At 44.2% G+C, this 60,000-nt stretch overlaps 2 protein-coding genes and 1 long non-coding RNA gene across 3 annotated transcripts in view; 1 reads left to right on the top strand and 2 right to left on the bottom strand.

The window, feature by feature from the left end:
* Nucleotides 1–2,401, bottom strand: part of LOC125294801 — a 2,814-nt gene extending 413 nt beyond the window's left edge. Inside the window, exons 1-3 of the mRNA XM_048243850.1 lie at nt 2,352–2,401; nt 1,974–2,141; nt 1–989 (exon numbers count right to left, since the gene is read on the bottom strand). The exon at nt 1–989 is cut by the window's left edge and continues 413 nt beyond it. Of these exons, the coding sequence (XP_048099807.1) occupies nt 1–982 (982 nt within the window). The 5' untranslated portion in view covers nt 983–989; nt 1,974–2,141; nt 2,352–2,401. The remainder of the gene's footprint in view (nt 990–1,973; nt 2,142–2,351) is intronic.
* A 20,028-nt stretch (nt 2,402–22,429) lies between these two features.
* mtnr1aa (melatonin receptor 1A a) lies at nt 22,430–56,932 on the top strand. The gene is made up of 2 exons (XM_048263684.1): nt 22,430–22,800; nt 55,036–56,932. The coding sequence occupies exons 1-2, from the start codon at nt 22,617–22,619 to the stop codon at nt 55,902–55,904; spliced, it is 1,053 nt and encodes a 350-aa protein (XP_048119641.1). The 5' UTR covers nt 22,430–22,616; the 3' UTR covers nt 55,905–56,932.
* On the bottom strand, nt 33,731–37,243 carry LOC125307635. The gene is made up of 3 exons (XR_007195749.1): nt 37,209–37,243; nt 36,449–36,661; nt 33,731–34,933 (listed from the first exon to the last, which is right to left on the bottom strand). It is a non-coding gene; the product is annotated as an uncharacterized LOC125307635 (long non-coding RNA).
* Nucleotides 56,933–60,000: the final 3,068 nt, after the last annotated feature.

Consider the following 60,000-nt stretch of genomic DNA (forward strand, 5'->3'; position numbering starts at 1 on the left):
GGATCTGGAGGCCGGAGTCGAGGGCCACCGCGGTCTCCAGAGCGCCCGACGCCTGACCGTCGATCCTCTTTTCCACCAATGGGCCGCCGCGGTCACTGCTCTGGAACAGTGCCACCGTGGTGTGTGATTTCAAGATGCTGCTGGGTAGTCCGTGCCAGCTGATTACGGCGTGGCCTTCATGGCTGGTCCTGATGGCCAGCTCTAGCTTACTGGTGTCGCACAAGGATTTCCTGCCCTCAGCTGGCACCAGCGGGCAGGACCACGTTTGCGCTGTGATATTGTATCGGCCCTCGAGGTCATATCCTGATAACGCCAGGAACAAGGGGAGACCCGGCTGACCAAACATGCTCTCAGCAAGAGTCAGACCGAAGCCGAGGTGAGGGAAGATCTCCTTCAAGAACTTGTTCTGGCAGTCCAGTGGGTTGGTCAGAGTTGTGATCTGACGAAGGACCTGGGCACCCACTTTGTACGTGGCAGTGATATTGCCATTGGTCACATTTGGAGGGTTGTATTTCGATGCCTCGGAGATATACACCTGGTCTACCCTGACTGGTGTGTACCACTTATCTATCACAATGATGAGCCTGTCTACAGTTTGTCCCTCGTGGTTTTTGAAATTGTAAAAGTCTTGGGTGATGTAAAAAGGCAAGTAGTTGACAAAACCATCTTCCAAGTCATCGACTGAGTAGTAAGCACTTTGTCCCGTTGGAATGATGTATGGAAGGTAACCTGGGTTTTCTATAAGTTGAAATGGGTAGTCAGTGACCAGATCATAACTTCCTTTCTTGAAGCGAATGATGCCAATTTGGTCGATATCTATGAGGGAGGTGAACCAGTAAAGGAGCAGGAGGCCATGTTGGGGGAAGGATTTTCCAAAGTCATCTTCTTTCAGCTCATTTATGGAGTTGATGGTCTGAATCTCAAGGGTGAAAACCAACGGTAGAAAGAGCATGAGATGGGAAACTGATTGCTTCCAATCCATGGAGATCCTTAAAAGAAATAAATGAAATGGTAAATGAATGGTAACACTTACGTCCTCTAATTTATGAGTAATTATTGATTTTGTTCATTTTTGTGACTATGCTAGGCACAAACTATCATAGATTATGGCTATGTGTACATAGAAATGTTTTACAAGTGGATTGTTGCATTATTTATTAGTAATGCCAAAGTAAAAAAAAGTAATAGTTGTAACAAAGACATAAGCTAGCACTGAGTGACTGTCAAGCAGGGTTGTGCAACATTCGAATTGCAATTCTGCTTCCTGTTTGCTATACCTCAATTGAAATGCAAGTGAAATTCATGAATTTAATTGGAATTTAAGAGCCATTTTCAATTCAATTCTGGAATTTTGCACAACCCTGCTGTCAAGAGTCACTTGGTGAATTACTTTGGATGCTAATTTTCTATCTCTTAATGTTTGTATTTTTGTGATTTCATTCTAAGTGAATACTTGTAGCTAAATACATTTAACTGAATACTATGATACCATGAGTAAGTTAAGTTTATTGCAAGGAATGCATCTCAAAACAATTCTTAAATGTTAAGAATAAATGATCAGACAAACTGTACTTCAATACTATGGCAGCTACCAACAAGATTGTCACTCCTACAGTATATCTTTACCAGCCTCTGACATGTAATGACCAAGGCCATATTGTTCACTGTTAGACACCAAAACCATGCAATGGCTTTTAGTCATGATTTCAGCCTTGAATTCTCTTAAGATTTACAGATCAATTAATGCACTTAACAATTCCACCTGCACCATCCCAATGGCTAAACTTATAATATGACAACTGGCAAGTTTCGCTTAGTCACGTCTTTTAGATTGGTAAAAACTGAAATCTGGAAAAGGTCAAATCCAAGATTTTGAAAACACATATATTTTTAAAGAATTTATCGCTCTGCATTGGTCAAACAAAATTATTGACGAGATTATATGAGTGAACATTTAGTGACAAATGTCTTACCTGTGCTTTGGAAAGAGATCCTATGTCTTTCGGTTGATAACAAGTCAGTGTGACTGTACTTTTGATTTAGGACATTTTCATGGAAGGGCTTTTTGTATTTTTCAGGTTTGGCCCATTCAGTGGTGTTTTATCTCAGTGAGATAAGGAGTGGATTTGTAATCTCAGTTTCTAAACAGCACAAACATGAACATCGCAAATGTTGAATGTTGAAGGTCTGAGCCCACTGCCATACAGTACTGCTGATAAAAGCTTCCTTGTACAATATTTGACCAGGTTAGTTTCATGATATGTTTGAAAACATATGCATCAACATCTGTTTGGAAAGCTATTTTTGACTTTACATCACCATTACAAATGTCCAAAAAGATGTATGCTCACCTGAGAAAAAATGATCTCGAAGTAAGTCAACTGTTGTGGCCATAGCCCTTCAGCCTCTATGTTGCCTAGTAACACAATAACATATTTTAAATATCTATAATCTTTGGTGCAGCTGTAAGTTGGTCTAAATTTCATGACTCCAGAGATGGCTTGACTGAGAGCCTTTGACTGTGCCCCATTGGTGCCTTATTGGATCACCTTTAGTCCTTTGAAAAGTAATTAACCACAACTTCTACTGAAGGGCATACATTAATTTAAAACACTTTCTCTTGTATTCTGTTGCCAAGCTATGGCTGAGGCTTCAAATATAAAGGCCACAAGAGTACAGCATTTGCACAATAACAGGATGTAACATCTTTCTTATTTACTCCGATCGCCAGCTAACCCACACAAAATGGCACTGAGACACAGAATAAGGACTCAACAACAAAACTCGGCCGAGGGACTCTTTGGCTTCCTAAAAAATGTCAAAATAAATGTCAAACTGAACAGGTCAAGAGTAAAGCTGACTATTGACTCCTGTGTCTCTAAAATATACATTGGACTCAAACAGCTACACTCACAATTATCTCTAAAATCTGCCACTAAAGAGAATTTTGCTGGAATTTTGCTGAATTACTCATTTCCATACATGTAAAAGGGATGCTTTCAGAACCACTAGAAGACATTTCCATTTTAAAATGTATTTTTATGTGCCAGTTGTTGGTCCATATTATTATTGGGCCTTCTGATGTCTGCATGTCTGACACAGACATGCAGGTTCTCAGTACATGAACTTTGTGTAAAGTGACACTGTTTCCATTAAATTTCTAAAAATCATAACAAACTCTCATTTAAAGTCAACCTCTGCCATGTTAAATGAATCATTACAAGTTATTCAACTGATTTCTGCTTCATTGTACCGTGTTGCGTGTCTATACATTGGCAAGTATTGAATCACTTTCATTTCTCACTGTGTGGTTTCCATAGCACAGTAGCAGTATGTAGTGTGTACTGCGGAATCTAATTAGTGTACAAAACTGTGTTGGGCTGGACATAGAGATGTGTTAAAAAAAACAACACAAGTTGTGTTATTTTCAACACATACTGTGTACCTAAAACAAATAACAAAAGCAATGTGTTACAACACAAACTCTGTTGTCCTTATTTGGACATTGAGATGTGTTAAAATATTTCAACACATTCCAACATTTCAACACATTCGTTTTAAGAGTGTAGTGTTAATTCTTGCCAGTAACAATACAAAATGTATCACATAACTAGGTATATTTTAATGGCATATGGTCATAATAAGGCCAGATGAATACACATTGTTCCTACTAGCTTTCCAGGACATGCATTATGAAACTCTAAGAAACTTACAATTCAAAACAAAAACAAAACAAACTATGTATCAAATCTCAGAGACAGGGGGTATTCCAAGCACATGATTTAGTGACAAACCTGGGTAAGTTAACTTAGAGTAAGTGGTAAACCTCCTGATAGAGGAGCTACATGGCTTCATTCTCCTAACAAAACAATGGCATATAGGGCTCTTGTTGTAGGAGGTTTACAACTTACTTAACTAAGAAAAGTTTGTCACTTAACCACCTACTTGGACTATACCCCCCAAGTTTCAGTATTAAACCTCCTCTCTGACTGAAACTGAGGAGGCATGGCTGTTTTGATCAACATGAGTCCGGGACCTGGCCTTTAGGCACACACCTGTGTTGCTGCACAGGTGTTTGTGTAAAACATTGATTTAGCTTATCACATTGGAGTATTGACTTACCATGTGCGAATGTGATTACACCATTCTGCCCACAAAGACTTTCAGGCATGCAGAGAAGCTCAGGCAGTCAAGAATAATCAGATAAACACTGTCCCTTGATAAGGCCATTCAGGCAGGTGCTCCACTCATGTAATCAATAAGTCATTCAATATTTATTCTTTTGCTCAGATGGGATTGTAAAGGAATTTGTAAAACCTGCTTGACCGTGTTCCACCTCGTCAGACAGAATAATTGGGTAAGCCACCTGAAATGAGTCTCTGTGTGTGTGTGTGTGTGTGTGTGTGTGTGTGTGTGTGTGTGTGTGTGTGTGTGTGTGTGTGTGTGTGTGTGTGTGTGTGTGTAGGTGTGTTTGTGTGTGTATGATATGTGCATTTTTGTTTTGCACATCTTTCCCTGAGGGCTTCATTTCGCGGTTCAGCTCTTTGCCCCATAACTTTCAGACATGCTCAACCTCGCCAAATGTGCTGATTGGAACTCAAATCACTCCATTTATCAACCTGGCTGCTAAGAAAAATGGGGGAGAAACACACTTTTGCAAACACCACTTTTCAGACACTGAAAGTTTAATATTGTCTAGACTAGGCAATGTCCACACAGACACAAACACACACACACACACACACACACACACACACACACACACACACACACACACACACACACACACACACACACAGGCACACACACAAATACACTCTTTCTCTCTCTCTCAGACACACATACACACATACAAATACAAACAAAATACACTATTCATTTATACATCCACACACAATTCCTCCACACAACAATAAGTACTCTTTCTCATTCACACACACACACACACACACACACACACACACAAACAAACACACACACACACGCACGCCCACACAGTCGCCAGACACTGACACGTTGTGACATACGTAATGGAACAGTTGGCATGTGCACTAAGGGCAAGCATAAATGTCCTTCAAATCTACCCACAATAAAGCACTCCGTTAACAACTGATCATGAACCATATGTTCGCCTCATGGTATTACTATGGGGAAAATGCCTGAGCATTGCATGAGTATAGATGAGAATCAAAATGATGAAGTGGAAAAAGGTCTTCAGCTGTTGTGGCTTGTGTCTGACATGACAGACTGCTGGTGTCAGTCATCTGCATAGAGCTGGGCTGGGTGAGCCATACAGAGTCTGGGAGATGTATGAATAGTGTGCGCTGCAATCCCCAGGACTGGCTTTGAATCTCATGCTTCATGGATCCGATTAACATTCTAAATGGCATCAAGCCGCAAACCATTACAGTAAACAAAACTTGCACTGAAAATCGGGCAAAAGGTTCTCATGAATATTAAATGATACCTTGTCAAAATGTATTAGGTTCAGTATAATTGAACAGATGTGCTCCGGATTTGTGCTGTGACGTGTGAATATTGCTTGGTTACTTGGGCATTACTGTAATCTGTCTTTGTTGTTCCTCACAATAACCAGGAGATGGCGACACAACCTTTTAGATAAGAAAAACTGTGTGGTATTGTGTGATTCCCCCCAAAATCGAATGTCGGTGTCAATTTAATTCTGTGTTTCACACACATATCAGTACTGGATTGGAGGCAGAACTCTTCAGTTCTCACTGATGATGTCCAACTTCTTATTAACTGTCCTGCATACCTACTTTTAATTGATGGGCATCCCTCTCTCATTAAAGATCTTGTGTGACTGTTCAGCTGTGTACATTTGCCCAAGTCCACATCTATACAGTATGTCTATCTGTGTGCATGTGTCTGTATGTAGTTTATTTGTTTGGCTCATTTCAATAGAGCATTATATCACTGTAAAAAGCTATCCACACTTGCCCCTCTCCCTGGCAGTCTGGCAGCCTTAGATTGTGACAGACTGTAAAGGAATTGGATTTTGATTGTTACATTGCCAGCCTTTTCGAAATGAAGCAGATGCCTGAAATAGCCTGTGGCCACTGGCGCTGAAAGGTCCAGGGTGTCTTGTTAGGTCCAGTCGGTGAGAGTCGGAGTGGACAGGGGGTGCGGCCGGTGTGGAATGGTGTGATTATGTAAGAGAGGAGTGAAAACTCAGCGTCTGTCAGTCCACTGCTGCACTGGGTATCTCACTCCCCCAAACAGGTTCACCGTGCCCTGCTAAACTTTATAAAGCTGACTGCAGTACACAATTACACAAATACACACACACACACATACTCAAAACACGTGCACACGCAGATACAAACACCCCATACACACATACACACACTCTATCTCTCCCCAAAAGAGAGAGAGAGAGAGAGAGAGAGAGAGAGAGAGAGACAGAATGTATTCTACTATCTGTCTAACAAATACACAAAGCCCCCCCTTTAAGAAATAAATCTGCAGTCTGTCTCTGTTTTTCGTTTCCAAATAACCAGACACCCGCAAAAACCACACCTCCCTCTGGCTTGGTTGTAAGGGGGAAACACGCAACTGTCTGGCAATTATGAGTGCACTGTGAAAAGGCCACATCTGTCAATCATCACGACACCTTTAGCCCAGCAAGAGCAATCGCTTTGCCTGGCCTCATAACTCACACATCAGCTGTACAAAACCCAACCAGCTCTATCCATCTCCCTGACAACTACCTGGGCCACCCCACCTCGGTACTTACAGTGCAATAAAATGCATGGCCACACATGAATGTGATGTCAGTTGAAATTGACATTATTGAACACATTCCTTGACACCACTGTCATTGATCCGTTAGTCGTCCAAAACAGATACCCTGAGTCTGGAATGAGTTGGACTGTGCTGAAGTCCAGTCAAACCCAATCAGTCATCTTCAGCAGGGCTGCCATCTCTGACTCAGGAATCGTGACCCGTAAGGGATTATAGAAATAGACAAAAAAAAAAAACAAAGATACTTTTTCACCCCTGAGGACTATCACAAGTAAGGACATTTTCTTTAGGGATGATAAAGAAAACAAGGATGTTTAAGGTCAAACCATGATGTCTAAGAACTGACAAGTCAAGCATGAAAAGTCATGTTTGGAGCATCTTCAAAAATCTTGAGCTGTCACCATCTGTCCATTGGCTGTCAGGGTGATCAACAGCTTGGGTTTTTATCCTTGGACTTCCTACCGTAGGAGGAGAGGCAAGTGGGGTCAAACAGTTTGGACTAGAGAGGAGGAGCCCAGACAGAGGGACAGAATGAAATACAGATGGTAACAACAAGTAATGCTTTCTGTAAACCTGGAGACACACACAGACACACAGATATACACACACACACACACACACACACATACGTACATAAAGGGATAATCATACACCTAGTAATAATTAAATACACGCATAAAAAGACACATGCACACACACACACACACATAAATGTGATCATGAATGCAATGCACACATCAAACACACACACACACACACACACACACACACACACACACACACACACACACACACACAGTAATGCTGCATAGTCTCCACTCCACTAAGCTGTAATTGAGTGTAAATGGTTTCTGGTAGTGATGGGGACGAGACCGGCTATGCCGAGTCCGAGTCAAGACCGAGTCTTTGAAGGGTCTAGACCGAGTCGAGACCGAGTCTGTTGGTTTCCAAATACAGTTGAGTCTGAGTCAAGACCGAGTCTTTGAGGAAGCAAGTCCGAGTCGAGACAGAGTCCTTTAGGAGTCGAGACCAAGACCATAAAAACATGTCAGTTTTCATATTCATAATTTAATATCACCCCAGTTAATAATCAACCATTAGCCCTACAGACTAAGCTAGATTGGGAATTGTTTAGAGGAGCATTCTTAACGTCTTAATATGGACTATGCTGACCTACAGACACTCACCGGCAGCAGAGCCATAGAGATAAATAAACGGCTCTGACGGCAGTATCTTTGCATTGCACCATGGGATGTCATTTTTAAATAATGCTGGTCAACATTAGCCTGGCGAGCCAGACCCACATTAAAATGTAGGGTCTGGGCACTCACCGTTCGCAGTGCTCAGTCCGAGGGGCGGGATAATCAGTTGTCTTTCAAATTCCCTCTGTAGGACAGCGGCAGCGCTATGAGTCTCATGCGTTTCCCACGAGCGGAGCTAGTTGGCTAGTTCAAACGTTTGCCAACATAATAAAAGCTTAACTCGTGTCACACTGTTTGCCAGCAGCAACATCCATCTGATTTGTTTTCAAGTAGCAGGGAATTCAAGCTAAACCGTTGCAACTCTGCCATCAATCATTATGTTAAGCCCACCTAACGACTCTATACACGATTTCAATGGCCTGATTAAGTTTCGATTTCTGGAGCTCACAAGCCAACGGAGAGTTGCTAGACTAGCCCTAGCAGCAAATGTATTTGCTGCCGCTAGGGGCGCGTCTAGATTTCTAGGCTTGGTCAACATTGCATTTTATTATTATTGTTGTTATGTGTTGTGTGTTTTTTTTATATGAACATAAAAAATGTGTTGGTCTCGAGGACTCTATCTGAAATTACGAGTCTTTCTCCTCCCACTGTGGTCCGAGACCGAGTCAAGGCCAAGTCTTTGAAGGAACGAGTCCGAGACGAGACCGAGAAAGCAGAAATTGGTCTCGAGACCGGTCTCAAGTACTACATCACTAGTTTCTGGTGCAGGAGGGCTCCCTGAAGACCACCTCCACTGCTGTGTGTCCAGCAGCCTGTCTGCCTGTCGTCCTCAGGTAAACCCAAACCAGTACTAACAGAGATGTACTTCCGTAGGTTGACACACACAACAATTCTGTTTCTGTGTGAATATGTGCATGTGTGTATGTACTGTACGTGTTTCTACAAGGGTGAACATAGTGTATGAGAGAGATAGAGGAAATGAGACATGGGATGTGATAGGGCAGGTGTTTCACCACTACTGATACAGTATTTACTAGATTTTCATAGTTATTGACTCATTATGTACCGGTACGGTGCTAGCGCTAACATTAAGGGAACATACCTATGTTCCCAGGGTCCTATGTTCCCAAGGTCTTATGTTCCTAAGGTCTTATGTTCCCAGGGTCTTATGTTCCCAGGATCTTATGTTCCCAAGGTCCTATGTTCCCAGAGCCCTATTTGTGTGTTTAGGGGGCAGTGGCCTACTGGTTAACGCTTTGGACTTGTAACCGGAGCCGGTTGCCGGTTCGAACCCCGACCAGTAGGCACGGCTGAAGTGCCCTTGAGCAAGGCACCTAACCCCTCACTGCTCCCCGAGTGCCGCTGTTGTTGCAGGCAGCTCACTGCGCCGGGATTAGTGTGTGCTTCACCTCACTGTGTGTTCACTGTGTGCTGACAGTCTTCAGCAATTCACGGATTGGGATAAATGCAGAGACCAAATTTCCCAAATATATATACTTTTTTTATTTCCCACGGCCCTATTTTCCAGGGTCCTATGTTCCCAAGGTCCTATGTTCCCAGGGTCCATGATCCCCAGTACAATTTTCTATTGACACACAGTGGCTGCCCTCTCTTTGCCCCACCTCCCCCCTCAACGACTTACAGACTTTGGGGGTGATTTTTGGCAGCGCTGTCCCCACTCTGTGATGGGCTGATAAAATAGGCTGCACCTGGAGAAAATCAGCCAGTCATGCTTGTCTGGCCAATCTACATTGCCATGGGTGGCTGACTCCGCCTCTGAGACAGCACCTTCCCCTCAGCACGTTTCCCTCTGCCTCACTCAGCCCCCTTTCACCATTCCTCCCTCTCTCCTTCCCTCCTTAATCACTCATTCCCACTCTCCATCTTTCCCATGTTATTTTCTCTCTCTCTTTCTCTCTCTCTGTCTCTACCTCTTCCTCTTATATACTATCTCTTTCTTATTCTATTTTCCTCTGAGTCTCTCTATTTGGTCTTTTGAATTCCTTTGGCCTTGCGATGCGGTTGTAGGCCTACATCAACGTGTCTCTTGACGTCCCCTTCATGAGTTCAGTCACAACGCTGTCTGCCCTCATGGACAGTAGGCCTAGCTCTGTGGTGTCTGCGACATTCCAGGTCGGAGATTTTCTGGACAGCACTATGCCCCCTGTCATGGCACTGGCATTTAAGTCAGATTTAAGTGCCCCCGCCACATGGACCCACGCAAGAAACGTCATCGACACGCCCTCTCACTAGGTGTGAATTTTAACCGCATGTTCTAAGCTTTGTTCAGACACAGCGCATTTACATTATGACCGGAGGAAATACTTGGAAGGGAGCAGTAGAACAACTGGCTAAGTTCGGACTTCCATATGACTGTTTATGTTGATATACAGATAGATATACAGCCCAACCGTTTAACATCCGCAGAACCTCCGGTCTTACATGTACAGTATGTCTGAAAGCCCTAGCTGTCTGTGATGCTCTCATGCACTACCTTTCTCATGTTCCCTTTCTCTCCCTTCTCATGTCTTCCTCCCCACTAGAGAGCAAACCCAGTCAGAATCAATGGCATTGACTGAGAGGCAACTCCTCTGCACACAACAGCCCAACACCCCTCATAAACAAAATAAAATAAATGCCTTCTACATAGCAAAGGAGAAAACTTAAGCCTTGGCCGCATGACAATAGAACCTTTCAGAGCAACTCTTCGACTGGCACTGGGCATCCCAAGGGGAAGGCTATTATGGGATGTGCACCCACTGTCAATAAGCTGCAGTGTTCGGAGATGGCAGTGCTGGGTTGCGGGTCGGTGTCACAAGCCTGCACGGTTGGCTAAAAGAGTATCTGTGTACGTAGCGTATCTCCGCAGAGAGGAGATTCTGCCCGGAGCCTCTGGGTAGTGATGATAAAAATAATATCAAGCCGCTGCGCTATTTTTGGCCCCACGTGCTCCAGCTTTGACTGAGTGCCAAATCGAGCGGGGGCAGGACTTGCTGAGTCGAGTGGCTCACGTTTGAGCCTCTGATTGGCTGGCTGGCAGAGGAACTCCGTCCTGAGTGGCTCCTGTCTCACAGGTGGGAAGGGGAGGGTGGGGGTTTCTCAGTGCTCGCGTGGAGCTATAAATATCTTCAATTTCCGACACTGCAACTGAGGCAATATCTCATCTCTGCCTCTCTGTATTTTTTTCTTGTCTCTCACCACCTTTCCAATCTCTCAGCCCACGCTCCCATCCATCCCCAATTATTCTCTCTCCTCTTCTCAGTGTTGTAGTTATCTCCCTCTTTTCCATTTTCTTTGTCTATCATTTTTAGTTTCTGTCTGTCTGTCTGTCTCTCTGTCTGTCTGTCCCTCTCCGTTTAGTCATCTCTCCATTGCCTGCTCTCCCAGCTGTCTGCCAGTCACATAGAAGACAAACGGCCAGAGATGTCTTGTGTGCTGTTGTGCAGGAGCGAGACGAGGCAAGGCGATGGCAGTGATACAGCACTGGCTCTGAGCACAGTGGACCATGGGGACGCCGCTGATCCACCGATATGTGCAGCGGCTCACCAGGATAACACGCCGGCCATCATGGCCAGCTGCTTAGCCTTTAAAGTCCAGGCAGACAGAAACAAATGGATCCACAGGGGGCTGCCAAGTGGACCCCTGCGTCCCACTGATGGCTTACCGAGGCCTTTTCACTGCATCATCGGCTCTCCAGGCACGAAGCGCGCCAGAACCAGGTGGACACCGAGTCACATTTCCTGTGATTTTCTATAGGTGTCCCACTTAACACAAGAGATGGGAAATCACAGGGGTCCAAACCATCATCAGAGCACAGTTCTGCCATGATGACCTCTGTGAATCAGTGGCCCATGATCATTGTGGTAGGCCTTATAGACAAGCATGCAGCTAGACTGGAGTTCCATGTGTCACAGTCTCCTGGTGTAGGTGAGAGTGCAATGTACTCTCAGAAATAATGTACAGAACTGGTGCTGAAAAGCCACTATTGTAGTTGTGATAGAGTAGCTTGGCAATGTCATGTGACAGTGATAAAAATCTTCAGTAAATAAGTGTAAACTACTATGGACCCTTTCAACAAGGTAAACAAAAACAATGCTTGAACGTTCTATTTGGGCCCCAATCTACTTCCTCTGCATTAAGATAACATATGGAATGTTAAAAAGGAAGTCTTGTGGGGCCAACTATGATGCTGATAATGGAACTCTCTTGAAAGGGTCCATAGTGGAAGTGTGCATTACTATGCTGTACCTCACAAGCTGCTATACTTTGTTCTGTTATTTTTTGTTCTCAAGTGGTATTTGTGACAGTGGTTGTGGAAGCAGTTGTGTGTGTTGTGCTAGTTGTTGCTATGGTGATGGGCTAACATTGGATTATGAACAGGGTGAGTGACTTAAATGATGACCTCACAGGTGTTCAGACTGATTGGATTTCCTGCAAAAACCTGTCCACACTTCATGGACTGGTCCATTTACTGTATCTGTTACCACGGCTACATTGAACTACATGGATGTAAGGGATAATGGACGACACGGTGGTCTGTCGAGGTTGTAAAACGGCCCAGACGCGAAGCGGATACATTTCATCCATAACATCCACTCTGTGTGGGAGAGTAGGTAGGCCTGGAGACAGACCCTAAATTGTCACTTATATGATGTGAGTGTTAATGAGGTCAGTTGAGGTCAGGAGGATGAGATGAGATACCTGCTCTCTGGTTAGCTGTATGCTCTTTGATGATGTAAAGAACCTCCTCCCCCCCTTTCTCTCACTCTCTCTCTCTCTCTATCTGTTTCTTTTTCATCTGTGTCCCTCCTTCCTTCGTTCTCTCATCTCCCTGTAACACACGCTATTTCCTCATTAGAAAACCATTTCACCTTTCAATATTTCTTTTTCTTAATTTACTTTCGCTGCCCTTCTTCCTGACACGTAATGTTTCCATTTTCATATTTTCTCTCACATGTGCTTATTTTCTTTGAAATTGTCTTAGAAAAGGTTTGAACACCACCACCCCCCCCCCCCAAACTCATCTTTTCTAACAAGTAAATTGAAAGTAAATGTGTGTGAAATAACATGCTCAGAAGCACTTATCAAGTTGCCATGGCGGGGCACCTCCGCCTGGCTGCCATCTCTGCTCTCCCTCTCTGTGTGTTTTTAAATCATCTTCATTAGTCTGCTGCGGCGGAGGAGCGAAGCCCTGAGGCTCTCTGTGGCAGGCACACGCGTTCGTTGCCACCGCGCCGGCTGCTGTTTAACAAGCGCACTGAAAAACAGAGAGCAGACGTATCCTGCAGCCACTGCCACTTCCACGCTCCACACTCGTCAAAGTTTGATCTGTCTACTGTCTGCTGACAGGGCCGGCTCCGTGTCAGGAGAGCTGCTCGCCCCTTTATCTCACGCTGTCTCTCTTTCCATTGTTTGTTCCTCTCTCCATCTCTGTTTCACGGTCTGTCATCTTATTCCCTCCATCTGTTGCATTCTTTCTTGTTTTCTGTCCTACCTGTCTCTTAATTTTCTGTCTTCTTTTCAACCTGATTTTTTTTCTCTTGCTCTAACTCCAGTTTTTTTTACATTGCTGCCCATCTTCACCGGCATCTCTACTTAATCTTGCGCTCCATTTCCCAGTTGTAGTTTTTAGTTTTGTCTTTGCTGTTTGTTTGTTTCTCTTTCCTTATTTCTTTTTTTTATTTTGCTTTATGGATTTGTGAAAAGCAAGAGCAGTGCCAGCTCTGTAGCCATTGGTGGACTTGTGCCAACCAGCATTACTGGATGTTGACAGGATTTCAGCAGCTCGTTCTGATTTCCCCCTCTGTGATACACACACAGGCAGTTTTGTGCTGTCAGCCGTTAATCATCAAAAAATGGTGCTGTTGGAGTTTTTTTTCCCAATGATTGGACCTCTTGTTTGAGATTAATAATGAGACGGTTTCACATCAAAGGCTTTAAATTATTTGGTCGCCTGACACCATGTATATAGTCATAGTCATAGTCAAGTTTATTTATATAGCACAATTTAAAACAACCTGTGGTTGACCAAAGTGCTAAAAAAAAAAAAAACAGATAAATAAATAGATAATAGAAGACAAAATTAATCAAGACACAAAAAAGCACAACAGGAAAATAAAACTAAAATAATATGTTCATATATATATAGCCTATAATTACATTCCACAATCCATTTAAAAGCCATTGATAGCATATGTTCTTTTAACCAATAGTTGGTGTACATCTGAGAACTGCAAAGACTTCAAAACTGGAGAAATATGTTGTGTCTTTTTAGACTTGGTGAGCAGCCTTGCAGCTGCATTTTGCACCATCTGAAGTCGGGTTAGAGTGGACTGAGTGACACCAAAATAAAGGTGTATGTATGTGTGAGTGTGTGTGTGTGTGTGTGTGTGTGTGTGTGTGTGTGTGTGTGTCTGTGTGTGTGATCACTTGAGTGTCTAACTATGTGTTGGAACTAATCCATGTGGAATAGCCTACCTCACACCATCAACAGACCAAATTTTGAGTGCATACCCACATAAGAAAGCAACATTAGACACAAGTCCAAAAGTCAACATTCAATCAGCAAAACCAAACTGAAGAATATTATCTTTTTACAGTAGATTTTTGGTGTTGGTTTTGGTGTGTTATTGCTTCTTGGGTGCTACTCAGACCGAATGTAATGTCCCAATCAGTGTTACCACGCCACTATCTGGCCCTTTCTCCTTTCAAAACAACTCCACTGATCAAACATGGAAGCAGTAATCAGCATTCTCAGGTCATACTAAGGCCAGTGAAGACTCCTGGCTCCTTCCATGTTTATATCTTGTCATGCCTTTAAGCGCCGCCACAACAAAAGGCCATAACAGAGGCTGTGTATTATGCCCACTCCCTCCATATCTCCATCAAGCAGATGGGTCCATCTCCATGAGCTGGGTTCTGTGCAAGGTTTCCTTCCGTTTAAAAGGAGATCTTCCATCCCACCGTTGTCCTAGGGCTTCCTCTAGGGCAGTGTTTCTCAAACTTTTTCAGACCAAGGACCACTTAACCAGTAAAAAAAACATCACGGACCACCTAGCTAATAGACACAATAGGCCTACTCACTGAACCACCTTGCTAATTGTCTTTGCACCTTGCTTATTGTGTCAGAGGATTCATATGATTTAAATCGGCATAGCTTACATAGGCAGTGTTGCAGAACTGTTTGGATTCACATACAAGTTGGTTCAATATTGCAAACAACTCATCTATATTATGTTTTACCACATCTGCTTACGGACCACTTGGGATAGCTTGCGGACCACACTTTGAGAAACACTGCTCTAGGGGTTAGGGCTTTGGGCTCTGTAAAGCACCTTCAGACAATTTCAGTTGTTAATGGTGCTATAACAATACATAAATAAAGTGGAACTGAATCAAGTTATCTGAAGGTCAATGGACCACTTAACAAGGTCATGACCACATGTCTGTTGCAGGCAGCCTCTAAAGATGTATAAGTGTGGGATAGTCATGTCTTAGAGTAGAGAAGGAGTGCATGCATATCCAATGCACAGGTGCTGGGCAGCAAAGACTGATGCCAAAACACTGGAAAACGAATCGAGATCAGCATGCTGGGTTTGGCTGATGTTTATATAAACTGGTGCAGTGCAACTTGTATTTGCAAAATGTGGGAACAAATTACTCATCAATTATCTAGATGCTTGTTTTCTTATTTTACACTCCAGCCCTCTCCAACCAACAGGAGGCTCTATGTCTATACAGACATTCTGAGTGACAGGTTTGGAAGTCAGTCGCTAATCTCCAACAGAAGTCAGATAAGACTTTGCCTGAAGAGAATCGTGTCCTGTCAGTAATGTCCTCTGTCAATTCCCTGCATCCAGCATGTTCATACTCACACATACACACACACACACACACACACACACACACACACACACACACACACACAAGCCGCTGCAGTTTTAGTGCTTGGAGCATGAGACCACGTGCCTGTCTAGTGGTCTCCTGTTCAGACAGCCTACAGACTTGCAGTCTCTCTCTCTCTATCTCTCATTCTCTCCCCTTCTGCCTCTATCCTTCTCTTCCCACGCTTTGTTGTCTCTAAAGCCCTCTAAAAATGCAATTGTCCTTTACAAAAAGACTGCAGCCATCGAAACTAAATTAGATCATACATACAAGTTCTGTCACTCTCCTTGAAAACATGACTTTGCTTTTAGCTATGGTGGGTATGCATAATTTCAGCGTATTGCAGGGAATAGTTGCCCTGGTCTCTTCTGAGTCATTTTAGACTTCCTTAATACCAGCTTGTGCATTTCAAGGTCTGTTCCCTCGGCAGCCATGGCCTACTGGTTAGCACTTTGGACCTGTAACCGGAGGGTTGCCGGTTCGAACCCCGACCAGTAGGCACGGCTGAAGTGCTCTTGAGCAAGGCACCTAACCCCTCACTGCTCCCCGAGCGCCGCTGTTGTTGCAGGCAGCTCACTGCGCCGGGATTAGTGTGAGCTTCACTTCACTGTGTTTCACTAATTCACGGATTGGGATAAATGCAGAGACCAAATTTCCCTCATGGGATCAAAAGAGTATATACTTATACTTATATCTATTCCATGTATCATTACTGAATCAGTGAACACAGACGCATATTTACAGTACATATAAATAAGTAGACAAGCTCACACTTGTTACTGTTGTCAAAATGATGATTATATATTAAATATTGCACAATAAACAATTACCTACTTTTGCCATTAACAATTTCCAGCTATTACCTGGTTTTTCTGTTTGAAGTGATTATGTGTGCTATCAAGTGAGGGGTGCACTATCACAAGACAAGGACTCTTTTTATGTTCTGATGTAAAAAATAAAAAATACCCTACGGTATGTAATCCAGGAAAAGGGACATTTATCAAGCAGATGATTATAGAGAGCACTGTAGTGTAACTGAGACCACAGGCGTACCCATTGCTTTTACATTCGAAAAGCTCATTTAGGCTCTGTAGACTGAAATAAACATGGGATCATTTGAAATCTCAGAGCATTCTGTGTGACCAAAAACATAGCAACTCACACTACACAGCAACTTTCAATATGTCATGTTTTGACCATCAAATTCAAATGACAAAATGTCAAAAGTGCACAGTTGCACCATAATATTGTCCGTTATTGCCAGAAATAGAAAAGCAAGCCGGTGAGGTGAGGAAGAACATAATGTGTTCTTATTATACTATAGTACAATTTGAGTCGTGAGGAGAGCAACCAAAGGAGAAGAGATAGACACAAGAGTAAAGAGAGATTCAGGATGGCGAGGACCCAGACTAATATCCCAAGTAAGCTGTTTTCACCACACCGTGCCCATTAGTGACTTGGATCCACATCAAAGTTGCAATAAAGCAGCAGGGTCTCTTTGTGAAAGGCTCACTGAAAACCATTCTCAATGTCTGAGAGAATGATGCACAGCTCCGCTGGGACTGGGCAGTGTGTGTCTGTCTGTGGATGTAAGTGGGAGGAAGAGAGAGAGTGTGTTCTTGTACACCCATATGTGGCTGGTTCAGTGAGAGAGATTGTATAAGAGTACATGTGTATGTTTGGAAGAGTGCGATAGCAAGACAGTCACATGTTCTTATTGGGCTTTCTCCCCTGTGCTATGTTTAGCACTGTTGAGTCCAAACTATGACCAAAGGCAAAATTAAGGTCTATACCAGGTCCTGAGAGCAATTATGGCACTTTGGTGTATCAAGGTTGCTATTGCATTGTGGTAAGGCAGTCGAGGACCGTGATAAGTCATAGAACAACTGAAACATGCATTGAAGTTTGGTTTCACTAAGATCAAACAACCAGGATCACAGAATTTTAAAACTTTCATGTAGCAGTAGCCTATAGGCCGTCTCCACCCGCATATTGCTCACAGGATACTGCTTTATTTCGACAGGGTTATATTTTTTCTTTATAGAGCTCAAAATAGCCTAACTTACTCTATCCTTGTTTCTTTTCTCACTGACTCTAAACGATTTTTATATGCCCTTGGATGTGTTTCAGTGCCCAAAGTGCTTATCTGATGGCCAATTGAAGCAATTTAATATTCTATTAAATAAGCTATGCACTGTTGACTCACACACCACTATCACAGACACCTGACACAGACCTACAGTATGACACATCTAGTTAAGATCATTTTCACTTTCAGTGGTAATTTACTAGGCCTATAGTTTTATTGAACATCTCCTGCACCAACCTAAACTTAAAATATAAACGGACATGATATCAGCTCCACATTTAGATTATGGAGGTGTAGCTATCAATTTATCACTTGATCAGAAAAAAAGTGCTATGACTAATTGTATGAAACTTTCCGGCTAGCTTGCACAACCAGACTAGGTCTATTTTCCTTTTTCACTTATTCCAAAGTCCTTTTAGCAAGGCCCTATACTCGGCGGCCATGTTGCAACGTTTTTGGGCACTTATCGGCATCTATTTGGGCAGAAATGTGCGTGCGCAAGGCTTCATGACACCAACCTTGCTCCAGCGGCAAGATCACAACACATGATTGACTAGATGTATTCACAACACACCACATGATTGGCACAATGTATTCACATGTCGACTTTTTTGCCGCGGAAGTGGTGGGATATGTGTAGACAAGTGCTATGTCTCCTAATTATGACCGCCGCGCAGCGAAGCGGCACTCATATAGGTTTAGTCAGATTTTTTTTTTTTTTCCGCATGGCCAATTTTCCCGGGACACTGAAAGACTGGGGTTCACGAAACTTGTTGGGCATGTAGCCTCACATGGATAGCATGGAACCATTGTTTTTTGTTTTGATCTGTAGCCCCCTCGCTGGACTGGACCCCCCGAAAGGAGAGTAGGGCAGACACAGTTTTCTGTGAATATCTTGAGCACCGTGGGGTTTAGGAGGACCATTTTTTTTGTATGTTGATCTTAAGGGGCCATGTCAACCCATTCCATAACCACTCATTTCATGTATAGCGCCACCTAGTTAAAAACAAAAAAGTAAAAATGAGGTGTTGTAATCGCAGGTATCTGTGACCTAACATGGTCAAAACTGCACGAAATTGGAAGTGTACGATCATTATGACACCCTCTGAATGCACGCCAAGTTTCGTGGAATTCCGTTCATGGGGGACCATACAATAAATTGATTTATATTACTGTACACCAACTGGCCTGTAGGAGGCCGGACAGTTTTCTGTGAATATCTCGAGAACCGTAGGGCCTAGGACAGGGGTGGGCAAACTTTTTGGCTCAAGGGCCACATTGGGTTTTGAAAATTGGCGGGGCGGGCAACAACAACAACCCCCTCCCCGACACACACACATAAAAAAATAAATACATTTTTTATAGCCTATAATTTAGTATGAAAAATATTTATTTTAAAATATTAATTGCTTAAAAATACTGCTAATTGTATGCTGTTTAACACATGTATAAACTGTGCACTGTCGCTTTAAGACAGTCGCTTTAATTCACGTTTATTTCTCAATGATCTTCTGCTTGCTCCGCTGTGGCTAGTGCTGTACCTACGGCTGGGCCCTCTCACAGTTTTTAAATGGTCAGTAGTGGGAACTACTGTTGCCTTCATGATTTCCTTTTAAAAGTTTCTTATAAGAAGGAGATTTCAATTATAAACAATGACAAGCCAGCTGGAACCTGCGGCTCTCTCTCCCTCTCGTGAGTGCAGACGGTTTCCAAATTAAATGGATCGCATAATGTTCACGTTAGATCTGCTGCAAAGGAGATAACTAAGAGTTAACTTAGTTTAACATGATGTTATCTCTATTTAACATGTTGTTTTTACATTGACATTGTAAACGTTCTCTAAGGAGAGTGAAAAGCAGTTTGCAGTAAAGCTAACCAACGTCGTCTCTATCGCAGGAAAAAAATAGCGAGCAGCCTGATAACCAAATGAAATGCTCGGCGGGCCGGATGAAAGTGCTTGGCCCGGCCGCAGTTTGCCCACCCCTGGCCTAGGAGGACCACCTTTTTTTGTATGTTGGTCTTAAGGGGCCATGTCAACCCATCCCATTACCACTCATTTCATGTATAGCGCCACCCAGTTTAAAATTAAAAAGCAAAAAATTAGGTGTTGTAATCACAATATCTCTGGCTGACATGGTCAAAACTGCACGAAATTGAAAGTGTAGGCTCATTATGACACCCTCCGAATGCAAGCCAAGTTTCGTGGACTTTCGTTCATGGGGGGCCACACAATAAGTTAATTTACGTGTACATTTAGTGACCGTACACCAACAGAGTTTTCTGTGAATATTCATGACTTTTCCTAAATTATGTTTTAACTTACAGTAAAGGTGCAGTCAGGGATTTTACGCAAAGTCAAGCCCATAATATTTTTTGTCACATTCAGCAATCCTCTTCTCACAACCGCTAGCTGCCCATTCAGTTCACTTTAAAAAAAAAAAAAAAACTGGAAACAAACAAAGTAGGGGCAGCCTTTCCCTCAAACAAAAATAAAACCCTGCATGGAACTTCTCTCGGCACACTGAAGGTAGGGGTGAGCTATCTCTCTGCTATGTTTCTTTTGGTCCTCGGTTAAAATATAATGTATGTTTTTTTTTTAACTAAAGTGTCTGCTAATAAATTTAAAAATAAACATAAACACAAACAAACGCGACTTCCTGTGAAATCCCTGACAGCGCCTTTAAGATGACTAAGTTTGCCGATGGTTTTGTGGTGGTAAAAAGCTGATTTAGTTATTGCTTCCATGTGGTTGTTGAAATTTAGATCAATGTAAATTAGAGACATCAGTTGTTAGTTTGGTCAATTGACAAAGAGATTCAAGGGGACCATAGTCATTATTCAACAGGGCTAAGTAAGTGGGAGCATAGAAAGATTGAATGTAGTGACCCCAAGATCGACCTCTGGGGAACACCACCAGTCAAGAATGCAGGTGTTGAGCGACATAACGTGTAACGCAGGAGCCAAGTTTATGAAATGAAATGGTATGTGTGTGTATGTGTGTGTGTGTGTGGGGGTTATGGTGTTAGTGTTTGGGGGTATGGTGCAATGGTGTGAGAGAGAGTGTGTGTGTGTGTGTGTGTGTGTGTGTGTGTGTGTGTGTCTGGGGGGGGGTAATGTTGTGTGTGTGCGGGTGGGGGGCTGTAAAGGTGTGTGTGAGTGTAAGAGGAGGGAGTACCCATGTGGGGTGTGTTTGGGGGTGACCCTGATCAGGTGTGAGGTTGATGAGATTAGGTATGGATCCAGTAGCACAACTGGCTCTAGACAGCTACTGTACACACAGCAGGCTATACCTGGGACCCTCTCGGAGGAGCCAGCGTTCATTTTGGCCGATTTGACATGTCGAATCGGCCAGTGGCTGTCGGCCTCAATGACCAATCTGATTGGTGGAGTGCTAGCCCTTGACTTAACATTACTTCTGATTAGTATGACCATTAGCCCTGCATTCAGCTACAGTATGTAAGTTATGAACCCATTTTGATAAACTATCCTAACATATTTTTGCTAGAACTAGCCTAGTAGATTACCACAAAGTTGCTGAACGTATGTTATTTCAGGTTTGTTTGCAACAATTTAGAAGTTTAACCAAAGTCCTTATTTGCTACCTAGCTAAAAAATACATTATTTATTCCGTGTCCAAAAGAGTGTTTCATTGGCATCACACGCTGTTATGGAAACGTATTACATCTCGCGCAGGCGCAGAACATACACTCGGTGTCGGCGTTGCTTCTGTGTGTTCCGAGGCACTTTTTTTACCGACCCTGGGAGACGGGAGACACACATTCACAGTACAGAATGCGTAATCAGTAAACAAATAAAAAAGACACAAATAAAAAAGACACATAATACCACTATAAACAATTGGCTGGCAACAGCCACAACACACCATATGTTGTGTCCCATATGATGTCTAAAAAATAGCAAGAAAACAGCACTTATCGAATGTGATAGAGGACAAATGTGGTGGTAAGTAGTCCATCATGCAATCTCTGTATTTATTTTTTTAGTATACAGTATGGTAAATGTGGTAAATATTGTACATTTTGCTGTATATCTTCCTCCTTTTCCCCTTCATCAGCAGCATATAATAATAATAATAATATATTTTATACATTATCACAGTTATTAATATCACATTGTATTGCCATGTCGTTGTTTCAAAATATGTGAATGGATATGGCATAGAATGAATAAAGCATGAGAGATTTTTTCCTTTATTTTTTAAATAACGATGAATGAACACATGAATAAAAGAACGGCGAGTGGCTGCGAGGTGTGAATGAGCGAGCATCGAGCCTTCTAGCGGGTGTTTGTGGGGGAGTGCTTGTACATGGCATCGTGTGAGCGCAGTTTCCCTTCATAGCCACAGCGCGGCAGCATGCTTGCCATTCACGGCATTCAATTTAATCACATGTTGGGGAGGGCCGCTAGATGCCACATACCAACAATGTGATGGAGCACACATACCCATAAAAGTGAAGCCTCATGCACATGCAACTTCAACTGTAAATAGATAAAGTTGGTCGCCAACCTGGGGAGTATACTTACCAGCGCCATGGAGAGGTGAAGAAGCATCAGGGAACCTGACGGCAGCTTCGGCGCTGACATTTAGACTTCATGGAACTAGACTGTGCACATTTATTTTATTAACTGAGAGGAAAGTTACGTGAGAATATACAATGATTATAAATGGAAGCTATTTGAACAGTTCTTCGCAGGACCTTAACGAGCAAACTCTGAATAGACCTCCGTGGGTCACTACAACTTTGGGCTGCTTCTTGATATTCACGATAGTGGTTGATATCCTGGGGAACCTTCTGGTGATTTTCTCGGTCTACAGAAACAAGAAGCTGAGAAACGCAGGTGAGTAATGCGAGCAACACAGACTGCTCCGCAGATTTAGTGACTATAGGCTATACCTCCAGTGAGACATTGTAGTCTACCTTTATACGTCCTGTTATTAGTCTGTAGTTGTATTCGTTGGCAGTGGTTTACATTTTGACTATTCGAAAGAAAAAGCGCCAAACAAAACACTCACATGTCAACGGTCTCCACAGACTGAGTTGCTCTGCGCTGTTAAGGGAGCCTATTAACCTAATGATTTTAATGTGTCATTTCCATTGCTTGGGAAAGGTGCTATTGCCTTCAAATAACCCATGTATCCTAACAAAGGCATATCTTGTCATGTGCTTGTCAAAGATATGTAGTCTATTTCCTACGTTTGGAATAATCAAAGGCTAATGTGCGTCCTTATCGTGCACTTCATGCTGGCGCTAATGTTTCTGAGACGATTTTATACACATTGGCATGGCTATTACAAAGAGATGTCCTGGTTATTAGAGTGCTGTGTCACGATTTCAGCATCATGTTATGATTTATGGTATCCGGTTGAAAACTATCGAATATGCTTGATGTTGCTGAAAGTGATAAATCGCGTTGTGAGTGCTCAGTTTCGTGTGCATTTTTGTCAATTCTTTCGTTTGGTTTGATAAAAATTATGTATTTAACGTCAGTGGTATTATTTGTGGCAACGTATTCCAACTGCTTCCAACCCAAGAAGTAGCCGCTATGATCGGTAGTAGCCTAAGTTTACCGGTGCAATGCCTTGGTCTTTAATTACTGAATAGCCGGATAATGATTGACGTTCAATGCCTTGGGCTGCTCGGATGGAATTCAGATATAAAGCGGGTTTGTCTCTGAACTTGGAAACGAACTGAGGGAATTCAAGTGGCCTATAGGAATTTGCACTCCTATGTACATTTCATAACAGGACAGTGGAAAGCATTACTATTATGTTTTCCAACTCATACACTATTAGTTGGGTCTATGTTACTTAGTTGGGTCAACGACGGGATATTTTCAGTAGTAGGCTATACCGTGTATTACAGGCCACACGTTCATCAGACTGCACACAAATAAATGTTCATGCTAATATTACTGTAACGTTTGGGAACGATTTCCATTCATTTTGTGTTGAAATCGCGCTTTAATCTCCTGAGAAGCTGCACCTGCCACCAGTCACATTAAATGGATGGTGCGCGCACCACTTCTATGATGAAAGATTGGTCGATTTTTTTTTTTTACATAAATGCATTCAATATACATATGCATGACACAACAGGGTTATTTCTCTGTCTACGATTATATCTGACGAACGTCGTCAATGCTTGGTCAACTTTCCAGAATCCCAGCGCTGAGCGCATCATCCCCTCCAAATATTTCTAGCCGGGGATACTGTGAATTGATGGGAAACTCCAGAATGGGATTTATTTTCTGGTCTCCCTCATTCATCCCTCCCGCAAGCTCCACCTCTTTTATTCCAACATAGGAGACATTTTTCTTGTTCTCATGACTATATTTTAATCCCTGATTTTTTTTTCCAAACTGTACTCAGAATTATGCAACAAGCCACTGCTGTCCTGGATCTAGGTCTTTATTCGAATATACAGGGACAACACAGTTACATAAATAGCATGGCAGAAAAAAAAATACATCTCTACAATTTGGTTGTGTACTTTTGCCTTGATTAGGATTTTGGAAAATAAGGCTGCATGAATGTTATACGGTGAGGAGACTCTCAAAAGCCTTTCATCATTTTAACAATTACAGTATATTATTTCTAAATAATATAAAAAGAAACTTCCAACAAATTTTCTGTTCAGTTGTGTAAAGAAGGTGATCTTAAAAAGTAACAATCTACCCAAAATTGCCTTATCTCTTCCCTGATAGGAAACACTGATTAGCCTTCACCACCTTGTCACAATACTGGCAAGTTATCATTGTGAGGAACAAGGTTATGTAAAGCTTTGTATGGTGCGCTGCGAATTACATAGTTGGTTACCTGCATGCCTGTGAGCACTCTACATGTGCGCTAGTACATAAGTACGGTCCGGACAAGTAGCCTTCCTCTTCCTCTGCATTTAGGACAGTTAAAACATTTCACTGTGTCAGGAGTCTACATTTATTGCAAGCCCTACCTAATTCTACATGTTAGCATTCATAGAGATTTGCCCAGGATAATCAATGTGTTCATTCTTTGCGTTTTATCTGATTTTTCATCTCATTGGCAGTTTGCCACTTGAAAATTAATTGAGCCTCGATTTCTCTCTCCTTCTCTCTCAACCTGTCTCTCTCATTCTATCAGTGTATGAATGTGAGTGTGTGTGCATGGGGGTGGGTGGGTAGGGGGCATACGAGGGAAGGAGGGGATGAGAGAGAGTTTTTCTCATCCCCTCAGGGTGAGATACACCTGGTTGTTTGGTTATTTATCAGATGATACAAAAAACAAGCAAAGATGGCCAAACACATACCACTGCACAGCACTACCACTAATGCGCTACTACCACTTGCCCAAATGAAGAAAGCAAAATAACAGTACAGAAGCAGACTAAAACATTGATAGAATATATGCACTTCAAGAGCAGGATTGCCTGAAGTTACTGGCATAGTGCCCCCTTTCCCTCAGCGCACACACACACACACACACACACACACACACACACACACCACTGCTTGATGGATGGGGGAGGGGATTGTGGGCCGGAGCTGAAGGGATTTGACGCTGCATAGCTCTTAACACATCACATCCTCCTCTGCGCTTCCGGCCAGCCTTGATTTCAGCAACAGCAGAAGCAATGCTCCCATAATCTCAGCTGTCTCCCACTCTCTGTCCATCTCTCTCTCACTCTCCCTCGCTCATGCATGCAAACACACACACACACACACACACACACACACGGCCATATCTTTCCATCCCTCTCTCTATCACTCTTTCCTTTTGCCCTCCATCTCCCATGTCTCTCTACCTCTCTCTCTCTCCCTCTCTCTCTCTGGGCCTTAGCAGTGCTGATGCTGGCATTTGTAGGTCAGAGCTGGAGTGGGAATTACTTGTCTTCCTGTGTGATGCTCAGTGCCTCTGCTTGTTGCAGTCAGTAATAGGACCACTGCTGCTGACCAGAGCAGCGCTGCTGCTGATTGCTCTGTGCTCTAAAAGTATGGATCATCTGGAAGCCAATCTCACGTCAGCATTGCTGTTGACCAAAGCGGCGGCAAGGTCAATTTGTATATGCTTAGACACACAGCACTGCACATCTCTTAGGCTTGAAATCACTGCTGATTGACCTTAAAAAATGTTTTAAAAATCCACTATATTTGTATTGTGTAGTGATCGTGTGATTATTGGATTTGATCAACTGAATTTTTCAGTGCCAGGTAGCTAATATAAATGATAGGATAAGAAAGGGGCTATAAAGGAGAGAGTAATGCAATTTGCAGAGGATCTCTCCCACACATCATTTGATGAAAGTCATGTTGATCACCACGGGCTGTGTGGCCCATACTAAAGCACCCACATCCAGGAGGGGACTTGCTGCTGACGTGCCTCCATGAGCACATCTGCCCACCTCCACGGCGCTGACTGACACAGAGGATACAGCTGTCCCCGCACATTCAGCTAATGGAGGAGCCGCAGCAGTGGCATGGCTGGGAAGACATGTCAACACCTTTGCCTTTGACTGACTTAATAGGATCTCACAGGAAAGAGGAAGAAAAGCCTGTTACATTGACTTCTTCTCAGCATGTGGCATACATTAGATGTTAATTCCAAACAGTTATTGTTATACTGCCAGATGCAGTAGAATGTGTCCTATTCATTAATGATTAATATAATGCTTTTGTCAGGACCATTTGGATCAAGGGTGGAGTGACATGTCAGCATATGGATATGGTGTGCAAAAGGAGTAAGAAAACAATGGGGAACCGTCAGCCTTTTGTAGCAAAGGAGAACTGCCAGCCATAAGCCCAGGCTTCTTTAAAGCAGCTGTGGCCTACTGGTTAGCACTTCAGACTTGTAACCGGAGGGTTGCCGGTTTGTACCCCGACCAGTAGGCACGGCTGAAGTGCCCTTGAGCAAGGCACATAACCCCTCCCTGCTCCCTGAGCGCCGCTGTTGCATGCAGCTCACTGCGCCGGGATTAGTGTGTGCTTCACTTCACTGTGTGCTGAGTTTGTTTCACTAATTCACGGATTGGGATAAATGCGGACACCAAATTTCCCTCACGGGATCAAAAGAGTATATATACTTAAACTTACTTATAATATGCCTCTGTATCATCCTCTTATCAGCCTGCACCTGAGAGTTCCACACAGCCCCACCTACAGGCCAGCAGAGGGAAAGACACACAAGAGCACAGCTGGTGCAGCCAGTGCAAGCAAGTAGGCGTGGCGGACCCAGCACGGATGAGCAGGATCTTTTCCTCTTTCTGATTTGAGAGGGAATATTCCTTAGAGTTATAGAATATGTGAGCAGCATGAGGATAACAGACACCATAGTGGCATCTCCATATGAGGCTTCCCATGATTCCCAGAGTGTGTGCTTCCGTTTTTTTTTCTCCACGATTTCACATATTATTTACATCACAATTCAGGCACTGTATCCTCCATGGACTTTCTTTGGCTCCGAGCCCTGGGGCCGTATTGTTTTTGGGATTTCTACAGCCCTCACATTCGTCAGGAGGCTGATGTTTATTGTCATATCTCCATGTGAAGAAAACATTTGCAGACACTCAATTCTGAAGTGTAGCAGGGGGCTTGTGAATGTTTCCCTACACGCTTGTGCACTTTTCTGGGATTTCCCTCTGGTGAGGTAAACAGAGGGCCCCAGAAAACTCACACTGGAGTTTCTAAAAGGACATACGAAGCAGAATATCTCCTTTAAAAGCAAAACTTTTTTTTTTTTTTTTTCATTTTTTAAAAAAGCCTTGGGCTGAAAATCTCCCTGTTATCTTAAACTGTAATAGCCGGCAATCAAGGCTGCTTTTATAAGTTGTGGCGTTGAAAAGATAATGACCGACAAGCCTTTGGTGTGGAACTATCTTGGCCAGTCTCCAGAGGAGTTGGTCTCTTTGGAAAAGAAGGGATTTAAGGGGTCAGACTGAGGGTGTCATTTGTTCTGCTAAGTTCAGTGCTGAGTGTTTGTTGCTACTCTGTCAGTTAAAATAGGACTGAGAGCAGTGATGCACAATGGTCTGAAATTGTCATCATTTAAGTAGAAAAAAGATAGATATATATATTGATAGAAAGGCAGAGAAATATCAGGTTACTGATATAGAGATACTAGAGGTCATGTTTGTGAAGTGCAGCAAGATGCCTGAATAATGCTTAAACACTGCCTTGTGAGTCATCATCATGGAGAACCGGTTCCCTGAAATTCACTTTCAAAATGACTCCATGCTGAGCAAGTGCTGAAGCAGAAAGCATCACAGGGAGAGCTAGAAAAAGTGAGAGAGATTCATTTGATGCGTGTTGCGGTGGAAGTGATTTTCCTTTTCTAATTTTCCAGGAGGGCGTCTAATTGCCAAATGAGCTCAGAGGGAAGCAGCAGGGCTCTTTAGTCTTTAAACCGCAGAAACGACATGAAGTGGAACCTGATGTCCTCCGGGATCAGAGCTGTCTGTTATGACACATAAACACCCACATAGGTTTGCTCTCTGTCTCGTTCACACACACGCACACACACACGCACACCCAAAGAGTCATCCAGACAGGCATCCATTTTGAAAAGCTCACCCAGGCATCTATGGGTCAGTCCAACTTGACGGCCCTTTGTGTGTTCAATGAGTCAGCCTTAAACCAAAGTACTGAGACAACAGCCACCCTACACGAGGAGAAGGACGGGGCAGAGCCAGACATATAAGCAGTGAGACCATTCCCCAATAGAATCTTCCCCTTTCTGACTTCCATGAGCTCAGGTCAATGAGGCCTGCAGGCCATAAATAGCAAATGGAAGTACAACACTGGTTATATCCAATAAAACACAAGTTGATACAAAGGTATATCACAACATTACATGATAATATGTGTGTTACTATGGATTTGTAACAAGTTATAATGTAGCGGTCATTTTTGACCGGGAACACAAAACTAGTAAAAATAAAACGAACATAATAGGAGGGTTAACGAAAACCAGTGGTTGTTAGCTAGCCAGACAGCCGGCCAAGCACAGCCACTGCTCGCAGAGTCTCCTAAATCAGGAAAAGCGTGGAGTAGCCTAAGCCCATGATTCCTGGTAGACAGCTTTAAAAGCCGGCCTAGAGTGATGGACAGGACTTCATCCCAGATGGGAGGAGGAGAGGGAGGCGAGGCGCCTGGGCCCATGCCAGATCAGGATGGGATCATCAGCCTATGGGGTTGGGAGGTGCGCTCCCCCATGCTCCATCACTTTCCAGGATGGAACGGGATACCGCTGTTACAGTACACAGGCGAGTTGTCAAGAGAGCTGGCTGTAAGACGTCTTTGTTAAAGCGGTCACTAACATCAGTGCTGGGTCTGGGCCTTGGTGATGACCTTTTAGACGTGCCAAAGATCTTGGCAGTATATCAGCCCATGTGTAAACCCATCCCATGTCTTGACACAAGCCCTCTGAAGCAGCAGCACCACAAAGGCAAAATGATGATGGATACTGAACTCTTTTGAACATCTGTTTGCCTGCCTGCACCTCTGTTACCAGCCCATATACAGTACCAGGCCAGGTGTAAGCGCAGTGCTGAAACTCTGCCCCTCCTGGCACCGTGACGTGAGACAGCAGTGGCAGGTTGAAGCCAGAGGCGTTAGTGTAGCATCAGTCCTTGCCATCTGTGGACACACAGGGAAATGCTTTAGGCTGTGTTGACACTGCAGCTAGGAGTTTTCATTCATTGCCTTTTAATTTCAATCTGCATTCATTCTTTCTCAATCTCTCTCTCTCTTTCTCTCTCTGTGGGTCTCCAGCTTTCTTGCTGACTCGCTCACTCACACACTCGTCTGGGTTATTGTTTGCGCTCGCTTTCCCCTTGCTATTCTCATTACTGTTGCTTGCCCTGCTTGTTGCTGGGTTGCTCTTTCAGACAGCGTTTGCAATCACTCCCATTTCTCCAGCTTTCTCTCACTCTCTCACCTTTTCCTTCACCTCCTCCAGTGTTTACTAGTAATGCTCTCCTGTAGGCGGGCAACTCACACACACCCTGTGAAGTGACACATGTGTGCTTTTCTCCGCTGCCTGTGCTGTCCCCGCATGGCCGTGGTGGATGTGCTTGTTTATTGCGCTGTGACTCTAATCTCCCACTAGCCCAATGGTCTCCTGAGCACACTTGGCCCCGCTGCTAGGTCACAGGCTGATGTGGTGGACTGTTTCCAGCAGCTAGGGGACAGAATCCCTTTTTGGAATTAATGATCTCCCACAGGCAATGCAATTGCAAAGCAAATGCAAAGCAATTATGTGATCGAATGAGAGATAAAACCTGCAGTGGCTGCAGTTGTTTATATTGTTACCCTCCTCTCATCTCCCTCTACCATTTTGTCCTCTGTCCAGTCCTCTGTTACGCTGCTAGACACGCAGGCAGTTCAGGTCGGCCTTGTGTGTTTGGACTAGACAGGTTAGAAGCAGGTGTCAATTTAAGAAAATTAAGAAAAATACCCAGAAGAAACAATATTTTGATCTTGTCGCAATAGGAGAACCCTTATAAGTAAGAAACATTCTGTGATGAACCTTTGATGAACCCTTTTGGCCACGCGCCCTGTAAGAGGCGAGGGGCTAATTGGTGCTTCGAGGTGTTCTTAATTTGGGACTTAAGCAGGATCTACGCTGGACTGGTCGATTTCTTAGGAATCCAAGTTGGAGTTGAAGTTCTGGTTTAGTCACTAATGTCTGAGCCCCTGAAGAGATTGCTTGTGGATTGGCAAACAACTATCAACAAGGGTCAAACAGAGCCAAGAGAATGCACTGGGCCAGAGAGTGGGGATGACATGCTGTCGGAAAGCCTCTAACCAACTCATTCTCTTCCTCTTTTTCCCTCTCTCTCTCTCTCTTGGCCAGCCCCTCTCTTACGTTTTCGTATTGTGGCAGGTTGCTGTCTTCCTCTCAAGGGTTTTGGCAGCTTTTCTGTGCCTTTCATTTCAATTTATGTGTCTTTCTACACCTCTCCCATTCCATTATCTATTCCATAGAAAGTGCATGCTGCTCCCTGACTCATCATGTTGCCTGTAATCTCCTTTTCACCTCACTCCAACTCTAACCTTTTTCTTACTCCTTGTCCCACCTCCCATCTTTACGCGCCTCGCGCACCTCACTTTTCCTCTCCATATGTATCTCTCTCTCTCTCTCTCTCTCTCTATCTCTCTCTCTGTCTCTCGTGTTGCTTTTTTATCAACCATATTTTTGCCGGTGTGTCCTCATTCCTCATGACACTGCTGTCTGTTCACATCAGTTGTGAAGCCACCCCCTGCCGCTTGGAGCAGCCTGCGTGTCGTCAGACCACACACCTGTGGAGCCGTCCTGCCAATAGTGCTTCATGTCAAAGTGCACGGGAGCACTGCGCGCCTTACACAACCCCAGGGACCACATATTGCCTGTGTGTGTGTGTCCGTGTGTGTGTGTGTGTGCACGTGCATGCGTGTGTGTGTGCATATGCGTGTGGAAGTTATTTATACTCTAGATGTCAGTGTGTGGGAGTGTGCATGTATGGAGGATTTAAATAAGGCATATTGATGGTTGATTGCTCAAGGCGTCACATTTTCAGAAGAGAATGAGTTTGTGAAAGTGTGTGTCTGTAAAAAAATACTGTAAAACAGTATTGTAGTAATTGTACTGCAGGTCTTCATATTTGCACTCATGACATTGTTCTCATAGGAAAATCTGACGAAGGCATTATAGGCGGAAACATAGTTGAGTAAAGACTTGACATATGGAGCCAGAGTAAGCGGCACTTTTTGTACCATTCAAACTTATTACCAGTGGCTAACACCTCCCTAAAATCTGGCGGTATGCGTTACTAATGCGGTAATACTTTTCATTGTTCTCATAGCACAACAATTATAGGCTGTCGCAATGGACCTCTGAAGTTCGCCTACAAAAAAGATCCAAAACGGCCATCTTTGCCCATATATGGAGATCCAGTTGTTAATTGAAGCTAATGGCAAGTTGCATTGCAAGTTAGCTCTGGGGTAGCAAAAATCTAAGTGTGCTGCCTTCACATACCGGAGATCACAGTATCCACTCGAAGGCAGAGGACAAAAGTGTGTTTAGGTAAACATCTGCATTTCAGACTTTTTCATCCCCGCGAGAGGTAACAGGTGCGATAATTCAAAAGCCTCATGTTATTTTCCCATAGGAAAAATCGCCAGATACCGGATGTCAAAGATGGCAGCTTCTTTGTAGGCGAACTTCAGAGGTCTATACCAACTAAACAGAGGGAGAAATATAGAACATTAAATGAGAGAGAGATACAGACAGTTGGGAGAGAGAGGAAGACTGAGAGAGTGGGGGGGTAGAGAGATAAAAAAAGAGAGCAAAATGAGGGTACGACAATAAGATGAAGGCAGACAGAAACACATGTCAGTGCAGAGGCAGGAAAAATCATGCTCAATTTTCTCAGCCGAGGGGACAGTCAGTCACTCAAGCTGGGTTACATAAGATGGCATTATGTGATAAAACACATCAGTGGACCACAGCTCTTATGGACACGATGTCCCTTTCATCTGAGACACAGAGCAGAGCTTTGCTGCTTGTTAGACGGGTAGTCTTAATTTGGCCTCAGTGCTTCTTAGATGAGATACAGATGTCTCGGAAGGAGTGACTGAAAGGGGGAAGGAGAAAAGATAGAGAGAGGAGACTGTACACACTGTCTTTGTTAGATTCTTCTTTATTGATTAAATGACTTCAGGCTCAAGGGCATTTTTGACAAAAAACATGTAAAAAATACTGGACATGAAAACGTGCATGAATAAGCAACAGGATTTGAAGAGAGACAAGGGCAACATGACTAGACTCCTGACTAGGCAGGAAAGTGAAGAGTGTTGAGGACCAGGGTCAGGAGGGTGTCAAGCTTTAAGAGGTGTGAGGATTGAGGAAGTGGGAAATAGAAACAGTGAGAGAACAGGGGTTTGAATTTAAAAACTGTGCTAGGGCAACAGACGTCTAGTCGTACTGAAGGTTGGGGCAGCGAGGAGGCGGGAATTGAGTCTGACTCTGACAGGGAAGAGAGGAATATGGGGGGAAAGTATAAGTACATGTATATATACTTTTTTGATCCCGTGTGGGAAATTTGGTCTCTGCATTTAACCCAATCGGTGAATTAGTGTAACACACTCAGCACACAGTGTACACACAGTGAGGTGAAGCACACACTAATCCCGGAGCAGTGAGCTGCCTGCTTCAACGGCGGCGCTCGGGGAGCAGTGAGGGGTTAGGTGCCTTGCTCAGGGGCACTTCAACCGTGGCCCACTGGTCGGGGCTCGAACTGGCAACCCTCCGGCCACAAGTCCAGAGTGCTAACCAGTGGGCCACGGCTGCCCCACCACCATCCAAAAGGAGCTGGTGATTGAGTAGAGAGGAGGCAGTTGCAAAGTTGCACTTGGTATCCAACAGTGCACCACAATGGGTCATAAACCTTTTTCCTTTTACCTTTTAACCCTAGCTCAGTAGTATATTAACAGCTCTGTTTTTTACTTTCACTAGTTCTTCCTCTTTTTCACCATGTTCCTGGTGGCTGGCTTTGTTGTGTTGGACACTACTAAGAGAGAAATGGATTGGTTGGATTGGTGTGTCCATTCAATAAGAATGCCCCAGCCCCCAAATTGTCAGAGATATGGGGTGTGAGTGAAAGCCTGCTACCCAACACACACACACACACACACGTACACACACACACACACACAGATATTTTGTCAACTGAGAAATAACAAGAAAGGCAACGTTCTATGACATTTATTTATTTTCATATTATTTTACAAATAATATTTTATGATTTTATTTGCACGATTCATATTTTGTATTCTACAACAGTTTGAGAATTGAGGTTTGGTTGAACTATTTATTTATTTCTGATTGAAAAGAGGCATTCCAGAAAGGAGATATCTTAAGACATCCCCACTTGGACTGTTTACTGTCATATTTGAGAGTTAGTAAGTGAGAAAATGGACAAAATGCAGTAGGGTGAACGTTCAGTTTAGTATGTGACGTATAGACAAGCAAATGGGTGTTGCTTGGCAACAAGAGACGCCAAGACTAAGATTGGAATTATTTTGGGGGTTTGATGATGAATGAGATCAAAATAAATGATAGAAAATACAATTTGATGTGTTTAAACTTGATAATTCCCGGAGACAATATAATACAATATACTTCTGTATCGGGGACACCTGTGAAGTATTTCTGGTGGAAAAGTTAAATCACCGTTCCATATCAATACCAAAGATTGCTAACCCCCTCTGCTTTTTTCGTTGTGTCATCTCACTCATCTGTGTAAAGTCTGATCATATGAAAGATAAGACACTATTGAGTCTCTCTCCATGCCCAACACTACCTCAGAAATATCACTGTATGTCCTGGACCCATGTGGACAATCCATTGGCTGTCATCAGATCCAAAGTGTATTCTTTTTTACTTTGTTACATTTCCTAATGACCCATTCAATCACCATTTCCTCTCCCCTTGTGCACAGTACATAAGCGGTTTAGTGAGGGGGTAGGCATTTTTGTTCTGGATTGTCCACATTTTGGTCTGGGTCCAGAGAAGCACATTAAAAAGGGATTATACTATTTCACCTGGAGGGGTTATGTTCATCTCTGTATCAAAGGGAGAGCGCGAGACAGAGAGAGTGTGTGTGTCTGTGTGTGTGTTTGCATTTGTGTGTGTGTGTGTGTGTGTGTGTGTGTGTGTACACACACATAAGGAGTGGCAGATGATACTAGACTCTCATTAATAGCCTCATAAACAGCAGAATTGAGTGGCTTGATTCATGCACCAGCAGCCTGTAATCCGGAGGCTTCTCGGAGGCGCCCGTCTCTGGGTCCGCGTGGGGCTGGCACCTGGCCAAGAGTAATAGGAAGACATCCAGGGGGAAATAACATGCTTGATCTGATAAACCGGCCCTGGCTCCACTGTCAGGCCCAGCGCGTCCCCAGTGCTCCCTCAGGAGGCTGCCGTCGCCCGGTGATGCTGCAGCGGGAGGAATGGGTAGGCCTACAGACAGCAGGTCCAGGGCGGTTGTTATAAACATTGTGATCTTATACTCGCACAGATTCAGGTTAATCATGTTGGCTCAATAATTGATTAGCAATGCATTTGTGCCGCTTGAGTTGTAAGCTGATCAGGTAGTGGTGAGGGAGTCCATACATCTGTGCATGACAATCTAACAAAGAATTTGTTTGCAAGTGTGTGTGTGTGTGTGTTTTGGAGGGGAGTATGTATTGGAGAGAAACAGGCAAGTGAATTGGTATTGGTGTACAAGAATGTGAACAATGTAAGATATATATAGACTAGAGATGAGTAGGATGAATATAGTGAGAAATTAGGTGTGTGTGTGTGTATGTGTGCGAGAGATGAGAAGAAAAAATCTTGTGTGTGTGCGAGCGTAGGGGTGTGTATATTTGTGTGGACATCTCTTTGTGTGGTGCGTGGTGCGTTGCAGCTCCTCGCGATGACAGTTTGTGCATGGTTCAGTGGCGTTGTTCTCCATGGGAAATGGCGTGGCCTCCATTTGGTGAGGAACACTGTATCAAATGCCAAATCAGACAGGTCAGCCTCACCGTGGCTACTCACTGAGACGCCCCACTTTTCCCTGCCTTTCTTTTTGACATGTGCAGAATGAGCCGACAGACGGCAGGAGACAGGGGTGGGGGGTGGAATGGAAAAGGTGGGTGGAGGGGGTTGGAATGGAAGAGGCGGGTGGGGGTTGGAATGGAAGAGGCGGGTGGAGGAGGTGGGGGCGGTGTTTTGGAAGACAGTGAAGGAAAATACCATTGTTCCACCGCCATTGGCATTCGCTTATTCCAATTTAGCTAGGTCACTTGCAGGCACCTTTCGTAATTTGACAGGAACATAATGTTTTAGTCTGTGAAAAGCTCATCTTGAGACAATCTAGCATGGCCATGCCCGATTTATCTGTGAGCCATGTTATTGGGAAAGTGTGTTTGGGGTTATTTCTGGTTATGTAATGTTTATTTGTCTTGGCTATTCAAAGTTTATTTGAAGGCGGCTTTGTGTAATGCTTCCTTTTGGATTTTATCATTAGGGAACAAATGACACATCGGTGAAAACACATTGTTTGGCCTCACCAGGGCCTTCCTAGTGCATTTTTCTATCCTCTCTGGAAAGCCTCATTTTAAAGGAGCTACGCGTGTGAATGTCTGAGTTGCCTTGCAGTGTGTGTACACATGCACCTTGTCTCACAAGTGTGTGTGCTTATTCACATGTTCTGTGTGTGCATAGCACATGGCAGCAAGATGGCAGGTTAGTATTTGGTCATGTTTGGTTGTACCTGTGTGCAAACACAGTTTTGGATATTTGGTCGGTATTCATTATCTCTGTGTTGGGCGTATTTGCCTCTGTGTCTGTGTGTGTATTTGTGTGTGAGTGTGTGTGTGTGTAGGAGTGTGTGTGGGAACTGTGAATCCATCCCACAGAGGTGGAAATCAGTGTGGCAGAGCAAATAAATAAAAGATAAGCTTTTGGCTCCGAGTATGGCCCCGGTCTCACCTAGTCCACACCCGTCACTCTTGGCTATCGAGTTTCAGCAGGTCCCTCTCCGGCTCCAAAACATCCCGCTGGTCCCTAATGGCTTCTGGCCAACCCAGACAGCCTGCCCAGGCGGAGACGGCGAGCAAGCCAGAGACTGATGGAGTGCGGAGTGTGAAGCTATCAGCGCATATCTCCCCCATTAGCTCACAAATGAGCTGCTGGCTCGGCCGTCTGACAGATATGGGCAGAAAGGCATGGATTGTGAATGACAGCAGTATTTCTTAATTACAGTAACGGCCGACGTGCCACTGTAGGGAGTACTATGCCTGCTGTGTTCGAAGCTTAGCTGGCTATGTTGCCATGATAGCACCAAAGCCTGCATCACAGGTGAATTAACAACGTCAATAAAATATCTTTATGGGTGTCATCAAAAGCTCCATATTCACCACAAAACATGACTAACCATCAAAAGAAGCCAATGTTTTCTTTTTAATGGATTATACCCTAAGAGTAAGAGAAATACCCAACATACACCGCTCACACCGGAAAAATAAGCACACCGAGATTATAAAATTTAAATGGTTATTGTTTTATGTTGCATTCAATCTTGTGACCATATATTGAAGGTCCTGTTCTTTTCCGTGGGAAAAGTCCCCATTTTCACCGGAACAGGTCATTTAACCATCCAAATGATTTCTAAACAGGTTTATTACGTTGAAATAGTTGCCAAGTTTCCCTTTAAAATGCAAATTGATAAGTACATTCCATGAACACTAACCTTGGGTCTCTTCGGAGTGTGCTGAAACAATCAAATTATCATTCTGTGTTGTTTCATTTCACTATGTTCACGTCTCTGTTTTAGCTTAATGTTAGTTCTGTTTACAACCTCGCGGTTGGAACGGTTTCAAAATAAAAAACGGTTTCAAAATAAAAGCCCCCTGAAACAGAAAAGGAAAAGGCCAAAAAGGGTAAATAACATATAAGTAATGCATTAATAGTAATATTAAAAAAAAAGATTGAAAATAGAATCGAATCGTGACTTTAAAATCACATCGAATCGAGGATTTGAAGAATCGTGACACCCCTAGTGTGCATGGTAAGGTGCTCAAGAGAGTGAGTGTCATGGTGAAGGTGCAAAAGGTAGTCCAACATTAGTCCAACAGTGCAACAGTGCAAGAATAAGGTCTAGAGACCAGCATAAATAATATAGACAAATAGGAGAGTAAAGTATAATGTAGACAAGGTAATATAAAAAACTATGTCAGTGCAAGAACAGGTTGAGGTAATAGGGTTGTAGCCATTCAGAATTGTAGCAGAAGCCTGACCGCAGCCATTGATCATGTGTGTTAATATAGCATGTAAAACAGTGTAGCAGTAAAACAGTAGTGAAAACATTAGGCTGTGGACATTAGTAAAACAGTAGTGAAACAGTAGTAAAGCAGTAGTGGGCAGTCAGTACTCAAACATGGAGAGGGTGGAGAGGCAGACAGACTAAGCAGAGAAGTCTATCTCTTCCCTTTAGTGAGGCATTGAACAGTTCAATGGCCCTGGGGACAAATGACTTCCTCAGCCTTTCAGTTGTGCATGGCAGTGAGCGAAGTCTCCAGCTGATCAAGCTCTTTTGCTTTTTAATAGTGCTGTAGAGTGGATGACATTCATTGTCCAAGATGTTGATCAGTTTGTTCAGGGTCCATTTGTCAGATATTGAAGTGATGCACTCCAGTTCAGCTCCCACTACAGAGCCAGCCTTACTTACCAGCCTGTCAAGTCGCCCAGTATCCTTCTTCTTTGTGCTTCATCCCCAGCATACCACTGCATAGAAGAGGACGCTGGCCACAACAGACTGGTAGAACATCCTGAGGAGCTTGCTGCACACATTGAAGGACCGCAGCTGAAATATTATTCCTATTCCGAAAAACTATTCCGAGCTGAAAATGCAATGATAGCCTATTTGACAGAAGACAGGTTGCTAGTGACAAAATATTAGCTTTCAGTGTGGTAATATCTCTGTAAATTGCGTTAATTCAAGTGTTTCAATCATCCAGCTCTCCCTTATGGTTGGCTAGTGGTATCTCATTTCCAAGGGGAATATTCTTCACCCCTATGTCTTGCCACTCGGTTTCGAGGGACAAGGGCTAGGAGTAAGATGAAGGGATAGGGGAAGGGGTAAAACAGAGAATTGAGATTGGCCCTTACTTGGACATCGACACACGAGACCCTATAGAATAATGACAAAGTTTGACGGTTCACAGTGCAGCATTAGCACTTTCTCTCCTCTCATTTCCTCTTAGCTGCTCTCCTCTCATCTCCTCTTAGCTGCTCTCCTCTCATCTCCTCTTCTCTGCTCTCCTCTCTTCTCATCTCCTCTCATCTCCTCTCTTCTCCTCTCATCTCCTCTCTTCTCCTCTCATCCCATCTCCTCTTCTCTGCTCTCCTCTTCTCCTCTCCTCCCATCTCCTCTCATCTCCTCTGCTCTCCTCTCCTCTGCTCATTCCCCCACTCTCCTCTCCTGTCCTCTCTTCTCCTCTCCTCTCATTTCCCTCTCTCCTCTCTTCTCCTCTCCTCTCCTCTGCTCATCTCGCTAGTGTTGTCAGACTGGGGGGAAATGACTCCTGTAATAGCACCAATGTTGAATCAACCCAGCATTAAGTGTGCATGTGTGTGCGCTTTCATGTGACTTTTGGCATGTGGTGTCGTACATGTGTGTGCGTTTTAGGGAGCTGGCATGCTTAGTGTCATTAGAGGAGGTCGCTGAGCAGAATTAGAAGTGTGTGTCTGTGTGTGTGTCTGCCGTTGGTTTGGCTGGAGGTGGGGGTGTTGGGTAGGAGGTTAATTCGGGCTACTGTTGTGGAAAATAGGATTCATTTTGGCTGATAGGAAAGTTGATGGGAGTGGGCTTTTTAATATGGAGATTAATGGAAAAAGTGACAACACCAGAACCCCACAGTCCTGCTTCCGATTACAGTGACGCTTTGTATAAACTGGGATGTGTGTGTCTGTGTGTGTGGGGGTGATTAGGGGGATTGGGCAGGCAGGTGTGTCTTGCTTGTTATCTGTCTGACCCAGACTCTAACCCACAAATGAAATGAAAAGGACATCCAAAAGTTCAAGAAGTCAAATCTTTCATCATTCATCAGAGGGGAAATACTCACAAATAGTTATACTGACAGTATTTGTTTCAGAATGTTGATAAATAAATAAATAAATAAATAAATAGAGTAAATAAATAACGTAAGTGTGAGTGACTTTTATGCAACACATTTTCAGCCCTAAGCAGATTAATCAGAGCTTGCAGGGTCACCCGGGACGCGAGCATCTGCTTTAGAAAAGGAGCGGCAACAAAAAAAGGTTCCGGAAAACCATCACTTTGACCAAAAATTGGGGAAGCACAATGCAGACACTAAACCCCACGTCCAGACCTCTGACTGCCTCCTGACCCACTGGGTCTGCCTGAGGATTGGTCTGAGACCCGCATCTCGTAAGCTGACATGCTGCGGCGCTAAAGTTCGCTTAAGTAGGATGGAGTTCAAACAAGCGCTGGAGATTTAGCGAAAAACAGAGGGGAGGGTGGAAGGGCAAATGAAACGAAAAGCAGCGAGGTTCGCTCTCTCTCTCTCTTGCCTCTTAGTCACACATGACAATTTCTCGAGATATTGTAACCCTGACAGTGGCAGCGATTCGTAAAAAAACGTGTCCGGCTCTTTCAGCGCAGCCTTAATGAGTTTAGCCGTTGCCAAATGTGGATCATTTTCTGGGAGATTAAAAGGCCACACAGTTGAATCCAACTGCAGGCCTATTTAGTCCTCCCCTCAAGCTATTTATAACAACTGCTGTTGGCTCTGCACATAACATAGCAGATTTTCTCACTGCAACAGTACACCTCTCTCTGCCTCTCTCCGTCTTTTTGGAGTATGTGTGTTTTAATGACTAAGTTCATCAGCTCTTCCTGCAGCTCCTGGTACACTCTCAGAGTTTCCCTCCTACTTAGTTAATTTTTTCAGTCTTGCTGCTCTGCACCTGCTTTATCAATGGCTTAGGGCCCTATCGTGCACCCGGCACAAGGTGGTGCAAAGCGTGACACAAGGCTTATTCTTATCTTACACTCAATAAAGTGAGGAGCTTTTCGCCATGAGCTCCACTTTTATTAAACCTTGGGCCCAGGGGGTGTGGCAATTAATGACATAAAGTGTGGTCTGGCACATGATCCAAAAATCTTACCCCCTCTAAAAATCATTATGCCTCTGACCAAGAAAAAAGTTATCTATAGCCAAAGGCGTCTATTAAGAACAGCTTAAGATGCACTGTCACGAGATGCAGCTGCAACTCCTCTGCAGGATAAATATCCTTAGCATTTGTATTCAGTCATTCGAACATTATTGGGTTAAGTGTTGGTTTTTTCAGGCTCTGTTTTCGATGGTAACCCCTCAGTCAATAGTGAAAGTAATTAACTGTGTAGAGCTGTTTTGTCGTTGACTACAGTAATTTCCTGTGTATTAGCCGCATTGTGTATACAGTAAGCCGCAGGACGGTGTTTTATGCAAGTTAAAGGAAACAAAACAATATTAATACCATATTAACTGCCCCCGTGTATTAATTAACCTTATAGCTGAAGAAATTTTGCAAAATCACTTTGCCTATGTGTTAAAAAAATAGGCGAGTGCATGTAGGCTATACTCTGCTAGTCACAAACAGGTTTTAGTAAAGCAAGGTTTAGTGGAATCACTGTTCCATAAGGTCTCACGTGCAAGCAGATTCCTTCAAATGCGCCGCTGACTATCAAAATACTGATGCGCTGTTTGAAGTTAAAGGGAATGACAGATGTCATTCTTTCGGTTTAAAGGATGTTACGCCCCAAAACACACGAGCTCTTTCAGCACAGCCTTAATGAGTTTAGCCGTTGCCAAATGTGACAGAAATGTAAAAAACATTTCCCTCCATTAAAGGGGATTGCTGCTGCACTGCATGAAGTCATTTCTAAAGGACTGTGAGTGGTTCTTTATGAAGCACTTGCTATATGGATAGCTTGAAAGCTAAACAACATAAACGAGATCAATTAAATCTTTATCCTGCATTAATTCCACCGGTAATTGCAAACTGGAAGCCAAGTTTTCCGTAATTGGTTTTGTGCGTTGTAAAAGGGGTGGGAAGAAAATCCTCTTTTTCATTTACATTAAAGAGCCCTGTTCCTTGTCCAAGTGTGTGTGTGTGTGTGTGTGTGTTTGTGTGCATGCGTGTGCGTGTGTGTGTGCGTGTGTGTGTGTGTGTCTGTGTATGTTTTACTCATTGTGAGTGCATGGCTACAGTAATGGGATTTGATTGCTACCAATGGGAAAACCATCCACCTAACAACCGAAAACAACAGGATTGCCAGTTGTACTGAAAACCCATCTCCCATCGGCACTATCAAACATGTGGAGCAAGTGCACTGGGACCCATCGTACCAGAACCAGTGGACAGAGCTGCTCTCCTCCCCAAAGGTCCACAACACATCTGGGTGAAGACCTCAGCGTTGTGACGTTGGTAGCAATGCTCAAACCACTGTGGGATTTTCATCGGAACTGCAGACAAAGGCTCTTTCTATCCATCAGTGCCCTTTACGGGCATTTATGTAATCGGATTTATCCTCTGGGCAAACTGCATGTCTCCTATGTTCATAACCATAGGCTAGGCTCCTGTGCTTTGATGAAAGCCTTTACTTCATCCCCACCGTCTTGACTTCAGGTTGTCTTTGAAACATATTTAGATAACACACTGTACTTATCAAACAGAAATGAATTTGCATCCACATATTACCAAGGCATCTCCATTATCATTTGTCATTTTGTCTCAGAAAATATAAATAGTATTTCTCTGGTCACAAGGGTAGTGGGTTGTGTTTTATACTGTGCCAGGCTCAAAAGGTTCTCTTCATGGAAGCCAGTCTTATGCTGTGGCACCCTGAGGCACCACCTTTCCCCAGGTTCCAGGCTGTCTCTAAGACCCATCCACTCGTCCTGTGACAAGAGTCCCCATGTTCTATGCCAGAGAGAGAGAGAGAGAGAGAGAGAGCTCAGTTCTGACATAACAATTTATATTTCCTTTTCATTTTGATATTACCAAAAATATGGTGAATCTTAGTTACTAGTTTCATTTTATGTATGAATTTATTTATTAATTTAAAAAATATATGTTTATAGATAAACTTCCTTCCTCTGTGAAAAAAAGAAAGAAAGGACAAATGTCTTATTGTTGAAGTTTAGCAGTCATAAGTTTACTTTTCTTAGTTGGTGTTGTTTTTGTTTGTGTGTCTGCTTTGGCAACACTATACCACATGGTCATGCCAATAAAGCTCTTTTTGAATTTGAATTTGAGAGAGAGAGAGATTGAGTTTCAGGAGAATGTATTTGTTCTGGTGATATCTTTTTGGAGTGCTTAATTAAACCATTCATGACTCACTATGTAACTCACATAGTTGTCACCCACCTGTTGATGAAATAATTCTTTAACAAACTCATTCTTTGGTGTCGATTGCTGGCAGTGCCCACCAGGTCGAAAATGATCCGTATACTAAGGATGTTCATTCTGAATACTGTATGTATGTACGGGGAACAATAGGCAATGTTTATTACACTTTCACTGATGTTTTAATTCTAGCTTGAGGACTTCTAAAGCTTCCTGAGACTCCTTCTACATCCCTTTGAGGGCCAGTGGCATGAACAGAGATAGCACCAGTAGTTGCCATTGTGTCATCTAACTCCAGCAGTTCCCATTGTGTCATCTAACTCCAGCAGTTCCCATTGTGTCATCTAACTCCAGTGGAAACAAAACTAAGCATTGCACAGCGGTCACGTTTGGAGCAGACACGTTGGAGCCATATTGAGCTTGTCGGTGGGCTGCCCCTTCCATCCAAACTGAGGAAGAGGTTACACAGGGGCTAGTGGGCTGAAAGTTCATCATTGCACAGTGTCTGCCCCTCAACCCCCCGTTCTGTGTTTCTCTCTTCTAATCCCCTCTTCTCATCTCATCCTTCACTTCTCATCCCTCACTTCTCTCCTCCCTCCCCACACACACTCGAGTTTTGGCTGAACTCTTGGGCTGTCTCTTGTGCTGGTTTGGTGTGCCAGGCCCCCACTGAGCTCTGGCCTGCGTCCGCCCTGTCGGTTATCAGAGCGGCGGCACGCCAAAAAAATCCCTCACGCTCGCCTCGCTCATTCAGTTTCTAGCCGCATGCCGGGCGCAAAAGGTGCGCCAGGACCTCTGACGCACTCGCTGCAACATGGACGCCATTCAATCCCAGACCCTAAAATAGACATGATTTGGAACGGTCTTACCGAGACCATATCCCCTTTTTTCCCCTGTCCACCACATCCCTTCTCTCTCTTCCTCTCTAGCTTGGCCAGGCTTCCCCACCTCGTTTGCGTCCTTCAGTTCTGTTCAGTCCCACTCCCCTACCCCCTTAGCCACCTCTCTCTCTCTTACACTTCTCTCTTGCTCTCCTTCTCTACCTCAATTTCTGCCCAGTCTTGAGCATCACTCTCGGAAAGGGGGGTCTATTTGGCCAAGCAGTCTCATTTGAGACCCTGGGCCTGACAACTCACCTTTCGCTCTCATTAACATCGGCTGACATAAGTCCTCTTCAAACTCTACAGTGGTGTCCTTTAGCCAGCTCTGTCCAGCTAGGAGGAGGAGTGGAAGAGGAGGCAGAAGGCCTCTGCAATGCGGCCCTGCATCATGGTCAGTCTCTGGAGAGCGTTAAGATGGGTCACAGTGAGACGCTACCATTGTGATTAGTTAAGGGGCCAGGATGGGCAGTTTGCTACAGTCGGTACGGTGACAGCACACACATGCAAATGTCCTGATTAGGCGGAACACAGCTGAAGGGGAGCTCTCTGTCCGCTGGGTCCACTGCTGCGGGAACAGCTCACACACTTCCTGATTAGGGCCACTCAGACCTAAAAACATCAGTGAGTGCGTTGGTGTGTGTGTGTGTGTGTGTGTTTGCGTACGTGTGTGTGTGTGTGTGTGTGTGTGTGTGTGTGTGTGTGTGTGCGCCCATGGAAGAGAGTCAGAACCCCATGTGTGAGAGAGGAGGTCCTGTAAAGCAGCTAAGGTAAAGTGCTGTACTGCTGGAGGGATCTGTGTGAGTGTGTGTGTGTGAGTGTGAGTGTGTGTGTGTGTGTGTGCAGTTGGGAATGCGGCCATATTCATAATTATATTCAATTCAGGGATTTGTGCCTAGGGCCTGAGAGTACAGTTCTCTATCTGCCCCAGTACACACTCAAGCAAACACACACACACACACACACACACACACACACACACACACACACACACTCACACGCACACACATGCATGCATAGTAAAACATTCACTGATGCATACACACTGTACACAAACTCAGCCTAATATTAATACACTCACACACATGCACACACACACACACACACTGTACACAGGCTTCCTCCCCCGCCTCCACCCCCTCAAACACACACATACATATCCAGTCGCTCACTTGTTCAGCATAAGCTGAGTGAGGTCGGCTAATAGTTGACAGTCTGCTTCTCCAGCTGTGGAACTACCCCCAGCTGTGCCGTTACCATGGAGCTCCTAAAGGGGACACAGCTGCAAGGTCATCCACTCATGCCACTCACCGCCATTACAAGGACTTGTTTTGCATCTATTTGGTGATTTTGTTTTGTTATTTTGTTTAATGATACGGGGATTGCTATTTGTTTGCACACTTTGAATGGCACTCAATAGACAAATGTCTTGGTTGCTTGTAGTTGGGCTTAGCATAAGTGACTCTTGCTGAAACTGGATGTCAAAACATCAGACAGGTAGTGCAGTGGATTGAGGAGCAGACGGACCGGTTTGGAAGGCAGGGGACAGACACTCTCAGGTGGGGACGGGTGGGTGGCTTGGGACTCGGCTTGATCAGGAGTTCTTTCATCGAGACAGTGGACATGTTGGCAGCTGGCCTCTGGCTCAGGAGGCTGTCAGTAAGCTTCACCTCCCCCGTCAGCTACACAGAAAGAAACAAAACACACGCACACCTACTCACTCACACACACACACACACAAACACACTAACTCATTGTCAAACACACAAAGCTTCACTCACAGAAACCTGGCCAGATGCAGAGTGTAATGGCACCTGTGGCACATTGTCAGGTCAGATCCCTCCAGAGAGACGCTGAGCGGGGCTGACAGGCGTCTCCACACCAGGCCCAAATGGGGGGTAAATGCCACCGCAGCCCCTCACGCCCCACATCACATCACAGCCGAGTAGGCAGCACAACTGGGCCTGACCTGGGCCATCCGAATGCTAGTGCTGGTCTCATCTGTTACCTCGCCTTGATGGAGACCCATTGACGCTTTGTTTGTTTTTAGTTCAACTTTTCTTTTTTTTCGTTCAAGCTGGAGTGCGGAGAGTATAATCAGAGCTTGTTTTCCTCTTCTCATCTATTGATTCCTGGAGCTCAGGGCCTGGTGCCTAGGAAGGAGTGGTGCATGTGAGAGAAGCACGGCGCCTCTCAGACTCCCCCCCCCCAACCCCCCCATTTCCATTACATGTTTGTTTTTGTGTGTGTGTGTGTGGCTTTTTTGACCCACAGCAACATCTCACAAGGACTTTAAACAGAAAGCAGGAATATGGGAAGAGGAGAGAGAAAGGCATCAATGTGTTTTTTTGTAAAAAGGTTCAGTGTGAATAGCAGGGAAAGAGAAAAACGACAAAAAACAAATCCATTACTTGCCGGTTGCTTGCCTGAGGCAGAAACCTCCAGGAGAAATATGTTTGTTTTGTGAAACAAGGAGAGAATGCACCATGGAGAACAAAGTCAGATCCCAGGAAGCTTCCCGAAGAGTCCGTAAATAATTTGATTTGTGTTTTCTGTTGTTTAGTTATCATGAATAAAGTGAGGGCTGATGATTCCTTTCTCCCACTGTGTATTTGCCTGCCAAGTTCAGATGAGGATGATGTTTTCTGGTGAGAGAAAAACTTTCAAAACCACTACGACACAGCTACAGAATCTGACTCTGTCAAAGTTTTTTTTTTTTGTTTTGGTGGATGATTCCTGCGCCACCTGGATAGCAGACCACCATACACATGAAACTTGGCATGCTTGCAGCCCCACATGGCTGATATGGAACAGAAGGTTTTCCGCCCAGGATGGGCATGTTTCGCACAGGAACTATTGTGCAATAAATATTATGTCATTTGTAAGGAAAGCTGGCCTCTTGGATGGCATCACCCTAACACATCAGAGCTCATTTCTGGAGTAGCGTCAGTTAGTGAATGACGTCAATGCAGAAATGTCCCACTTCCAATTAAATATTACACATAGGACCACTACCATATACTGAAACATAATTCTACATTTTGTATTATGACATGTTAAAACACATAGGTCACTCATTTGAATCCCATGGAAAACCATGCAATGGCAAACGGGGCTTATACCAATATCTTTGCAGTAAATGACTATTTATAATGACAGTTTATCGCCTATAAGTTCTATACGTTTCATGGAAACAGTTTCATTTTACATTAATTAGGAAAGACAGAAAGCGTCCTCGTCTGTGCACTGACTCATCCGTGCTTATGTGTAGTGGTGTTCCATGGTACATGAACATTGTAGTGAAAAATTATACGTTGCTGTTTTTGCTCAAAATGTGCATAATGTTATATTGTATTGACAATTAATTATTGATTCACCAAGGGGAGAGGACTTTGAAGAAGACAGGAGTAGACTATGGGGAACTTCGGAGGGTTTCTGTACTTTGTTTGCATAATAAGTGGCAATATCCAGCTGCAGTAATAGTATGTACTGCTCTGTGGTAGCCTACATTTATCTTTATTATGATCACCGCTAGCGTAGCAGTCATGCAAGTTTAATCTTTTTTTTTTTTTCTTCGGATTTGTTTTTTTTTTTTTCTTCATTAATTTTGTGTCAACGATTCCCGGGACACTGAAAGGCCGGATTGCACGAAACTTAATGGGTATGTTGCCCCACAAGGATGACACAGAACCATTGTTTTTTAGCCGGGCTCCCTGAAAGGAGGGTAGGCCGGATACAGTTTTCTGTGAATATCTCTGCAGGTATCTCTGGCTGACAGGTTCAAAACTGCACAAAATTTGAAGTGTAGGATCATTGACACCCTCTGAATGCATGCCAAGTTTCGTGGAATTCCATTCATGGGGGGCCATAACAGCTACACACACACACACTTACACACAGGCACGCACACACACACACACACGAACACACACACATAAAGACACAGGCACACACACACACACAGGTACGCACACACATAAACACACACATGCACGTGCATGCAAACACACACACAAACACACAGATAAATACACACACACACACATAAAAAAACATACACACATGCTGGCAAGTAGGCACAAACACAGACATACACATGCACACACACCATTACCCCCACATAAACACTCACAAGCGAACACACTCGGAAGCACACATATACACAAAAGCAAACACACACATGCACACACTCATTCACATACACAAAGGTTGCAAGAGTAGGGGATGGAGCAGGAGATGGAGACAAAATGACAAGCGTGATTTATTTTTGCAGAGAGAATGCACAGGACTGAGGGGCTGTCATATTTTGTACCGGTTTGAGGTATATCTAGTTTTGTCTTTCTATTGGCCTGATGTATTTTGAATATAGTTATTTTTGGCAAAAAATTGGTAGTTTACTATGAGATGCACTAATTATGAAAACCTATTTGTCTGTCTTAAGGAAAGAATGCCAAGAGCTTTTCTTTCTCGTCTTCCTCGTCCACCTATTTTCCGGTTCCCTACACTCCATTTTAAGACATTTATTACTCTGTCATCCCGTTTCTCCCTTTTCTCTCCATCCTCTCCTCTTCCATGCTTGTCCTCATCCTTTCTTTCTCTCTGCTCCCCTCTCCTCCTCTCCTCTGCTCCCCTCTCCTCCTCTCCTCTGCTTGATTCTCTGCCGAACGCAGAAATAAACTTGGCTGGCACCATGTGCTATGACAGACATCTCCAGCACAAGCAGGCATATTTTATTTTTGCCCATATTTATCTACTGCATATGCTTCTCTGTTTGTGTGTGTGTGTGTGTGTGTGTATTCATTATTATTCTGGTGAGCTTCTGGAAATGGCCTGTCAGAGTAAGAGAAAGATAGAAAGAGACCCAGAGAATGAGAGAGAGAGAGAGAGATGTTGACAAGGTGGAGAGGAAGTTTCCCTAAAGAGAAAGATGCTCAAAGACAGAAGAGAAATAGACATGCAGAGGGAGAGTTGAGTAGAGAAAATTAGCAATATGAAAGAGAAAGAAGGAGAAGGAGATACTGTATATACATAGAAGAGTTTCTCAACAGCAGCCTTCTATCTCCTGCAAGGACTGCTTTAGTTTCATTCATAAGCAAATGTATAAATCCAATAAAACCTAATGACACTGCCTCACTGCCTGGTATGCCTCTATCAAAGGTTTCTAAATTATGCACCGACCTCTGTCAACTCAGCTGTGCAGTACACAGAAACATATTTAAAAAATGTTCTCTCACAAACGCAGATCACATACTCGCCTGAAGACATAACTCTCGCTTGCATACAGTACACACACAAACATGCACTTTCACATAATCTGTGGTGTCAATCAAATATCCTTTGGGCTTAATGTGAGAGGTTTTTTGTTTCCACCAGTTGGGATGTGTGCGTGTGTGAGTATGTGTATGTGAGTGTGTGTATGTGAGTGTGTGTGTGTGTGTGTGTGTGTGTGTGTGTGTGCGTGTGTGCGTGCGTGTGTCGGGCGCGTGAGTGTGTGTGTGTGTGTTAGGCTCCATTTTCCCGAGCCTGTCGTCAGTGGGCACACCCTGCAGCTCGCATGCAGATGAGTCAGTGTAAAAGAGCAGGGTTTGCCCACTGGTGCCGGATGGCGGCTGCCTGCCTGCCCGTTTGCGAGCCCACACGCCAGCTCGGCCCGTCGGCCTCTCCTGGCACCCCTGTCCTCTCGATCACAGATGAGCTGAATGACCTGAATTATTGACACTTATGCAAATGTACAAGCATGAGGGACAAATACATAAATCATCATTGAGGGGGGGACGCGTGGAAAGCTAATTGCCTACACTGTAGTGTCAGGAAAAGGCGTGAGAGTGAGATGCGGAATGAAAGAAGGATTGAGAGAATGCAGAGAAAGAGAGAGAAAGGCAGAAAGAGAAAAATGTGCAATTACAGTATAACCCTCCTCAGGTCCCTCTACCGGCCCCTCCAGCCCTGCTTCTGCGTGTCAGAGAGCAGCACGTGTCTTGACATATTGAAATGAGTTCACATCCCTGTGGCATTTACCATACATTAACATACATTATGGCGAAGGTTATGCATAATCCAGGGGCCCAGAGGGGTGACTGCAGTGAGGCCTCATGTGACCTTTCTGACTTTTCTCTCTTTACAAATGACCTTATTCTGCACTGTGACCTTGCCTGGGGATAATTATCTACCCTGGCTGCCACTCCGTGTTCAACCTGGATTTCCACACACAAACATACACACACCAGGGCTCACCCTTCATGTGTCCTCTCGGCTCTTTTTACTTGCTATAGGCCTACACACTTTGACCACTGAATGAAGAAGTTGTTATCATTATGATTGCTGTCCTAGGATAGCCTGGGTGTTCCCATGCTGCCTTGCGCGCGATTTGATTCATGCTGCTAAGGCAGCCTGGAGACCATGGAGCAAATTTTCGCCTGAGATAGGGAACCAATCACAGAACAGGGGGGGAAAGCAAGACGATGATGAGCTATGCACAGACGCATTTGATAGACATCCGTGGCACCCAATAAACGGATCTGGGCATTTTTTTCAAATACGAGAAAATTAATGTTTGGTTCCCAGACCACGTCTCATTGAGAAGTGGTGGCGCTAGCCAGGCTAGTCCTAGGAACTTTTAGAAGGCTTTGAAAAGATTTTTTAAAGACCACAGTCTCACACCCACTCATGCCTGGAGATAAGTCACAGGTTTTATAGATAGATATACTTTAATTGATTGAAATTCAAGGTCACAGTAGAATACAGACAACACACACACACATTCAATAACAGCAGAAAAAGTAATTAAAAGTATATAATATAAAAAACACAACTAAGCAATAAGGACTGTAGAAGATAAAGAATATACTAAATATACAAAATACAAAAGAAAATACTAAATATACAAAAGAATATACTAAATATACAAAATACAAATTATACTAAATAAAACTTAATCAAAATCAATTCTAAAAAACAGTATCCACATAGTGGGTGAATAATCAATCAGGTGCGCTTGCAATGACTAAAGCAGGGACTGAGCCTGTGGTTCTCAGTGCATAAGGTAAGGTAAGGTGCTCTGTGTGAATGAGTGTCATGGTGATGGTGCAAATGAGTAAGTCAAACAGTGCAACAGTGCAAGAATAAAATATATATATTTATATATAAATAACTATATTAAGAAAGGTATGTGGCATAGGGGAGGGGTTGTGCATATGTGCTAATACAGCACACAAACAGTGAGGCAGAAGACAAATGTAAAGTGACTAGTGGTCAGACAGTTCAAGACATTGGAGGTGGTGAAGAGGCAGATAGACTATGCGGAGAAGTCTATTTCTCCTCTTCCCTTAAGTGATGCATTGAACAGTTCAATGGCCCTGGGGATGAATGACTTCCTCAGTCTGTCTGTTGTGCAAGGCAGTGAGCGAAGTCTCCAGCTGATCAGGCTCTTCTGCTTAACAATAATGCTGTGGAGTGGATGACACTCATTGTCCAAGATGTTGATCAGTTTGTTCAGGGTCCTTTTGTCAGATATTGAAGTGATGCACTCCAGTTCAGCTTTCCTTACCAGCCTGTCAAGTCGCCCCGCATCCTTCTTCTTTGTGCTTCCTCCCCAGCATACCACTGCATAGAAGAGGGCGCTGGCCACAACAGACTGATAGAACATCCTGAGGCTGCACTCCTTCACACATTGAAGGAGTGCAGCCTCCTCAGGAAGTACAGTACTATCTATCTATCTATCTATCTATCTACCTGGACAATAAACTGGACTGGTCAGCCAACACTGAGAGGTGGAGACCCAGGTACTTGTAGTTGCTTATCACCTCAACATTGACCCCATCAATGGAGACTGGTAGCAGAGTGGGCTTAGATCTGCTGAAATCCACCACCATCTCCTTGGTCTTTCAAGTGTTGAGTTGGAGATGATTGAGTTTGCACCATTACACAAAGTCCTCCACCAGGCTCCTGTACTCCTCCTCCTGCCCGTTCCTGATACACCCCACAATTGCAGTGTCGTCAGAAAACTTCTGCATGTGGCATGACTCAGTGTTGTAGCGGAAGTCAGATGTGTACAAGGTGAACAGGACTGGAGAGAGCACAGTTCCCTGTGGCGCTCCGGTGCTGCTGATCACAGTGTCAGATAGACAGTTCTTCAGTTAGTTCTTGAGTTAGTTCTTCATTTATAGTCACAGACTATGATTTTGCAATGACTAGGAGGGACTTTCAGGGTCACCATTTACAAAACTGCAACTAGATTCCTTTTAATTATTTCCCATCATACACTAGATATTAACAGGAAATCAACGAGGCTTGTATAAATGACCCATAAAGCCTACTCAAAGTCATATTTTCTGCAGCATTGTTTCATGTGTGACATCAACAACCTGCAGTGTTATGCATATATAACAGCATCAAATTAGATCATGTTACATTTCCATATGCAGTGTTTAGATCATCATCAGTGTAGGTGAAGTGTTTTCGGGCAGGACGTTGGGCTGTAGAGTTGTTTCCGTCACGTGGAATACTAATAATTTATAAAAAACGAGATAACAAATAATCATATAGGCTGTGGCTGTAACCTATCTACTTCGCCCATTGGAGAAAGCTCACTATTGGTTCTTATACGTAGACCCTTTCAAGAGAGTTCCATTATCAGCATCATAGTTGGCCCCACAAGGCTTCCGTTTTAACATTCCATATGTTATCTTAATGCAGAGGAAGTAGATTGGGAACCAAATAGAACGTTCAAGCATTGTTTTTGTTTTTATTGTTGAAAGGGGTCTATATATAGTTCATGTCACTATTTACATAGACTAAAGACTAAAAGACCTGCAATAAAATCAAACACTTTTGATATTGTCGTAACGTCAAGACGAGAAATAGACTGACTCAGACTGACTTAAAAAAACTAGGATTGCCACCTAACATTAAATAATCTAGATAATGGAAGCACACCGCGACTCCAGTAAAGCTCTTATGATTTGATTGCAAATTTAGTCTCTGAATGTGAAATCGCTTGAAAATCGTATGGTGTTTAAGGCAAGCATAAACTTCACTGTGATGTGCTTATCATTTCTACTAAACTGCACAAAAGAAGTCATACTTCGGTTTAAACTGACCTTTCTCACACCGGTCACCTTTGTCATGCCAAGCTCACAGGGTGCCGCCGGCACATTGGGTCATGTGAGATGCACTCACGTTCGCTTGCGTGCCCCTGCGGAAGCACCTCACGCTTCATTTGTTCCTGGAAGGACTTGTCATGGATAGTTCATCAGGTGCAGTTTGGAGGTCAAGTCTATGTGCTAGAGGTCACATCAAACTGGGCCAGAGAAACGTTATACATTAGTGACTTCAGGGCGCTCCTAGGCTTTTCTCGCTGCAGTTTGTATGTGTGTGTGTATGTATGTGTGTGTATGTGGTCAGAGAATTAATCCATTGGCAGGGCCCGGGCTGAGGTTTCTCATAGGGCTCACAGACTAACGGTCAGCCCTCCCAGTCCCCCGGCGCACACCCCCACCCCCACACTTCTTGTCAGACACCCGCAAAGGCCTTGTCACCGTGGGGAATAGGAAATGACCTCGCTGATCCTGCTGTCACCTCACATCAGCTCTGTTGAGCACTGCCACAAATGCCACGGCAGGGCAAACGAGGGGACAGCGTGGCAGCGTTCTCGGGTGTTGCTGGTGCCAGGGGAGCGCGGGCACAGGCTTCCCTCACCACGATCGCAGGTGCTCCTTATCCCTCCTCTGCTGACGCGGGCACTGACAGATACCCCGAGGCCCCCCTCTTAATTAATAACCTTCAAGGTCCCCCCCCAAAGAGTGCCTGGCACTCAGTGAGAAGAAAAAGGAGAAGAAGGACAGGAGCGGCACAGAAGCGCTGGGCTGCTGAGTTGGACTCCATGCCACTGGCAGTGGCGTTGCTCTGATTGGCAGAGTAGCCGCGGGCGCCTCAGCGCTCGGTCCAGGCCGCGCTGCATGGCTGATATTTTTACCGGCCCTTCCTCCGGACATTCTCTCCTTATTCACTGGTATACAGCAGTGCTGCGACATTTACACTAGTGGGGGGGGGACAAACTCTTGCTTGTTGAGAAATGGGATGGCATTATGCCACCTTCTTATCACCGCCACAGAAGTGTGTTTGCCTCAAGTGCTGCTGCTCTCTCTGTCTTTCTCCTCCCTCTCTCCCCCTCTCATGAGAATTCCTCCTCGTCATTGTCTTGACTGCACAGGGAAGCAAAACGTATGCCAAGTCCCTCATCAACGGACCTGGTGTGGCGTGTGCGGTAATGAGACAAGACTTGTGGCATCACTGATTGCCTGGTTCCTGGGAAGAGCTATGTGCTGTAGAATGTGTTTGCCTCCAAACAAAATGTGCGAACAATTTCTTTCCCAAGTTTGGTGAGTTTGCATGTTTGTCAAGTACAGGCTCTGAGAGAGAATCTGGGAATCTGTTACTATGTGAAACTGTGAGCGTGTCACTTTTGACAATGCCTTTGCGAGAGAGTGTGAATGTGTGTGTGAACGTGAATGTGTACGTGTGCACGGGGGCAAGGTGACAGAGGGCGGAATCACACGTCACCTCAGCTTTGACATGGCTCAGCTCAGCTGAGAGTAGAGTCTAGCGCTTGCCACAATTGCATTTAGCCTTAATTAGAGTGTTAGATAATCACTTGGCTCTGTTCACAATGTCCAGTCCTTCACCTCGATGCCAATTATAAATGCACATTAATTAAATCAGGACCTAGACCCATTTTCCACCTCTTCAATCCTCTGTCAGCAGTCCTGGGCTGAAGCACCACATACAGCACTGACCCAGGGGTGTTTTCTTAATACATGCAGAAGCCCACATTAACATTATCAAATGTATACATGAAAAATGCACATGTAGAGATGCATACGCACGCACACACACACACACACACACACACACACACATACACTCTCATACACGGATCTCCCCCCACATGCAGTCACAAACTCACACATGGGTATTGTCTTTCCCACATCAGCTCAGATCTGCATAGGTTTAAGGCTTGGCAATTGGCTTAAGGCAATCCCACATGCTGCTAATACTATTAATGCGCCGCACACACACACACACACACACACACACACACACACACATAGCCTGAGTCATGTCCCATGTTTCCAGATGCAATAACTAAGGCCCAGTAGAGCTCTCAATAATAACACAATGCAGTACAATGTATTGCATTTTTTAAACCCCTCGTCTGTCTTTTTCAAATTCTGTATCTTTTTTCCTCTTTCTTTGTCCTCTGTCTTTTCCCCCTCTTCTCTCTCTCAGGTAACATCTTTGTGGTGAGCCTGGCAGTGGCAGACCTTGTGGTGGCCATCTACCCCTACCCACTGGTGCTGACGTCCATCTTCCACAACGGATGGAACCTGGGCTACATGCACTGCCAGATCAGTGGCTTCCTGATGGGCGTGAGCGTCATCGGCTCCATCTTCAACATCACCGGCATCGCCATCAACCGCTACTGCTACATCTGCCACAGCCTCAAGTACGACAAGCTGTACAGCGACAAGAACTCTGTGTGCTACGTGCTGCTCATCTGGGCACTGACGGTGGTGGCCATCGTGCCCAACCTGTTTGTGGGCTCGCTGCAGTACGACCCGCGCGTCTACTCATGCACCTTCGAGCAGTCGGCCAGCTCGGCGTACACCATCGCCGTGGTCTTCTTCCACTTCATCCTGCCCATCATGATCGTGTCCTACTGCTACCTGCGCATCTGGATCCTGGTCATTCAGGTGCGGCGGCGCGTCAAGCCTGACAACCGGCCCAAGCTGACGCCGCATGACGTGCGTAACTTCATCACCATGTTTGTGGTGTTCGTACTGTTCGCTGTCTGCTGGGCACCGCTCAACTTCATCGGCCTGGCGGTGGCCATCGACCCGGTCACTGTGGTGCCGCTTATTCCTGAGTGGCTCTTCGTTGCCAGCTACTTCATGGCCTACTTCAACAGCTGCCTTAACGCCATTGTCTACGGCGTGCTCAACCAGAATTTCCGACGTGAGTACAAACGCATCGTGGTATCGGTGTGCACGGCGCGCATATTCTTCCAGGACAGTTCCAACGACGCGGCCGAGAGGCTCAAGAGCAAACCCTCGCCCCTCATGACCAACAACAACCAGGTCAAAGTGGACTCGGTCTGAGGGAACTAAACGAGGAAAACCAAAATGGACAACGGGGTGGGCAGAGTTAAGAGAAACAAAAGTGCAGTACGGACAAAAGATGGTTCATCAAGAAACAAGAAAAAATAGATCTGAGCGAACAAACAAGCAAAGGATGTAGATGATGCATACCAAATACACACAAAAACTGAACAAACTGACAGAAAACAAGCAGCTTCCACTCTTACTGTGCTCTCTATGCCTCTATACAATCAATGATAAAACAGGGGGAATGAATCACATCATTTACCAAGCACTTTCATTTTGTCTGTTGCTTATAAATATATATATATATATAATATATATATTAATTTTTATTTTTCATTTTGTTGTTTTAAGGTACCTGAAAAGTTGTATGATGTATTTTTTGCTTCAGTGTTTACAGTGATTATATATATGTATATATATATATATATAAAAAGTCTATGTAAGTGGTATTATGCATTTATTTTATATTAAGTATGTATAGATCAACATAAGAATATATAAATATGATATATATCTATGAAAAGAAAAATTTCATTTCACTTGCTGTGACTATTCAATGGAGGGTGAAGATGAAAAACCTTTATTAGTCCAATGCCATGAAAAAACCCAGCTACTTTCTACAAATGCCTGGTCAGAACCATGTACCATATAACCAAAAGAGATTTGCTCTGAAGCTGTTAACAGTTTCGAAGAAACAACCTCAAGCGGTGGACACTGTTCCACTGCCCACGGAGGAAGCAATGTGTCCAAGTCACTACCCTGTCCACACCCTGCAAAAACTGTCCCCAACACTGTGGAAGACACGTCTGCCTATACAGGAAATGTCTCTCCTCTCTCTCTCCCTCTCTATCTCTCTCTCACTTTTTCTCTCTCTCTTTCTCTATCTCTCTCTCTGTTTCTCATTCTCTTCCCCCCTCCTCTCCCACCCCTCCTCTGTCACCTTTTTCTATCTCTCTCCACCTCATCAGTTTTTCAGCGTCTCATGTGCATGGAACTGACGACTCGTTGCATATGCAAAATAAAAGATGAAATAAAAAGGAAACCTGTTTGCAGACTAGACAGAGCAGTGTGTGCACTGCAACTTACTGCATTTCATACTGACAAAGCACAAGGTGACAGTGCAGACTAGACACGCATATCTGAACATACATACATACATATATACATACATGTACTTGCATACATGCACATGCAAACACAAACAGGTTCACGCTCTCTGCCCAGACACACACACACATACAACAAAAAAACACATAGACATATGTGGTCAAAATTAATCCAAGACAACTGGTGTGAGACTGCAGCTTTATTCACGACGCCGGGAGCATGTTACCCACATGAAATGTCAAAGTAACAAGCCCACACATCTGTGGGTGAAGCCAACTCTTATACCCTTACCCCACACCCATGGAAAATCACAAGTTGTCACCCTCCAGTGATCACTTAACCATCTGGTATTTTAACAGAGATTATCCCACACATACAAAAAAGATCTCATAAGAAAACTTGCACAAAGATTGCCACTTTTTTACCACATTTTATGGAGTTCCTGTACATCCACACATCACACATGTGATGAACACACACACAATATTCTACGTAATGATCACTTTCAATCTGTCCACCCATTTCCCATGATGTCGTCAGTGTTAATCATGGCTGCAAAAAATGAAACAAGGTGAAAAAAAAAACAGTTCCTTTTGACATTCACTGTGACTGGCAAACACACTTTTTAAGATACCGATTGTGAGAGTTCATTCTCAAGTCAACAGCCCCCTGAGTGTGGGCTTAGCTATCGACACGAGCTACTGATTTATGCCCTCAGCTCTTGGCCGGTGCTCACTCTAGCTGAGATTAGTTCCTCTACCTCCGAGGCAGCATGGCTGAAAGGTACCCAGACCCTGAAGCCCTCTCCCTGTCCATTGAGCTAAGGGTGGACTGAGATCTGTGATTTAGAAGCCCTGTCCTCCCGACTAAAGGTGGGCTGAGATCTGTGATTCAGAAGCTCTGTCCATTGGGCTAAGGGTGAACTGAGATCTGTGATTTACAAGCCCTGTCCATTGAGCTAAGAGTGGACTGAGATCTGTGATTTAGAAGTCCTGTCCATTGAGCTAAGGGTAGACTGAGATCTGTGATTTAGAAGCCCTGTCCATTGAGCTAAGGGTGGACTAAGATCTGTGATTTAGAAGCCCTGTCCTCCCAACTAAAGGTGGGCTGAGATCTGTGATGGCATTTTAGCCAGCTGCACGGTGGGGTTAAATGAATGCTCACGCCATGAAAATGACTCTCCTCATTTGTCTTCCACATGTTTTGAGTCCCTGTCCTAAACGATTCACCATATCCATATACTGGATGAGTGATGGGCCAGTATGACAAACGTGAACACAACACAAACACATAGGGAGACACACACAGACCTACAGTCACATACATGCTGTGATGCACACACACACACACACACACACACACACACACACACACACACACACACATGCACAATATAAAACCATGAAGAGGTTTATTCCTCAGAGGAACACATTGCTGGCTGATAGTGTGCAAGCTTCACTGCATGGCCTGTCATTACCTAACTCTGCTGGACAACAGGGTTAGTGGCACAGACAAAGGCTAACTCCTCACAGTGGGGGTTGCGTGTGTGTGTGTATGTGTGTGTTATTATGAAAGTGTGTGTGTGTGTGTATGTGTGCGCGCATGCGTATGAGTGGGAGTAAGTGGGTGTTTTTAGCAACTCAAGTGTTTACGCAACACAGATCACCCACCGCCTCACTGAAAGGGCTCAGCAGAGAGAGAGAGAGAGAGAGAGAGAGAGAGAAAAGAGTGAATGAATGGTCAAGAGCTTTTCTCCTCGCCCATGTCATCCCACCCCTTTCTTGCCTCTTTTTAATCTGCCCACGGTGAAAGAGAGGGTGTGGTCCCCGGCGGAGGGACACATATAAAAAAAACAGCACAGGATTTACACAGTCCTCAAACAGAATTATGTGCTAATCTGTTCCTCGCCGAGGCTCTCTTGCTCTCATCACACACAAACACCCATTTTTTACACACATCTGAATACACACGCACACACACACACAACTCACACAATCACGAAAACACCCACTAGCTTTATAACATGCCATAAAGGGTGCTGTTTATGTGCTTGTCACATGTAAGCAGATAAGGTTAATTTACACATGCACATCAGAGAGGAAACACACACACACACACACACACACACACACACACACACTCACACACAGGTGCTGACAATGCCTTTGAAATGGTTTATAGAACCACTGCATATGGCTGCCTGTTCCATTTTTGTAACCTCATCTGGTCTAAAAATCGATCTGACCCTAGGTCAAGAGTTTAACATACTGCTGCAGAATGTCTCAGAATGTCCACCATAAAACTTCAAAGACAGTTGTGTGTTGTAAAACTTTCAAACACTGGTGAGAGATACACATATGATGTGTGTGTGTGTGTGTGTGTGTGTGTGTGTGTGTGTGTGTGTGTGTGTGTGTGTGCGTTTGTGCATGCGGCTGTGTACAGTTATGTGATGATGGACACATGGGCTTGTGAACGGATTAGGACACAGAGTTAGAGACAGCTAGCGTGAGCTTTGGCAAGCACCAAGCAGGCACGCAAGGGACTTTGGCAGCTTCCTCTGACCCTTTCGTTTTGGCACACACCCCACTGCCCATTCCAGTCTTCATCCACTTGGGTGCACACATATACACACACAAACACACACAGGCACGCACGCACACATGCACCCGTGCACGCACGCCTGCACGCATGCACGCACGCACGCACGCATACACGCATACACCTCTGCATTGCATGACAGGAAGGACAATGGCTGTTTGCTCGGACCATCCTGACCGGAGCGTGAGGCGTTGCTGAAGCTGGCCAGTGTGAGCAGAATGGAGCCCACAGGGCCGAGCCGCAGTGGGCCTGCCAACCACGAGGCACCTGGGCACAGAACAAACGCCAGCCTCCCGCTCCCCCAGGGATGGCAGCATGGCGCAGCCTGCCAAGACACCACTGCTCATGCCAGCCCTAGGCTGACCCCAGGAAGGGTAAGCCAGAC

The sequence above is a fragment of the Alosa alosa genome, chromosome 1 (assembly GCF_017589495.1).
Source record: "Alosa alosa isolate M-15738 ecotype Scorff River chromosome 1, AALO_Geno_1.1, whole genome shotgun sequence".
NCBI classification, from domain to species: domain Eukaryota; kingdom Metazoa; phylum Chordata; class Actinopteri; order Clupeiformes; family Clupeidae; genus Alosa; species Alosa alosa.

Bases quoted from the DNA above. Each gene is read 5' to 3' on its own strand.
- mtnr1aa (XM_048263684.1), top strand. From the start codon at position 22,617: ATGATTATAAATGGAAGCTATTTGAACAGTTCTTCGCAGGACCTTAAC. The intron at 22,801-55,035 runs GTGAGTAATGCG...TCTCTCTCTCAG, and splicing joins CAAGAAGCTGAGAAACGCAG to GTAACATCTTTGTGGTGAGC.